This window comes from Euprymna scolopes, chromosome 9, assembly GCF_053919585.1.
Source record: "Euprymna scolopes isolate OS-2025 chromosome 9, ASM5391958v1, whole genome shotgun sequence".
Classification (NCBI taxonomy): Eukaryota; Metazoa; Mollusca; class Cephalopoda; order Sepiida; family Sepiolidae; genus Euprymna; species Euprymna scolopes.
In genome coordinates this window covers 148,668,581-148,740,669 of record NC_136490.1, presented here as the reverse complement: position 1 = coordinate 148,740,669, position 72,089 = coordinate 148,668,581, and positions in this window count along the sequence as shown.

Here is a 72,089-nt window from a genome sequence, read left to right as displayed (position 1 = left end):
GTAATCAAATTATGTTTTAAACTTTGGTAAAAATGCCCGAGAAACGGATGGAATGATACTTTTTGACCCTCTTGCATGAATCGAGCATCAGTTATTTAGTGGCATTATAGATTCAAGAGAGACAGAGAGTATTTGAGAGATGATGAAGGTGTGTGAACTCTAGACGCAATTATTCGCATGGAACTGAAGATGAAAAGGATTTGCGCGAAGTTTCTCCCAAGGGTACTGAGGCCACAACTCCATCCTTATTACAGACTATTTACGAGAATCATTGCCATGCTAACAAAAGCGGACTTCCAGTGATTGTTGAAACGGAATAAGAGCATTGCAGCCGGAGGAAATTACTTCCAATGTGTGTACTTTCAATAAAAGTTCCGATACGAAAAATTCTGTAAACTTATTGAACTCGTATAATCATGTGAGAGACATCAATCAAAATTTAAATAAGGATTCAAGGTCTAATATCATTATATGTTGCTTTTAGTATTTGTGAAGAGACATATAGGTAGTGAAACATGTTCGTTTCAGATAATTATTTTGACCTGTTTTATGGCATATATTTTTTTCCATATATATAAACGATGAAATATCCCAAACTATTGCGCTTTTAGATTAGTATGACAGAAATCTTTGTCTTGAAAAATATTTTCAAAATCTGTTCTGAAATAACAATTTTTAGGAGAATAAACCTCAATCTGTGACTGATTTACATATCAAATTTCAGTTGTCTTTGATATGGCAAATTTCGTGATCATTTACTCAGTATATATTATTCTGAATTGCCTTACTACTAATCGGACCCTATCTTAATATATATATATATATATATATATATATATATATACATATATATATATATATATATATATATATATATATATATATATGCTATTATCTTATAAAAAATTGAACAATAAAATAGAAAGATTTATTCATGAATTAGCACAGTCGTCCTTAGGTTCTATCCTTATTTCTATAATAATTTCGTGGGTATTGTTTTGAAAGACTTAATTTTTGGATGGCTCAATAGACAAAAAATCTGAGAGATAATATCCGGGCCTTTTGAGGCCTGTTGTACAGATGAGACGATTACTAATATGTCCAATCATTGAATAGTGATAAAACAAATTCTCTTTAGCATTCATGACTTGGTGGGCGAGAAGGCATGGAGAGTAAGCTAAGTGACCTACTATAGTTGGAGGCGACTCGAAGGTTTTATTTTCATTAGCTGCTACGATGAGGTGTAAGGAAGGACCCCACTTGCCCTTGATTCTCCCCTTATAATGTTACACGTTCAGCATGAGGCATCAATATCATTCTTTAAATCTTTGTCATGACGCTATCGAGAATTAAACCCCGATCTATTATGCCAAGTAAGCTGGTAAACTAGAATGTATTGAGTGCAGTTTATTTGTACCAAATATGGTTCGATTACAGAAAGGATAACCCATTTTAATAACGATTTCATTGGTGTTAGTTTCAAGCAAAAGGTATTGTTAATAAGCATATTGTCGGAAACTTTTGTTCCTGTCGTTTCTGCTGTTTTGAATAAAAAAATTGTTTTCTTAGTTCATTCCAATAAAATAACGCCCAGTTCTATAGAAATAACAACAATATTTATTTCTACTTCAGGTAATCGGATTAAATAAAAAGAAATTCATAAAACCTATTTTCGTAAACATATCCAGAAATAGAATTATATTCGTCTCTGTATTTCTTTCTGTGCAATTGTTCGTTTCATGTATTTTTTGCTTACTATGCGTTCTTGAAGTAAAAAACAAAAAACAAAAAACATGCATGATCGGATTTAGAATTAAAAAGGAACAAGCAGATAAATCTTGCAAAAATATATTGACATTTTAACTTGGCAAAATATATAAAGTAAATAGAAAAAAGTTAATTTATTATCTCATTATACCTGACACTCTTATAACTGATTACGTCACAGTTGAAATGTATTTTTATACAATCATGGAACAAAAATCACGTTCGACTTTCTATTATACTAGCAGGCCGCCCGGCGTTGCCCAGTCGTAAAATAAACTATGCATAAAATTAACTAATGCAGAATTCGTATTTATTATAAATTCTTAACGTTAAATTCCTAAAAAAATGTTCATGCGAGTATTGTTTTCTCTAAACAATTCACTTCTTGTAAGTAAAAAAAAAAAAAACTTACTGGAGTTGAGATTGAAACCAAAACCTAAAAACAGTGAGTCAAGTACAATAATTATTAGACCAGTTTGATACCTTCTTTAAAAAGTGTTTTCAAAGTTACTTATTCTTAACATAAGAAATCTGTAACAAAAACGACTCACACATGCATTTGTGAAACAGTTGGCAAACAAATAAAATCCTATAACCCCCTCGCCACGAACGTTTTTTCAATGTTGACCTTTTACAGTCATTTTTCCGGATAAACGCGATTAAAAAGTTTTCCACGTGTCTGAATATGAATCGAAACTAAACAAAAAAGAAAAAGGACATCAATAAACTTAAGGAAACTAAAACTAATCTCACTTATAACAACACACATATATATGGCAATATGTAGTAAAAGAAAAACTCAAAAAAATGCAGAGAAGACAGAAATGCTTTCGCGAAAAGATACGAATATGCTGGAACGTAAGAAAAGCTTATTCAAAATCCAAAGAGAACAGAATACATTTGTTGATTCGTCTCGCTAATGAAACATAAACGTTGCTGTATAGCCTAATTGCCATGAGTATATGTTCATACTCACGTCACTCAGACCACGAGACTGTGGTGATAACGAACATCGAATTTATGGAAATGATTAAAATGTCTTTGTAAACTTTCAATGTTCACATCACCGTAGAATTAATATTAATAATTTATTTAATAACGGTATTGCCTACTTAGACGGGTCATGGGTGATCAAAGAAAATAACACCTTTATGCATAACACACACGTATGTGCATCATGTACACCTATATATATATATATATATATATATATAATAGTAGAATATATATATAATAGTAGAATATATATATATACATATATATATATATATATATATATATATATATATATATATATAATAAATTCCACAGCCAAACAACGTCGCAGCCCACAAGAGCCATGACAGTCAAAGAACCAGAAGTCCAAGACTTATATATATATATATATATATATATATATATATATATATATATATATATATATATATACTAGCAGGGGTTACCCGGCGTTGCCTGGGTGATCGGCCCCCTTCCCACTCCGAGGGGTAACAAAAAAAGTAACCCCTCTGGATTTACATGCTTGGTGCCGGCCTCCCCCCTTCAGGGAGAGATAATCCCCAACCCCACCTTCAAGGAGGAGGGTGCATGGAGGCTTCTCTCCCCCCAAGGAAAAAAGTCACCTCCTCCTGGCCTCTTCGCCCCCCACCCTTGGGGGGACACAGACTCCCTCCTTTGGGGGGAGAAACTGCCAAGCTCCCCCCTTTCGGGTGAGAAAATGCCAGGCTTCCCCTTTTGGTGGGGGGATGGTGGCCAGCTCCGCCTGCTTGCCCGTAGGTGGGTGGAGGATCGGACGCCCTTCCGTTAGGAACCCACCCTTGGGGGCAGGTGGAAGGAAAGGGTATAGCCCCTCCCCGCTTCGGATAGGATTTAATAAACAAATAGAATTAAAAAAAAGTAGAATCGATCAGGATCGAACACGAAAACTAACGGTTAACAGTTTAGTATGCATACCCGAATTACTCTCTTACCTTTAATAAATAAAAAAATAAATAAAAATGTAGTAAAAGAAAGTATAAACAAATGAATGGATAAACGGGAACATACCAAAGTAATAAAATGAGAAAATGAAGAAAATCAGATTTACTGTGTGTGTTTATGGTGTGAAAGTCAGCGGGGTTGGTTGCCATAACAACGTGACGTACACAAGGACGGTAGTGAACGTGTGTATGTGTGCGTGTGTGCTGGGTAGTAGTACTAATAGTCTGTCGTTTGGAGGACAGCGTTTGTTTTCGTGTTGTGTGTACGTGTGTGCGGCTAGCGCCAGAATGGCGGACGTGGTGTCGGAGGTTGGATTGTGATGGCTGGTGTAAGTTTCGTAATTTTGTAATTTGTAAATGGCAAGTGAGGGAAAAATAGACCCTTCCAAGATGGACAATAAATAAGGGCATAATATTTTATGGTAAAGTTAAGAACGTAGGAACCATAGTTTTTTAGGAGATGTGATTATTGGATTAACCAATCAGAAACCGTCTGTGGCACACACATCTGTTTTTATAGATATATAGATATATATTCTGCTATTACATATAAGAAACTTTGTGTGTCTGTGTTTGTGAGTTCCCTATAAACTATTAAGCGGCAGGGTCGAGTTTTATGAAATTTCACATAAATTTATTTCCTGTGCCAGGCAGTGTTCTTAGATATATTTTGTGTCGATACGTCTTCAATAAGTATCAGTAATCGATAATCGAAAGAATCCGATGAAAGAAAGAACAGGCGATTTTGACAAAAGTTAACATCTCACATAGCCTAGCATCACAAGTGCATTCAAGAGGTTTTATCACCACACAAACCGAAAGGCCCAGCATATAAAATCAACAGTAGGTTCTTTGATATGACAGGAGCGCGTTCGAAATGAATGTTCCTGTTTAATGCACGATTTCACAATGATACTTGATTGTTTTATTTTAAACTTAAAGTCAAGCCATTATCATTGCATAAGCACTAATGCTAAGCACATAAAAACAAAAGTAGATTCTTTGAGAAGATAGAATATCGATATAAGAAACCCAATTCAAACTCTGTAAATTAGAATTTACAGCAATTTATTATTTGACAAAAAATACAAGGTAAAAACTTTAAATTCTCGTTATTCCATGGAGTTTCAAAGAGTAGCTTTTATCTCCAAAGCATGATGATTGGATTGATCTGATGCACGCATGAAAATCAAATAATTAAAGTATAATTGTAATAATTCAATTTGTTGGTCGGTAAATATGAGCAAATTCCAAATGCGAAGATAAGATATGAAAATTGTGGTAGAAACATTTTTCACTATATATATATATTGTTAGCATTTGTTCCACCATATATATTGCTGACGGTTGTTCCACCATATATATTTTTAACGGTTGGTCCACCACATATATTGTTAACGGTTGTTCCACCATATATATTGTTAACGGTTGTTCCACCATATATATTGTTAACGGTTGTTCCACCATATATATTGTTAACGGTCAGTGTACCAAACTATAATATCTCTATATGGTATAGGATACGTCTCGTTATCATGTTCTTTTATGAATTTTCTTTTAAACCTTTATTCTTTAATTTTGTGTTTTGCGGTTTAAATCGTAACGCTTCAGTACTGTATATACGATCCTAGCTTACCACTAAAAACTACTCTCTTCTCTGAAGACAGGCTTTTATACAAGTCGGTACAGTCTTATTTAGTTATAAGTAACACGATTTCACGTTACTTCGCGAGACTCACCAGCACATAATCAGAGGCAGCTGCCAATTTTATTTTATTTCCTTACCCTCTTATACACTGCACACACATCTGAAAAAAAAATGAGATTTGTCCCTTCTGCAGTCTTATTATTTATTACGAGTGGCGATAACACATTTTATCACAGATCCTTCTCCTCCTTTTCCCTCGTTCTCCCCTCCTCCTCCTCCTACTCCATTTATTTTTTTCTTTGTTTTTCTTTTTTCTCATTTCTCCCCATTTACTGTACAGAATATTAGGTTCTCCATTTTGATTGGTTAATGTTGTTTACGTGAAATGATAAATTTGTTTTAATATATTTCTCCCCATACAAGGTATATCCTCGCTTGGACGCAAGGGGCTACTATTTCGGATCATGTCTACAAGGGGATATGTGAGGAGATAAGCAAGATGTCTGTTCACATAACATTTAAATTTCTGCTTGGTACTGCAGTCAGGAAAGCATAAAACGGTTAGATAATTCTAAAGTCTAGCAATGCGAGAGAAGAAACTATTAGAGCAGAAGGCTTCCCGGCATCTAGGTACGTCAGCAGTAAAAGGATTGGATTTTGATGCTTTGCTGATTAGTCTGGCTATGTAGATCAAAGGGGAAACAAGTGAAATAAGTTCCTGAAAGCACATTACATTAAAGGACAAGGTGTCCAAAAATGATCTAACACATTTGTAGGTAAAAAAATTAAATAATAATTAAATACAAAGATATTTTTAAAAGTTGTAAATGTATGTAGAATGCTATTTAAAAAAAATTAGGTCAAAATTCATTTGTATCTGTATGATTTTTAAGGAAATGTTGATTTCTTTGCGTCCTTATATTTGTTGGTCTGCAAGATCAAAAGCTCTGCGATTCTATCTTGTGGGGATATTTGAAGTCAGAAATATTCAGATCTCTTAAAGAATTAAGACAAGCTGTTCGTTGTAAAATTGTTGCTATTCCACCCGAAGCGATCAATCGAGTTATTGAAAACGGTCGTACACGTCTGAAACTGCGTGTTAGCAATGATGGGAAATTTTGGCCAATTTAATAGTAGAAATTGTGACATAAAAATGGCATTCTACGTACATTTAAAAAAATAAAAATATATTTTCTTTATTTAATTGTTATTTATTTTTTAAGTAACAAATTGGTCAGATCATTTTGGGACACCCTGTATTTGTAAGAAAGGCACAGTGAGGCAACATTGCATTGATGGGACAGGAGATTAAGCTTGGTTGATAGTGTGGAACTTATTAGAGCGTCTTTAAAAACATTTTCGAAGAGGGAGATACTAGTGAAATATGTTCAATAAAATATCTGCATTTAAGCCTCATGTCCTGATAAATACGTTAATGTTGTCTTGATTTCCTTGAGAAAGTGAAATAGCCGAGAGCGCTAATAAAAATGGGAACAAACACGAATTGGCCATTTTCGTTATTTCATCGATACGAAAGAATCAATATCCGTGCGCACATATTACAAACTACAGAAAAAATGTTTTATCGCTATGAAACAAAAAAACATATCTACAAGAAGATTTACTGCTTTAATATATGTTATTGTATAAACATCGTTCATGTTTTCTTGTGTGTATATATATATATATATATATATATATATATATATATATATATATATATATATATATATGGGGTGGATGTAATGTGACTGCGCTCGTATGTGTCTAAAAACAATGTTAAGCAATATGTTTAAACACAAATCCAAATCAATACAATTCCGGACTTTATTTGTATTAATTTCACAACATATAATGCACAGTACGTCTAGTGTAAAGCAAGCTGTAAGCGCAAGTGCTTGTTTCAGGATGTCTACAGTATGTAAATATACCCAAATATTTGTGTTTACTAAGTTTGTTTTGGCAACAGATAATATTTCCTTCCAACCAGTCTCGTGATTGCAGGAAACATAAAAAGACGAAATGACTAAAAAGTATAGCCAAGTTTATAAACGAAATACGAAGTTTATCTGTATATCCGTGTTTGTACGTATAATCATGACTCTCTCAGTTGAGCAGCTTGACATGATTCTACGTTAGATGCATCAAATAATTTGTGCAAAATTTCTGCTGTTAAATACAGCAAAGTATTTATCGTTCGTTTTCATTAAATTTATTTATTGGTTGTTTTTATCAAAACTTATTTATCGTTTGTTTTCATTAAAATTTATTTCTTGCTTGTTTCTCGGTTAAGAATATATTGTTGGTTTTAAATTAAAATATTTATTGTCAATTTTGCATTAAGGCTTTTTTAATCGCCCGTTTTAATAAAAAAAATAATCGTTTCATTTTAAATTATGTTGATTTGTCTATTGTCTAAATTCTTATTTCAGTCTTTTCAATATTTTATTTTCTCATTCTGAAAACATACGCCATTTTCCGCGCATAATTTATGCTTGTTTAGTCCTTTTTATCTCTATATATAAAGTAGTAGCGTTCATGTGTATGTGTGTATGTCTGTGTGTACAACTCTACACTTCTACCACACCACTGGACCGATCATGACCTAATCTGTCATGATAATGGCCTCCCCTTTTATAGGGATGTTACACACTATTTTTCAAGGTCAATGTCAAAGGTCAAGGCTATAGCCTATGTATATATATACTTTCCTACATCAGACACTACTGGACCGATCATGACCAAACCTGACATGATTGTGCACACCATTTTTCAAACTTAAGGTCAAAGGTTAAGGCCATATTTCGTACTGTTCTTTATAAACTTCCCCATCTAGGGATGGTGCACACCAATTTGGGGATCGCCACCTTAAACCTGTTAAGTAATAGTTGCTCTTAAAACACCCAATCACTGTAAGAGGCCCGCAAAGCGTGCGCCTGCAAAGCAGGTGTCCGAGCGCACAGCAAAGTCCCGCGTGAAGCGTGGGTATCGTTGCTAGTATTGAATAAAATACATTTTCAGTAGAAATCTAATTCTGTTCTTTGTTCAACTTTGAATGCATTTTTCAAAGTAAACCATAAACCGATATTAGTATTTAAAATTTATGTAATAGCGAAATGAATAAACGTTTTTCTTTTTGATTTAAGCCTTCTATTACTTTTATTCCATACTAGCGGGGGTACACGACGTTGCCTGGGTGTTTAGAGGTGGGCGCGTTGGGCGGGGGAGGGATCAAAACAAAAATAAGCAAAGTAACAACCCTGTTTAAATATTATATATAAAAAAAACAATGTTAAAACTTCTTTTAAAAAATCGTTGCCCGGGTGTTTGTGTTGGGGGGGGGAGGGGGATAAAAAAACAGTTTTGGTAAGTAGTTAGGATCGAATCCGAAGCCTTGAGGTGAAGGTGGAAAAGAAAGTGTGCAAAAAACCTGACACGTTACCCGCTCGGCCAACAAACAGCGACTGAAACACGTTTGAATTTATTGATTTAAGTATTAAAAACAGAATTGACACGTGCCCGCAATAAAAGTTAACTCTGCTACTTCTATTTGACCTTATTAATGAGGTCAAATAGAAGTAGCGGAGTTAACTTTTACTGGGGGGCAGCTTTTGGGTTTGTTTACCCAACTTTGGCTGTTTGTTTCCCCAAGATGTTAGGGGGGACCAGCTCCCCATAAAAAGGGGATTATCCAGATTGAATAGCAGTTATCTGATATAAGGAGTTTGACTCCACATGATCAAAGCTGTTTGCTACTGGACGTTCCCCCGGTGCGATTGCCGGGAACAATTCTTAGCTTTGAATTAGTTTCGGTTTTATACAAAAAAGCTGAACGAACACAAAACGGGCTGAAATAGCAAGAATTTTGTAAAAATCGACGTAAATAAATCTAGACGCGACCCGCGTTCCCAAATCGTAGATATTATTATCTAGAGGTATACAAACACTCTAAGCGATAGTAATCCCCCCCCCCGGGACCGTCGGCGAAAAAAAGCCTTTTCGAGACATACAAAAAATGCGCGCGCCGCATTTGCCTTTTATATATATATGTATATATATATATATATATATATATATATGCATATATATATATATATATATAGATGAAATAAGTTCAATCTTAATATAAATTCTGTTTCTTGTTTTTCTTTTTTCAGTGAATTTTTAAAAAGTGTTCTAATGCTTTCTTGTCCCCCCCCCCCAAAAAAAAACTCTTATTCATCATCGACAATCTGACCGCTTCGTCCTACCTCAGGCATGGTGTTATTTTTCAGTGACCAAGTCTGTTTTACAGTGGCCGTAAATTTGCTCACTTGTATCAAAGTTATTAAGATCAACGTCAGAGTTCAAACTTCATAAATTTTTTGTTTAATTCTTAGTTCCTACTTATTTGTAGTCACGAGGAACACGTTTTTGTCATATGGTAAAATCAAGCTCTCACAAAATGGATAGTATGGATGAAGCTAAAAGATAAAAAATAGAATTGATGACGGAAAATTGTGTGCATCAAAACGAATATTCTTAATAATCCCAAACCCGTGTATGTAAAAGATTATTTCGCCGGAATAAACATACCTGAAACTGTTGCAAAATTTTGGGGCATTCTGAGAATGTATGACCACAAAGATTTGGGCGATTCTATTTATAATCAGGGGATATAAAACAAATCAATTAGCTGTCAGATTATAAAATATACTGAATCTCTTTGAATTTCTCATCGATAAATTTTCATCTTAACTCGAGTAAATTATTACGCCGTACTGATCCTGACTGGACTTATTCAGTAATTCTTTTTAGTTAAGAAAGCTACGTTTTCTACTTAAAAAAAATGATTCTATACTTATAAAATGCAGACACGAACCTGGCAAGCAAAACAAAACTTCCTACTTGATTATCGCAAATGAAATAACCGTTGATTACATCGAAGCTAAAATTTAAAAAAAAAACGCGTTGGATTTTATAGAACAAAACCATTGTTGATTAAAACAATATGTAAAAATTACTTGCAAATAGAATACTATGTCACTAAATAATTGCCCTAGGGATGTAATTACATTGACAGCGATGGCAAAATCCCACAATGGGCGTTTTCAGGTATATGCGAAGGTGTCACAAATTGTTATATAATTTTAGGTTATCAGTCGACTGGCAAATGTGGCCCGAGAATAAAAAATCCGCCAAATTCTGAGACATGCGTTCTCCGTTCACACTAACTCGAACTCGTTCACCACCGCCGACGATAAAAATATATCATTATATATTTATGCATTCAGTTTTCCACTATTCTGATTAACACAGGCAAACCAAAACAATACTACACAGTGCTCTTAGTCAATATTTCTTAACGTTCAACTTCTGACAAGACTAACTTCATTCAGCATTTTGGTTAGGACATGTTGGCTATCCTTTGCGCTATGAAAGTGACTCTGAAGTTTAAACGAACAGATAATAAATATATAAAATGTGTGGAAAATTATAAAATGCTTATTTTGTATGTTTACGTAATTGGTAAGGAAACCAAGATTCAACATTGGTTTAGTAATATGAAAGAGTTCAGAAATGATGCTTGAGACTAAAAGTAACTATCATAAGGTGACAGTGGATTGTTAGTGTAGTAATGCTGGAAAAGAAATGAAGCCATTCTCTGCATTTCGATGTTGTAACTAATGAAGAAGGGAGTTTTCGTCCATCCTCGAAACCAATGAAGTTTTAACAAGATTTATACAAAGATGCTCAATGCTGAAGTCGAGCAAGATATAGTTTTTACTTGTTTTACATAAGCATTTATGAGTGTTTCAATCAACCAATTACAAGTAACTAGAGACATCTTCATGTGATGTTGGTTATACAAAATAGACTCTACTTTTGTATAAGCAGTATTGCCTTAAAAGGTCTCTACTTACTTGTAACTGGCTGATCGAAACACGCATATGAATGTGTATTGACATAGAAATGCTTATGTAAAACAAATAAAAAGTGTATTATAATCGAAAACTTTACTTCATTTTACTGAATATTTTGTGACGAATTTGCTTTAAAGTAGTAAAATAACAGAAAGGTTATTAGTATATTTCGATTAATTCTGATATCGTTATTTGATATTTTGAATTGAAGAATTTGTCAGAAACAAATAGAAATAATATACTTCACGAGAATAAGATTAGGTGTTGGAAAGAATAACATCATATATTGTAAGAACTACATATTTTATTTATTTGTCGGCCGATTTTACGCATATTTGTATATAAAAAGCATATGTTGATACACTACTGTAACATATTTTGGAACGCCCCTCATATAATGCATACATATTCCAAAATTATACCAAAAGACCATTTATGTCGTCATTCGAGACAAATGCTTTATTTTACCATTGAAATATAATTTCTTATTTTTATATAATTACTAGAAGATGTACCCGGCGTTGTCCGGTTCTAAACGTAACGTTAAATGCTTTTAAAAATGAAGTAAGAAAACGGGGGAAAATGAGATTTTATTTTTATTTTTTCTTCTTCTAACTTGTGTAGAGGTGTGAGATTAATGTTTTATTGCTAAATAGTTCACTTCTTGTAAGTAAAAACAATACTCAAACTGAGATCGAAACAAAAAAACTAAAGACTGTGAGACAAGTACGATAACCATTAGGCCAGCTTGACACGTCTTAAAAGATGTTTTCAAGTTTACTAATTCTTAACACAATGTGAACGATTCGCGTATGCGAAGTCGTGAAAAATTTGACAAGCAGATAAAAATCCAATGACCATCGAGTATTGTATTTTCAATTTTTACCCCTTAGTAGCTCTTGTTTCAAGATGAAAACCGATTAAAACTGAATACCCTATATACAAAATTTCAAGTCTGTAGACCAATAATTCGTGGAGTACAAGGTGAAGCGATCAAATTATCGCCGTAGAAAAGACGATATGATTCTCTTTCCGTTTGATGAAAACCGATTATATTTTTTGTTGTGGACCATCTACTAGCTCGCCAGTTGTGTACAAATTCCAAGAGCGATATGAGCCTTCTATCATGTCTGAAAGTGACACGATATTAAACGAGCGGGATCAAAGATGCGCCGCTGTACAACTTATGCTCTCTACCGATACAAGTTATGACAACAAGGCCATTTCCAGCATCCTCCAAATGTAAATACGGACGGTTCAACGCTTGAGAGCACGGCTCAACGAAGCTACTTGCCACGGTTATGGTCTTCGGTGCAGTTTCAAGTGAAGGCCCAATCATGCCTCCTCATACATTCGAAGTCGACTTGAAAGTAAACACCAAAGTGTACCTGGATGTGCTCAAGAGTTTGGTGATCCCATTGTGAAATCAGGTGGCCACTGGCCGATCGTGAGTGTGGCAGCAGACACTCAGGCTTAGCTTCAGAAGGAGTGCTACGGCTTTGTACCGTTCTCTCACTGGCCTCCTCCTCTCTGATCTAAACCCATTGGAATACTTTGTATGGTCATACGTCGAGAACATCACCAAAATGACCTCCTACAACACCAAGGTCAGCCTGTTCGCCGCCATCCGTATTGTCTTTATATGGAGATTCATTTACAAACCCTTTCTTTTCCTTTGTCCAAAAAACGTAACGTCATCATATCCCCAGTATCGTTCCACCATGTTTTATCTAATGAGTTTGACCGTTTGCTTCTTCCTCAAACCACTCCTCCCGACCGTGGATACAACACTTAGTTTGCAGCTAAGTTATCCTGCACTCATGTGACTCTTATCAAAATCTACACAGGTTAACAGAAAACCTGTTTCTGTAGAGTCTAATAACGTTACTGGGTCGTTGATACGATTCCGTAACCGAAACATGTGTAACTAAACGATGTACAAGGCATGTTTCCAGTTCCGGACTCGTATCCAGGCGATGATTGAGGCTAAAAATAGCTACATTGAAAAGATATCATCTCTACTATATATTTAAGTTACCAGAATTGATTTTTTCAATAAAATGTTAAATAAAGCAGTAGCATTTTATTTATGGCGACAAATTTATCGTTCCAACCCTGTATATAGGTTGAGAAGTGTCTTCACAAACCATTCTCACTTTTATAGAAATATAAATGTATTACGTAACAGCGGTTTACGCGATGAACTGAGTTTGGGTGTAACAAGTTCGAATCTAGCTATTTCCGTAGAAACATTTTCACTTAGGATGTTCTCACGTAATTACTTAGTGTTTTTCTGAAAATAGTTTTTAATAAAACGATAGCTCGGAAACCAATGCTAACAATCTGATTCATAAGAATTGAATGAATAATAACTAATTTTTCAAATCAATTTTTCATTTTGAATTATTTTTGATTAAGATATTAGACAAAGTCTTAAGGAAATAAACGTTGATTAACTCATATTTATTATAAATTTTAGAGCTAAACTAATAACATATGTAGCTTATCTATAAAAACATACTTGCAGATAAGATGACTGTATAGTATTATTTAGTATTCATATGAATCTCTATATTTATGAACGGCTACATACCTGACTTATCTAACCTTACATGTTGATATAAGATAAGAAGGATAGAGAAGTAATCTCAGTAGAAATGTCCCCAATGATGATGGGTTAAACGGGGCTGAGAAGGAAAAATATAACTAAATTCCAAGGTCTTGAGTATGACATGAAAAGACACTGGACGCTTAAGAGGATTTCTGTCATTCCAGTAATTATAGGATCAACGGAACTCATGAAAAATAATTTAAACAACTACCTTGCAAATATATCCAGTGGACCAAGTGTAAGAAAGATTCAAATACTTGCACTTTAAGAACTGATGAGAATCTTAAAAATATCTCTCGGTTTGAGTATATAAGATAGTGGGTGAATGCTTAGCATCTGGTAGGATGCTCCATCCCCAGCTTGAACAAACTGACAAGAAAATTGAATAAAAGATGTACTTGAACAAAGCTCCCAACTATGTGTTTTTATCGATGTCATTTGCTATATTGAATTAGAGAGAAACCGAGTTATTTTATATATTCAAGAGTCACAGTAGCAAGTAATATATAATTGGCTACATTCACCTATAAGCCCTAAGGTAGACCGATATCACCACACAAAACTAATAGTTTTCATAGCAGATATCGATCAGACATTGTTGATCGAATCGAGACAAGATGCAACTTGCTGTTTTATGAGGCTGCTGCAGAATATCAATGTTGTCGAAATAAAATGAAAATATATGGACAACTCATAAACGTAACATAGTCACAAAACATGTCTAGTTCAATATATACAAAAAGAATTTCGACCTTAGAATATAAATATGTCTCTTCGGAGTCTTAACATTAAATTTACACAGCTCGGTTATGTTTGTAAGTTGGTTAGGAGGATGTTCATAACTACTGATAAAATCAGGCGTTGCCCGGAAGCAGGAACTTCTAAATGTTAGACCATTACTTATCAACAATGGCGTCTTTTGTTTCTCGCAGTTTCTCGCTTTCTTTATTAATTGTTATTCTTGTAAAGTTATTTTAAAAAACCTACTTTCATGTGAGAAAACTGAATATCACGAACTTCACTCATAACACTCAAACTATTTTACTTCTTCAAAGCACTCATACGGACACACACACACATACAAACACAAAAACACAAACACACACATTTAATATATATATATATATATATATATATATATATGTGTGTGTGTATGTGTGTGTGTGTGTGTATAAATAAATAAAACTAAATATAATATATACCTTTAACAGAGTAAACTTTATTAAAACTTAAAGATATATTAAATTATGTTCACAAAAGATATATCAATAACAAAGGAAGTTTATCAAGATAGAAAAAGATCAACACGATTAAGAGGAACACTTATTCTATATATATATATATATATATATATATATATATATATGCATATATGGTATAATTATGTATGTATATATATATATATATATATATATATATATATATATGTTCCTATTCGTAACAATAAGGATTTGTTTTACAGATTAAGCTTAAAACGAAATTTAAAACAACTATGTAACTGATTATGATCGAATTTTAGAAAAATTCGCAATATAATAAGTTTATATCATTATGTATTGATTTTAAGCTTTAGGGTGAGATAAAAGTGGAACATTCGGCATAATCACATTAGACATACAGGTTCCACTCAGTCAGATCACCGAAATTAAGCAACGATGACCCTGGCTAGTACTAGATGGGTGACCATTTGGAACTTCCAGGTGCTGTATGTGCTCTCCGCTTATCTCATCTCGGAATTGTTTACAATCGTCCAGGACTTCTCTTTGCCACTGGACTCAAGCAGTGTCAATTCAGGAGAGGTGTGGTTGGGGATTACGCAACCCTTGCCACACAATTACATTATTAATTGTAGGGGGTATCCTTTGTCTTTCGAGACTGAACCGAGGCACCGATATATATATATATATATATATATATATATATATATATATATATATATATATATATATGATTAGTTTTTTTGGAAAAAGAATTCCAGCAGAGTGCTCAATTAAAAGGAAAATCCAAATTTTAAGAGCGTACTTATATTTTGTGTACAGAAAGTTGTTAGTTGAGACAGGTCATTGGTACCGTCGGTTTCAAGCCCGATAATAAGGCCCGTTTAAGGTATCCTTATCGAGCTCTCTTCAGCCAATATTCGTCTATCCCTATCATCATTCCTATCAATATATATATATATATATATATATATATATATATATATATATATATATATATATATATATATATATATATATATATATATATACTGCATTCTTTATTCTGGTCCCCCTGAATTAAAAAAAAAAAAAAACGTTGTTTGTAAATATGTAACCTTTACTCGTGTATGCGTATTTGTATTGTTGAATTTGTTAGCTTATGCTAATTCTGTTTTTAAAATTTGTATTCCCCCTCTCTTTAGTTTTTGACACGTTTTACCTACTATCCTCCTCCTCCTTTTCTCCACTTTTTTCTTAACGTTCATCTGTCTGTTTATGTTTATGCATTTTGTATGCTTGTATCCGTTAATTTATTTTTAACTTTTGACAAAACCTAATATCCTATTTTTTATTTTATCTTTCTCTCTTTTCGCTAACTGCTAATATTTAATCTTGTTTTCAATTTCTTTTCTTACTTTTAATACTCTATGCTCCTCAAATCTTTCTCTTCCCTCTTCTGATGAGAAGTATTTAGTTTCGAAATGCCATGGACTAAATCGTTTTTCTCTTCATTTTCTCTTCCTCTAGTTTATTGTCTGATGATATAATGGCGTTACATGCTACTTTTTAATTCTCATCTCTTATTTCATCGCATTTATAAAACTCACTTTTTAAACTGTATCTTTTCTGAAACGGAAGGATTAAATCATATGAAATAATCCACAAAAATTGATTTAATTCAATAATATATATGAGATCTGGATGGATTAAAATCTGATATTAAAACATATTTTACGACCGGACAACGATTGACGCATGCCCTTTAGTATATATATATATATATATATATATATATATATATATATATATATATATATATATATATATATAGGGTGGGCCAAAATAAGTGTCCTATCTTTAAATATAATCATATATATATATAGGACCCTTATTTTGGCCCACCCTGTATATATATATCTATATTTTTATAAAGTAATAGGGTTCGTGTGTTTCTGTCTGTGTGTACAGCTCTCCATCATCAACGAAATATAAAGGAGGTAAGAGGGTAGATCTCTCCTGGTAGAGAAACATTAGAACCCATTTTAGGATGTTTCTGTTATAGGAGACATAAGAATCTATGCCTAATTTCTTTATATACTAGTCTATAAACCACCCCCATATCGAATGACTTATGCTCATTTGCATATCACATTATATTAAATCTCTTTAACTAATTACCTCGACCTTATTACATATTGGAAATATTCTAATCATTTCAACTGTACTATTTACAAAATCTATTTAACATTTAATTATTATATATATTTTCATTTAATTTTATATTCGATTTATTTCACTTTACGTATATTATCAAAACAATTCATTGGCGAGCAAAGCTTTATGTTTTGGGATTGTATTGAAAATGTAATGGAAATTTCAATTTCGTTCCGTTTTAATCGTTTATATTTTACTTGCCAATATAATTGAAAGAATACAATTCAACTATCGTAATTTTAAAAAAGAAATAATTTTATTTTTAAATGAAAAAAATCAATTTAGTAAAATAATTGTATTAAACACCCCCAGCCTTGTCAGCAAACCTGTAAACCTATAAAAGTTAACATTTCGAATGTAAACAGTGATTTTTCGATTTTGTTAGCGCTTGCCGCAATTAAAGACAATTAAAACGGAACTAACTTTATTTCCATTCTATTTTTTAAACAACCCCCAAAACATAACGCTCTCTTCCAGTTATAGCCAATTTTTTTTTAATTAAATAAAACAGGTCAAAATAAACAGATAAGCGCATTTTCTTTTACATTTTTCTTACAACCATTGTCATTTAACCAACTGCAGGATACCGTTACTTTTGTGGGGTTGTTTTGAAAATGGCACGGAGATTATAATTTCGTTCCAATTTAATCTTTCTGGTCGAGCCTATTTCGAAAGCCTGTCTTATCATAGATTTGAACTACAAATAATTTATTACATTTTGATTATTACTATCTTAAGACTTAAAGCTTATATTTATTTCATTTTTCTATTTATATATTGAATTAGTTATTTCCAGTCTTATTTAAACTTAGTGCTTTCTTTAAACCGGATGAACCTTTTATAAAAATATGAGTTTAACGTAAAGAACACGAACAAGGTTTTATTCAACTGAATTTCTTCCAGTTTACTAACAAAATATATAAATTTAAAAGAGATATAAATAATAAAATAAAAAGGTTATGTAATTTAAAAGAAATACACGTACTCACAAAAGCAGAACTTTTTTTACACATTTTTTTCTTTAAAACCATAACAATGAGACTAACAATTACCTAGATCTTAGTAATTATTTGTTTTAATAGAACTGTTTTAATTGTACTGTTTACTTAGTTAACCTAAGTTGGTATCACATTTATTTTACATTTACTTTTTTTTTTTAATTATTACTTTTAGACTGTGACGTTTACACCCGGAAGTAATGAGTCACACGTAGGTCGCTTTTATTCATTCCTTTTGGTCAAGATCAAAGTGTAGTATCTGTTCCTCAGATGCTGCACTTCATTTTCTTGTTCTCTTTCGGTGGAGGAGAAATCCTTCACGACTGAGACAATTTTAATTTTTGTACCTTTTCTCCACGTTAAAAAACGACCCTGGTGTCTAACTCTGTCCCGTGGGAAGGCATAGTAAATAGTTACAATATAATTGTTTATAATTGTACTATTCAGAAATATTATTTATAGTTCGTCCATTTCAGTTAGTATACATTTCCTTTACGCTTAATTAATTTACAATCATTAATATCGTTAAACAATTCCGTTTAAAACCGAAATTATGCCACCCAAACGAAGTAGAAACGAAAGTGAGGAAGAAAGAATGGAAAGATTGGAAGCTAATAGACTAAGAGTTGCTGCAATTCGCTCCAATGAAAACAATTCAGATAGAGAAAGACGTCTAGAACTTAACAGGATACGTCAAAGAGAAAGGAGAGCAAGACTGTCAGATTTGGAAAGAGAAACCCAACGTGAAGCTAACAGAACTAGACATGCTGTAAGGCGGTTAAATTCATCACAAGATGAAATTCAAGAAAGGCAAAGATATGCACTGGAAAGAGAAGCAATATTACGATCGAATGAATTATATGAGGTAAGTAGACGTACACACGGTCAGTTGAGAGTGGCTCAACGACATCAAAATGAATCGGAAACCCACCGAAGCTTTCGCCTATACCAAGGGCAACAACGAGAGGCTGCATGGAGAGAGAGAGTATGACTTTGCCCCAGCAATTGACAGAAAACGAGGCAGCTAGACAACGAATGACTGCTTTGAGACACCATGAAATAGAACACTGCAATAGAAAAGGATTGCTCTACAACAAAAATGACTCTCTCACTACAGCTGATATAGGAAAAATGGACAAAGTATGTCAACATTGCTCAGCTGTAAAATTTAAAGGAGAAACCCCTGGTTGTTGTTGTTCTTCTGGCAAAGTTGTGCTTGATAGCTTTCTACCACTGCCTCAGTTGCTTCAAGATTTGCTCTCCGGCAATGGTCCCATCTCTAAAGATTTTCTGCAAAATCTACGCAGTTATAACAATTGTTTTGCAATGACATCATTTGGTCACAAAATTGCGGCAGTACATGGGTGGAATCCTTCTTTTAGAATTCGAGGCCAGGTTTGCCACCAGATTGGGAGTCTTTTACCACCTGAAGATGAAACAGCACTTCTTGGATAGTCTGGAAGAGGAACTTCATAATCGGGGACGTGACAGTAGACTCAATAGAGACATTCTCCAAAGTCTGACTGAATTTTTACATGAGAACAACAGCTTTATTTGTCAGCTGAAAACAACAAAGGAGAGGATTGAAGAAGAACACTTGATAGAACATAAAGTTGTCATAAGGGAAGACCGAAGGCCGCAAGAAGAGCATCCACGGCGATTCAATGCTCCAACAACAACGTATGAGATTGGAATATTAATGGGGAATGAACCAACAGCTAACCGGGATATTGTCTTGCGTTTTAGAAATGATACATTAAAATGGATCTCCGAACTACATCCCCTCTACGATACTTTAATGTACTCGTTAATGTACCCCTATGGTTCTCCATCTTACAACATCTACATGAAGGCATCCAATGGGCGAAAAGTTACCCAACAGCAATTTTATTCGTACCATTTAATGACTCGGCCTGGAAACTATTTTCTCTGGTACCGAAGGCTATTTCAACAATGGCTGGTGGATGTGTACTGCAAGATTGAAACAGAACGTTTACAGTTCCTGAGGCGTGAGCAACAGACCCTGAGAGCTGACAATTATAGCAACTTGAGAGATTCAATTCTTAGGGAGGATGGGAATCCAGAACAGTTTGGTCAACGAGTTGTACTTCCGGCAACTTATACAGGAGGCCCTCGATACATGTTTGAGCGTCAAAGTGATGCCATGGCATATGTTCGGCGAATGGGCCGAGCCGACCTCTTCATCACGTTCACAACAAATCCAAAGTGGACAGAAATTACAGAAAATTGTCTTCAAGGGCAAGACCCTCAGGATCGTCCAGATATTGTTGCCAGGGTTTTCAGGCAGAAGCTAAAAAAGTTACTTGAATTTATTAAAAAGGGAGGATTTGGCAGGTTGAGGGCTTTCCTGTACAGTATTGAATATAAAAAAAGAGGACTGCCGCATGCACACATCCTCACCTGGCAGGCCCCAGAGGACAAACTTCTACCAGAAAAAAATGGATCTCTGCATATCTGATCTTCATGCTAAAGTGATGGCACATATGGTGCATGGACCTTGTGGACCATTTAATCCAAATTGTCCATGTATGATTGACAACAAATGTTCCAAAAAATACCCAAAAGAATTTCTTCAGTGTACCGAGCAAGGCCAAGACTCTTACCCCAAGTACAGGCGAAGAAAACCAGAAGATGGAGGCCAGACTGGTACAATAAGGATGAAGAGAAATGGTCGGTATGTTAATCAAGAAATAACAAACCAGTGGATTGTTCCGTACAACAAGGTCCTCCTTCAGCAGTTCAATGCTCACATTAACGTAGAAATGGTCGGTATGTTAATCAAGAAATAACAAACCAGTGGATTGTTCCGTACAACAAGGTCCTCCTTCAGCAGTTCAACGCTCACATTAACGTAGAAATTTGCAGCTCGATCCAAAGCATCAAATATGTCCTCAAATACGTGAATAAAGGATGTGATCAAGCAGTGTTTGAACTACAAAGAACTGATGGAGCAGCTAACCAACAAGGCCAAGTACAAAGTCACATTGTGGATGATATCCAGCAGTTCCAGAATGCAAGGTATGTCGGCAGTTCAGAGGCGGCCTGGAGGATATTGGAACATCCCATCCATGAACATTTCCCCCCAATTGTACAACTTTCTGTTCATCTTGAAAATGGGCAGCGTGTCATGTTCTCAGCTGATACTGCTCTGGAACGAGCCCAAGGTCCACCGCCTGCCACAACTTTGACAGCATTTTTTCAACTCTGCCATGAGGATGACTTTGCAAGGGGTCTCAAATACGTAGAAGTCCCTGAGTTTTACACTTGGAACAAATCGACAAAGAAATGGATGAGAAGAATGCGTGGGGTACAAGTTGAAGGTACTGAAAATGATGATGTATGGAAGGCACCATGCATTGGGAGAATCTACACGATTAGTCCAAAAGCAGGGGAGTGTTATTTCTTACGCCTGTTGCTCAATGAGGTTGCTGGTCCAACTTCATTTCAAAATTTGCGAGCATACAATGGTCAGGTGTTTGAAACATACAGAGCAGCGTGCCTTGCTCGAGGCCTTCTAGAAAATGACCATCACTTGCATCAAGCAGTAGGAGAGGCAAGTGCCACTCAATCACCTTCAAATTTGCAAAGCCTATTTGTGATAATTTTAACAGCCTGTGAGCCAAGAAATCCTCTTGAGATCTGGATGGCTTTTCGTGATGTAATATCTGAAGACATTCTTCACAGATACAGGCAAGAAGTTAACAATCCAGAAGCAGATTTTAATGAGGACATCTACAATAAAACTCTTTGTCTAATTGAAGAAAAAGTTCTCCTTATGTGCGGTCAACCATTGGCAAGCTATGGATTACCTGCACCAACGCAAGGGAGAGATGAAAGACTCACGAGAGAGTATCAACGTGAAGTTACTTATAATCTTGAAGAACTTTCCCTACAAGCAGAAAATATGCAAGAAAAACTGACCGATTCTCAAAGAGAAGTTTACAATTCATTCATGGCAATGTTGGAAGCACAAGGTGAAATGAACAAAAACATGATGTTTCTTGATGCTCCAGGTGGTACGGGCAAGACTTGTGTAATCAATTTGATCCTTGCAAAGATTAGATCCATGAGAAAGATTGTGCTTGCAACAGCATTCAGTGGCATTGCTGCTACTCTACTACAAGGTGGCCGCACTCTTCACAGCACTTTTAAAGTACCCTTGGATACTCATCGAATGGATCAGCCAGTTTGCAAAATTACTGGTAACTCAGCCTTGGCAAATGTAATTAGAGACACCTCTGCAATCATTGTAGACGAAGCCCCAATGACGCACAAGAGTGCTTATGAAGCAATTGCCCGAACACTGCAAGACATCACAGGAAACAAGAATCCCATGGGTGGCATTCCAACCTTATTTTGCGGTGATTTCCGTCAAATCCTCCCAGTGGTTAAAAATGGCACAAGGGCTAACATTGTCAATGCAAGTTTGAAACAATCCTATCTCTGGAGGCACGTTATAGTGAAGAGACTGACTACTAATATGAGAGCCTATATCTCTGATAACACAGCTGCAGCAGACTTCTCAAAATTGCTTCTCCAAATCGGTAATGGTCAGTTTCCTATCACTTCTTCACCTGACACAATTAAGATTCCAACTGCGCTTGGTAAATGTGTCGGTAATCAGAAGCAACTGAAAGACAAAGTGTACCCAGACCTGCAAAACAATGGAAAATCACCGGATTGGCTTGCTGAGAGGGCTATTATTTCGCCATTAAACAGCAATGTGAATTATTTGAACAATTCAATAATGGATGAATTTCCAGGAGACACAAAGCAATACAAGTCAGTTGATTCGGCTACTAATGAATATGAAGCTGTTCACTACCCTGTGGAGTTTTTAAACTCTTTGGAGATATCTGGAATGCCTCCACACATTTTAAATCTCAAAATTGGATCGCCAATCATGATTCTTCGATCCTTGGAACCGCCAAAAACAACAAACGGAACCAGATGTGTTATCACCAGATTGCACACCAATGTACTTGAGGCCACCATTTCTTGTGGTCCCTACAAAGGCGAAACCGTTCTACTGCCAAGGATCCCCTTAGTTCCATCGGACTCAGAACTTCCATTTAAATTCCGGAGACTCCAATTTCCTGTGAAGGTGTGTTTTGCAATGAGCATAAACAAAAGTCAAGGTCAGACATTTAACACCATTGGCGTAGACTTGACATCAGACTGCTTCAGTCACGGTATGTTCTACGTCTCCATCAGCCGGACAGGAAGTTCAGAAAAACTCTACATTCTGGCTCCAAATCAAAGCAGCAGAAATGTAGTTTACCCTGAGGCTCTTCAGTGAAAAGTTCGAGAAATGGATATGAGGAAAAACTGACATGATCTGATTGTGGTAAGTTTTTAGTATTGAATGTGCAAGATAAAATTTAAGCAAGAGTTGAAAATTACTTCAATGAAAAATTTACTATGTAACATCAAGTAACCTTCCTTTTGATGAAAATGTTTTGTGAAGTTCCTGATTGAATTTCAGTCACTACAAGAGGTAGTTAAAATGTTAATCACCTTATGCAATCGTTGCTCTTACAACATCAACTTACTGGAAAGGTGCCCACAGATTTTGGTACCCGAGTGCGCAACAAAGCTCCGTGCGAAGCACGGGTATCTTTGCTAGTATATATATATATATATATATATATATATATATATATATATATATATATATATATATATATATATATATATATATATATAGAAACGAGTAGTTAATAAAACATGCTAAAACACTTTGAAAAAAGTTAAAAGCATATTTAATTGTAAAAAGGAAAGACTAAATAAGTGGATAGTCCTTAATCCGCGGAGTTTACATATATATATATATATATATATATATATATATATATATATATATATATATATATATATATATATAGCTTGTGTTTTTTAGTCTTTTTTCTCGAAGTTAGGATTAAAAAAATGCATAAAAAGTAACAATTGAATATATATATATATATATATATATATATTATTTAATGTACTTACATGAAATCTTCTAAGGAGATATAATATTTTATGTATTAATTCTCAGTATTTAATACAACAGTTGTCAACGCATGAGTAAGGGCAGAAAGTAAGTTATGAAAATTAACCTGACGAATCCTCATGAAGATGAACTGCGGAAATTTCTTCTACATTAATTCCCATATTTTTTTTTTCATAATTTACTATTTAAAGTGTTTCTGAGTAACGAACTGGATTCGAATATGTCACTGCCAAGTATTAAATTAGTGTAGTTGTGTGTGTGTGTGTGTGTGTGTGTGTGTGTGTGTGTGTGTGTGTGTGTGTGTGCTACAGCATAATCAATGGCGGACGATGCCGGATAACCTTGCTAGCCATATCACTAGTTTTTATAAATTAGTTGTTAGAAATAAAATTCTAGTTGAAATAAATGTATATATAAATAATATCTAGATAGATAATGTTTAGAGAAATAATGCAATCACAATGGGTTTTAGAACGATTAAATTGATGCCAATAATTTATGAATAGGTCTGACCTCTACCAGTCATACCTAGTCTGATGTAAAGGTCACTACAGATGACGTGGATCTTCGAATGAGACACAGGGATTGAGTTACTTAGAGGAGTCGTGTTTTTGGAGCTGGCAAGAGAAGTTGGTTTCTTAGACCGACCCGGAGGCAGGTCGAATTAAATAGACTGGAAATGTGATTAGAATCAGTAATTGCAACTACGAGAATAAAGAGACTACTGGAAACAAAGAAGTGTAAATATCATATTATCGGTGTATTTCTGTGTTCGTCTTTTTCTTCGGAGAAATTGAAGATCTTTATTCCAGGTGCGATACTTTAACAGGTGAACCAAGAACTGGCTGAATAGGAACTTATTGGACGGGAAGATATGGCGCCCATCGATCTTTTTCACTCTGTATATCTTTTGTAAACTATCCCTGAAATGTTAATGACATAATCACTAGATGATTAATATACGAATATATATCGTTATATATACACACAAATCCAAATGTATTTACGGACATTTCAAACCTCTGTATATAAAATATATTGATTTGGTTAACACTAGAAGCTACACGAATTCCAGACACAAAATTTATTGTTAGATCGTAGATTATTAAAGTTTTCATTGAAATAAAACAGATCAACATTCCCATCCAACTTCAATCATCTATTATCACACATATTTTGGTATGAGGAGTAGTGTAATATATGTTTTGTTTTCATGAGAACATCCACCAAGCGTTATCTTCACCTTTGAGTGATAGTATTCCTTCATCAAGACTACATATTTACAGGCTCTAAATAATGCGAGGGATAATATATTTGGTAGTCATTATGATTGTAACCTTTAATACGATAATATTTGATTACCCTTGTGGATAGCGTGGCGCTTTGCAACGTTGAAATTAGTTTAGTTAACATTCTACTGGATATTTATGTGCGGATTCTGTCCATCTTTATATCTTATAGATTATTGTAATATACCCAGTAATACTTTGGGGATAGTTAGTATTCTGATATTTCCCAAGGCTATCAGCAAATAAATAATTGTGCTGAATAAATTTTATATGATGCAGCATTTACTATGCGTCTTGTGTACCGACAGAAAATTACCACCAAATGTTGATTGGTTATAGAACAGATAAACCATATTTAAACAGTATGTATGTATGTATGTATGTATGTATGTATTTAAACAGTATGCATGTATGTATCTATTCTATGTGCTGTGTATATGGAATTGTTTTCCTCTTTTATTCATGTTGAATTTACTTATTCGTAACAACCATCATCGTCGTCGTCATGAACGTTGAGGATTTGTGCCGTTATGAACGCGTGTTCATTTTAAAAACTGTACTACCGGCGAAGCGAACGTCTCTCTATTCTATGTTCTGGGTATTTGGGATTGTTTTACTCTTTTATTCATGTTGAATTCACCTATTCGTAACAACCATCACCATCGTCATCATAAATGCTCCTCCATATATATTCTACATGTACATGTGTGTGTACGTGTGTGTGCATATGTATGTACATGTGTGTATGTATACATGTATGTGTGTATGTGCATGTTGTCATGTGTGTTTGTTCTTGCGTATGTATGTTTGCGTGCATCTGTTTGTGTGAATGCTTGAATGTGTACGTGTATATCTTTATTTCGATATGTATGTGGGGTGGAGAGGACTCCCAAATGTCCTGTTAAGGCAACCCCTTTGGGTATAGCAAATCTCTGATTTAAAAAAATACACACAAAGCGGGAGACCAGTACCCGCATTAAGCTGGTCTGCAGTTTGATTTGTTGCTGGCTATCTTGCTCATGCTTGTTGCTGGATCTCAACATTTTGAACTGAGAAAGAGACTTAGCTGTCGTACAAAGCTAAAACTCTGTAAAATCATCTTTGTATAGATACTCCCTCAGGCATTTGTCTATAAAAATTGTCCGTGGCGATGGAAAAAGTGCCATCATTCTATATATGCATATGTGTATGTATGTATGTATGTATGTATGTATGTTAATATATGTACTAGTGTATGTATGTGTATGTATACCTATTTGTATACGTATGTATATATGTATGTGTGCATATATCTTTATTTATTTTTTGTGTACATATGCTTATGTATGTTTCTATGTATATACATATATATATTTGTGTGTATGTATAAGTATATGTATATATGCATATATATGTATGCGTATAGGTGGATATATATGTATGTGTAGATATATGTACGTAACTTTATGTGCATGTATGTATATGCGCATACATGTGTACGTATATGTATGTGAATATGTATTTATATGTGTGTATTATTTGTATATTGCATATATGTGTATGCATATGTACGTATATGTGTGTGCATGTGTGTATGTATATGTTTGTATTTATGTGTTATATGTATTGTGTATGTATGGCTGTGTGCATGTGTGTATGTTTATGGGTATGTATTTGTATGTATGTGCGTATATGTATATCTATGTATGTATACAAAGGACCGTCTTCAATGTCATGTCTGCTTGAGCGTGTGAATTCGCTGGCAGGACTAGAAAAAAAGGTTATCTTTGGGCTCATGAACATTCAGTGACTGAGGGAGTGGCACTCGTTTGAGAAGACGTTGCAATCATCATCATGTATGTATGTACCTATATATCTATCTTTCTAAACAGCGAAAGAGTAGTGTATGTGAATGACTATATATATATATATATATATATATATATATATATATATATATATGTGTGTGTGTGTGTGTGTGTGTGTGTGTGTGTCTTAGCAGGGCGCCCTGCATTGCTCGATCGTAAAATACGCTTTAATATGATGTTATTAATGCAGATTTCGTATTATATTATGTCAGACTCAATATATGGTTGTGATTTAAAAAGTAAAAAAAAAACAAACAAAAAAAAAAACGAATCGAACGTAACCACAGAGAATCGAAACCGAAATGTTTATCTTACGCTTTATTTTTTCCTCTGCCGTTGATGGCTGATCTATGAAGACATGTTTGCTGCGAGACTAAAAATTAAATCATAAATCAATAGTAACTACGTTATGCATGCATATTTGTAATGCCGGCCGTACAAATCGCATTAAAAAAACAACTTTTACACTTTTGTATCAATTTTCCCGGGCTAAAAACCAAATATAACATTTCGCATGGGGTTAAATACTTTATATATGAAGGTTCATGTCTGTAGACCGAAAACTCTAGGGAGAGTTTGGTAGGCAAAATTTTTTAAGCAAAAATATATACGCATATCAAAATATACTGGCAGTGCAGCCCGGCTGCGCTCGGGTCTATATACTGTTTAGAACTTTACATGCATATGTATATACATAATAAAAAGTTAGTACTCATGTCCAGGTAAACTAAATCTCAAATTTAGAGTGTTTAGACCCAAAATTGGCACAGGAGTTTGGTAGAGTTTTCAAAGCTCAAATCTTTGAACTTTCACTACTTGACAGTCAAATTTCTGACCGAAAACTGATTAAAAATACTTTCCGAAATCTCAATATCCTTTTTGTGAAATTTCGAGTCTGTACACTAAAATTGACAGAGTAGTTTGCTAGGGAAATGTACACACAGATATTTTCACTTTTATAGATATAATAGATAAAGTAATTCCATATTAATCTCAAACCAAAAATTATTTACTATTAATTTACTATTTTTCTCAACTCCAAATTTATTTACTATGAATTCACTATTAATCTCAAACCCAAAATTATTTGCGATTAATTTACTATTTTTCTCAACTCCAAACTTATTTACGAATAATTCACTATTTATCTCAAACCCAAAATTATTTGTGTTGTAGACCCGTGCTAGGGGTTACAAATGAAAGAAACCACAAGTAATGTAAAGTGTATAAATGTAATATGTATTTATCATAAAGAATACAGGGGTCACTAAAATGGTATGAAAGGAACGTGTTCGTAGCATGCGGTTAAACATGATATGAATGTCTCCATCTGGTCTTTAAAACCAGTGGTATTCATAGGACTGGTAGATTACACTTAGTTCTTAAATAGGTGTGATTTATACCCCACAACACCCACTTCCCCAGCTGTTCATTCTCCTGAGATGATCGTATATCTCTTTTTTCTGGGATTGATTTCTATCAGGTTGGTCATTTTCCTTTTTCTATAGGACTGGCGTTGCCCGGCTGCTTGTGGTGCTACCAGGTCGAACGTGTAATATATACGGTCCATTAACTCTTCTTGTTCAGCAGGACGTTGTCTTTCGTCATCTTTTTTTTTTTACACAGTGATCACCACTTATCAAGGCCCGGAAGCCACTCAGGGATAAGGCTTATTGCAAGTACATTACGTTAGTGTGGAGATTTGATGAAGTGTTTACTTAAGGGGGCGGTTCATTAGGAATTTGTTAACATTGGACTTGAAAACATCCAAGTTGTAGTCTGATGGGAAGCAGGCACACGGAACAGAGTTCCACAGGCGTGCAGTTCTAAGAAAGAAGCTTTGTTCATGGAATCCGCGTTTTGATTTAGGCACAAATATAGAGTGGGGGAAATTTTTCACAGTGGATTCAGCTAGACGGGTGTTTTTCGTGAAAGATTGGCGAGGGGGGGCAGAGATTGGAGTTCAGACGAGCACCTGCCATGGAAATAACGATAAAACAATGATAGGCTCGCAACGTCTCTTCTGTGGGAGAGAGGTTGCAGGATAGAGAAAAGGGCATCCCCCACTAAGCCACGAAGTCTATTTTGTACTCTGTCAAGGCAGGATAGGCTGTTTTTAGCAGATCCTGCCCAGATATGGCAGCAGTATTCCATCCTTAGACGTATTTGGCTTTTATATAGATAGAGAATTGCATCAGTAGTGAGATATCTTCTGGAGCGGTAGAAGGATCTCACCATCTTTCCAGCGACCTTGGCAACAGACTTGATGTACGTGTTTCATTTCAGATCAGGAGTAAAGGTCAAACCCAGAAGCTTGTAACGTTTCCGAATTTGGTTCAAATGCTTCTTGTGAGTAAATTTTGGACCTTCGATAATGTAAACCATCTGCCCAAGCCTTTTCTTGGCCTTTCCTAGTTCTCACATCTTACTATTATTTTTATGTACCTGGAAAATACCTTTTAATTAGGTAAGTACCTCTTTTTAGGAACTGTAGTATTCGGCGGTTTCACCTGTTATGGCAAAAGTTTCTCGAAGACCGGCCTAACTTTCCTGGCGAACATTAACTCTACCGGCAACATTTTCGATGGATCGCTTTCATTTAGCGTAATTTGGTAAACTTGTAAAAACTGCTAGAGCGACTTTTCTGAGAGCTTTTTTTCAACCGTCTTCAAGGCTCTTTTCAGCGTGTCTACAAATCTCTCTGCCTGACCGTTCGATCAGAGATGATAGGTTGGCGTCGTTATGTGGTTAACCTGGAAATCCTCGCAGAAGCTTTTAAAATCTGCTTAAGTGAATTGTGTGCTATTGTATGACACTAGGCAATCGACTACACCAAACCTAGCATACAATTCGTGAAGAGCACTGTTTGTAAAATCCGTCGTTGGACTTTTTCATCGGAATACCTCAGGCCATTTTGAAAAACTGTCTACCATTATTAAATAAGTTTCCCTCCAGTTGGTCTGCGTAATCTACATGTATCCTTGACTATGAGTGGTCAACTTTAGGTCACGGACTAAATTGTATCGGGGGCGCTTTTTCAGCCAATGCGCATCCCTTACACGACATTACCATGCCTTCTATATCAGTGTCCATACTCTTCCAGTAAACGTAGAACCTCATGAGACTCTCAATTCTAGTAGTCCCAGGGTGCTCCATATGGAAATTCTTTAGGGGTTTTCTTTGTAGTGTAGTTTGGTCACCCCTTTCTCGGTACAACAGTACCTCATTGCACATAGACTAAACCGATTCATCTGATTGAATTTTTATTTCGTTTCTTTGATGAGACTATCTTCGTAAGCCTCCCTTATTGTATCTTCTTAAGTCACAGGTAGTTACTTAATCGTATTACACAGTATTTGTATATAGTCTTTTTCACTTTGTCGTGACCTATTACTGTGTCTTTCAAAGCTTCTCTTGATTTCGGAATTAATCGCGACAGCCGTATACGTGGCCTAACATCGCAGATGTAAGAACTTCCATACTGAAATCGTAATTAAGAAGAATAGTCTCCCGTCTTTGCAGTCTGTTGGTTGTGTAAATTAGCTGACCTTTTTTTAGAGCCAAAGATCGTTAAAGGATTCTTCTCGGCAGGCAATAAAGTTCTCGATGCATGGGCGATCGGTTTAGTGGACCCATCCAGCACCTTGTGTAGAATGCATGCCACGATCCCATAAGAACTTGCGTTGGTTGCGACAATAATCTCTTGTTCCAGATTGAAGTAAGTCAAGGAAAAATCCGGCGTTAGTACATCTTTAAACTTCTTAAACATAGACCGGCTTATTTTGGAAAAAAAAATTCAGCCATTTAACTTAGCGAATACTTCGTCTGGGTTTGAGAGCGGATAGTGATGGCCCTTGAGCACTGCATTCAATCCGGTAAAGAAATCCGCGCATACTCTATTCTCTTTAGATTTTCTTCACGTATACGGTGGGGGTTGCCCACTCGCTACAGTAATTAGGGGTCAAAATCCCAATATTAACTAGTCTTTCTAATTATTCTTCAGTTTTTTCCTTCGAAGCGAACGATACGCTCCGTGGCTTTTTGAATGTTGGTTTTGCTTCATTCAGCAATTCGAATATCGCTTTTATTTTTGTGCAGCATCCAAGCTTTTCAGAAAAAAACACTTGGCAAAATATTTTCGAGATCTTTTTGGAGTTTGTCGGCTTCGGCCGTTAGGTTTTCGACTTTATGAAAAAATTACTCATTGGCGAGTCCCATAATTCAAATTCCTGAATCAAATAGGTCCCGAATAAATTTGTTGGATTCCTTAGAACGAACACTTTTAGCTTTTTTGTCTTCCTTTTTTTATAACTACCTCCCCTCAAAATGTATTTTTTCAAGTTACCGATCTTGCGACTTTATTCGTGTTTGTCATCGTGGGCTTTCCTGTTCTTTTCCACGTGTAAAAATTTACAATCCATAAATCCGACCCTGAATCGAGTTGCAGTTTCACTTTTCTATTTTTGATTTTTATTGTAAAATATTTCCTTATGTTTTCTATTGGTGAAGGGTCCACTTTTGCAGTTTTTACGTATTATTTATTCTACTTTTGTTCTGCAATATGAAGCTTTGTTCCCTGCTCGCTTACATAAGTCACACTGACATGCATTGTACCATTGAGGTCCTCTACGTTTGTTACAAGGGACCCTAGGATTTTGCCTATCCTGATAATTTTGTGAACGGTTCTTTTTGCCTCTTGGTTGGTAGTTGCTAGCGAGCGGGTGTCCTTTATTTTTAAAGCGTATATTTTTTATGTGAACAATACCTGCTTTCTCTATATTTCGGGAATCTTGCTTCACTGCCACGAACCGGTGACAATCTTCAGCCAGTTTCTGAAGCGTCAAATCAGGTTCTAATTCCAATTTATTTAGAGCATGACGTCTTATATCGGCGTCTTCTGTGGCTATCAAACCTTGTGTGAACATTAGGCATTTGAAATTGTCCGCCGTTAATGACGACAACTTGAAATCGTCAAAGTGCTTATTAACTATAGACGCAAAAGTCGTATGGTTCTGACTCTCCTTATGTGTAAGATTAATGCACTTCCATCTTTTATGAAAAAGGCTTCTTTTTGGACAGTATAACTACATTAACAGTTTGACTGCCTCGTCAAACGACAATTCGGTTTTTCTTTGTAAAATATAGTCCACGAATTTGCTATGTTTGGATGCACCAAACTTCCGTAGCAATAAACGAACCTTATTTTGATCGATCCATGAACCGCAATCAATCTTAAAAACGTTTTCAAATCTTCTGAAATATATCTCAAACGTTAGGTCACCCTCAGGAGCATAAGCAAATATATCAATAGCTGACCAGATCGCATTTTGGGAAAAAAGCCTGGTGTCCTCTCTATTGTCATGCGTTATCGAATCTTTTTGTTTATCTGACTGGTTTTGTTGCTCTAAATGTAATTTTTCCAATTCCAATATTTGTTTGTTTATTTTTTCTTTTCTCTTTCCTGTTTTCCTCGAAATATTTCATTAAGTTTAACTGCTTCTCATCTGTTTTTTATTGTTAGTCGCTTCTCGTCGTTTTGTTTCTGTACTGCCAATTGTTCTCGGAACATTCTTTCAAGTTTTAATTGCTGATTTTGTTGGAATTTCACAATTTCCAACATCTGTTTTGCAAAATCGTCCATTTTGTGTTTTATGAAGATTTAGAATTACTTAATACAACAAAATGAGTTTTTTTTCAGAAACAACACAGTTCGTTGATTTAATTTTCCTATAGTATCAACTCTACAGTTAAAAAAAACTTGGCGAACTTCATACCTGGTTATTTAACGAATATTTGTTTCTTCGTGTGGCAATTTTCCTGAGAAAATGATTCAGCGTTTGCGTTTATACAGGAAATAGTAGATTGAGTTTGCCTTTTCTGAATTTTTGTAACGTATAGGTACTGGGTTCAATTCCTTTTTGATCTTACACATTTTTTTCCTTTTTTCCTTAAGTTATTTATCTGTGAAAGAAAGTTTATAGTATTTATTTAATATTAGCTATACTTTTCAATTTCTGTGCGAAGAGAATATCATATTTCCTCCTTAACACTTTATTTGTATCGCACTTAGCGAAATTGTGTTTTTTTCTTCTTCTTCGACGTGCAGTCCATCGACCAGTGAAAAGTTTAATTCAATCGGATTCGAATCTGACGTACTTTTAATTATGCGAATACGCTTTTTAATCAATAAAATATACTATCATTTCTTTGCTAAATTTGCGTGAGTTTTTTTTAACCATAAGGAGTATTAGCAAGACATGCTTTTTAGAACGCCAAATTCTTTTCAACTTTTACTTGCATTTATAGAGATAGAAACTATTTTTGTACTTACTGAAAACTTTGTACCATTGATTCAGTAGTAATAATTCTGAACGCAATTGTGTTATGAGTTTTGTTTTAACTCGTAGTTACGCTTAGTTGTAGCTTTTTTAAGAGAAAGATAAGGCTTTTGACGACGCCTTTGTAAAATCCTTTTTTGGCAAAAATTGTTGTTTTTCTTTTTCAACATGTTTTTATCCGATGTTTGTGGATTTTTTACGATCGAATGCTGTTTTTTCCCACAAAATGTTGACAAGTAGTTTTTCCTGTTCTCCACCAAACTTTTGAAAAAAATAATTTTGAAGTTTCGAATTTCTCTTGACTGTAGGAAAAAATATTTCGAATTTCCGCGTGTGTTCTTTTTCCTTGTATCATTTTGGTCGTCAAATGTTGTTTATTAATGAGTGTGTCTTTTAGAGTGAGCTCTTGCCCGAATATTCGCCATCCAGTTGTTGTAAACAATTGTTGTAGATTTATCCAGGAAATTTTTTAATCATCCTCGTCAGCCAGTTGTTGTAGATCCGTGCTAGGGGGTAACAAATGAAAGAAGCCACAACTAGTGTAAAGTGTATAAATGTAATTTGTATTTATCATAAAGAATAAAGGAACTACTAAAATGATGAGAGGAACGTGTTCGTAGCATGCGATAAAACATGGTATGAATGTCTCCATCTAGTCTCTGAAAGAAGTGGTATTTATAGGACTGGTTGATTCCACTTAGTTCTTAAATAGGTGTGATTTGTACCCCACAACAATTTGCTATTAATTTACTATTACTTTAAAATCCAAACTTATTTACTTTTTATTCACTATTAATCTCAAACCTAAAATTATTTATTATTAATTTAGTATTACTCTAAACTCCAAACTTATTTACTATCAATTAAGTATTAATTTAAAACCCAAAATTATTTGCTATTAATTTACTATTTTTCTCAACTGAAAACTTATTTACTATTAATTTACTATTAATCTCAAACCAAAATTATTTGCTATTAATTTACTATTTTCTCAACTCCCAACATCTTTACTCTTAATTGACTGTTAATCTCAACCCCATAATTATTTGCTAATAATTTACTATTGTTCTGAACTCCCCACCTATTTACTGATAATTCACTATTAATCTCAAACAAAAATTATTTGCAATCAATTTAATATTACTCTAAACTCCAAACTTATTTACTCTTAATTGATTATTAATCTTAAACCCAACTTATTTACATTTCTGCCTTGCTTTGCTCTTTGGCCCTTTGTTCATTACTTGCCCTATGTGTGAAAATATACTTTTATGTAAAATTTCAAATGTTTAGACCTAAAATTGTCTGAGTAATTTGGTAGAGACTCCAGATGTATTTTTTTTTAATTTGAGCCCAATTTTTACCCCTTAATGTTTATTGTTTTGGTTTAAAATATGGTGTCTGGCGAACAGTATCACGTGTTTATTCTGTGTCGTGGGGAGTACTAAGTGAACTAACAAAATTGTCCACGCAGATTGTTTGTCATGATAGACAGGTTCTTTGCTCTTTGTAAAAAATCCTGACCACTTCGATCACTATATCTCTTTTTCGAACCTTTTTGAAGAATATCTTGTTACTTATGCTGCCCAATCAATCTCTATTCTCTTGAGTGACGGCTAATATCCTTTATTTGCAAGAGGCTCTAGTTGGGGACTCATCGCGATGCACTGGGAACGCCCACTGCATTGCGATGTGTCTCCAATTAGAGCAATCAATCGAAAAAAAAAAACGCGATTTCACAATTAAAATATGAATGCTGATCATAATCCAATCCCGGGCAGCGTCGGAGAACCCTACTAGAGTATATATAGGTAATAATAATAAATATTTAAATATTTATTTACCTACTGTTTCATATTTTCAGAATCTTCAATGTAGAAATGATAATTATACCGGTTGTGAGATTCGAACCCAGTTCCAAAGTCACCTTTGACTCTGCAGACAGATATTTAACTCATACGCCAACAAGGGGAAATAACGGAATTTTAACTCTATTCAATGTTGAATGAGCAACACATATAACATGAGTATTAATTTATCTTTATTTCGGACTATTATTATCATCTTTATTAGTTATCGTTTTCATCTTTATTGGTTGTTGTTTTTCACGACGTTTCGGCCAACTATTCCTCTGGCCTTCGCCATGTGGTAACCTCGACGGATAGGAACTTCGAATCTCCTAACTGCATTCTCAGCAATCATTGCCATCCGTTTTGGGCAAGTAAACCCATCTCTCTCTCTCTCTCTCTCTCTCGCTCCCTCTCTCACTCTCTCGCGCGTGGGTGTGCTCATTCGCTCTTACTTCTCTTTCTTTCTTTCTCTCCCCTCTCTCTCTCTCTATCTCTCTTTGAATTGCAATCCATGTATTGTGTTTTTCACTTGTTACAAAACGAGCAAACGGTCGGAGAGTGCGAATCTATTTTCCCTAGGGTATATTATCACACACATAATTAAGGAGAGTATAAATAGCAACATCGTTGGTATTTCAGTTAAATTCCGTACGTGTGTCGGTGAGGTTATTTTGTATTTTGCGTTTCCCCTCGAGGTCTGCATTAACAGATTGCGCATGTTTAGAAATCCTATGTTATCTCTGTAAGTTTTAGCACAATGCGTTACGTAGTAAATAAGAAAAAAAAGCATAAAATCGAGTCTAGAAGTCCAAAAAGTAAGTCCGAATTACGTTTTCGTAGAGTTTATATTTATATTTTGATATTATTTTTTAATAAATAGCAAGTGACGATATTTTGATGAACGTTAGCAGTTTCTTTTGAATTTTATTTTAGACATATCTGCAAGCGTAATAAATATATTTTTGTATTGAATATTTAGGAAGGTTTAATATATTTTTCTAAGATCACCTCTTATCAAAGTTGACTGAATTAAATATAAAAAAGTATTAAAAACTGTCCATTTACTTTGTGTTTAAATAAGATTTAGCCTTTACAACGAATTATAGTGATCTATAAGATATATTTTAGTTAATTTAGATGTATTTGGTATTTATTTCTATCGGTTATATATTGAGACCTTACACCAGTAAGTAGAGATTGTGTTAATTAGTATAAATTTCGAGAGTATTTAATTAAATACATGTCATGGTAACCCAACGACGAACGGAGATGTGCTCAGTGTAACTAGCGCGATTGATGATTAGATTCAGATGTCAGCTTCTTGGAACAAACACAGTGTTGATGATTGCATTAGAGGTTTCAAGGATTGGAACGAAGATTTTATAATTGTTTGAGGCAGCGAAGTGGACCACTTCGCACGTGTCAACAATATAGAAATCTAAGAGAGGATATCCTCGAGACATGTCTGTTCGTCAACGATTTTAAGAAAATAAGAAAAATAAATAGGCAGAAATTAATTTTGCCCTTTTATTTATAACGAACTCATATTGTTTTTTCTTCTTGTGAACGAACCCCTCTCCCCAATAAACCGCCAACAAGTCCCATTGTGCTTGCATGCATGAGTTATGTGCTTGAGCAAAATAACAATTATGAAACAATACCGATCAACGCCACACGCATGTGAACGACAGCCAAACGATAAAGATGCAGTAAAATGACTTATTTAATTAGTAATGTTCATTGATCGCCCACTGGCAACATCTGACAAGCGCATCGACTACGCATTTGTTAAATACACACGAGTATATGTTGATGCAAAATATCTATTTGATCTCTATGTGTCCTCTTCGTTTTACGTTCGTTAGTTTTGGTAATTGTTATGCAAATGCTATATAGCTATTATCATGTTCAAATTAAAAAAACAAAACGAAAATTAATAGAATTACTGGAAAAAGCACATAATATTTGAGACAATTTAGTTAATTTATATTTACATTTTAGAACGATTAAAACTATTCCGTTGATGTAGAGTGAACCAGTGCTGCTTATCTTCGTTGTGGGAGCTGGAGACGATAACCTGCTGGAAAACATTTGTATGTTGGAAGAGAGTAATCTGGATCATAATGATTCGCGTTGGTTAAAAATATCGGAAGTCTTAGTTGTAGCTCAGTCCTTCTGAAATATCTTCAAATCCAGGAAATGTGATAAGACAAATTGCAATGTAGAAGCACTAATGAAAATTGAAGAAGTTCTGTAAAACAAAATTCAGCGAAAAGTTTGGAAAATTTCGGCAAAATCCACTTAAGGTAATGGAGACTATGGCAACAGAGATGGACATCGAAATGGCGTATATGAAGAAAGAGTTGAACAAAAATATTCACTACTCGTCTTACAAGAATCGCAAGTAGTAACTATTCACAGTCAAGATACAAGAAGATCCGCCTTACGAAAGCCAAAAAATTTTCTTCACATAATAAAACACGTGTTTGAGCCGGGAACAAGTTGCATATCGCGTAGAACAACAGATTATTAGCTTGTAGTTATCATAAAGAGCCGAAAATCATAAAAAACATAGTTCTTGCCAACTATTATAGTTTTTTTTAAAGTATTTCACCACAAACCAAGCGCAGTGCCACTTTGACGTAAGTGGCCACTATTTAGTATCAAACGTGCATGAGTACTATGTAGTGAGTTAAACAACAACGAGATACCTGTTTACATTACATTTAAACTCATGCTGCTGATGTGGGATTTTGCTGCCTGTCGTATTTGTCGTGTAGTATTTACGTCGAGGGGGTACAAGTGCTTGGAATTCGTCGAGGCACACTCCATTAAAATTCTTGTAAATCAGGCATAGGGACGCAGCATTTCAGCGACGGGACAGAGGTTGAAGTTTGTTTCCTAGTGCGGGAATTATTAGGTTGGCAAATCTTTTTAAACCTTGTCCGAGAGCATAAGACCAGTGAGAGGTGCACCAGCCCAGTTGTGACAATAATACTTGATACATGTGCGAATCGTAGCCTTGTATATGTACAGGGTACTTTCAAATGTGAGTAATTTTCTAGCACTGTAGAGAGAGTTTACCTTTCTTACAACATCCTTGGCAATATCTCTAATGTATTTGTTCCAATTAATGTAACCCGTGAATGTTCAGCTGAGGAATTTAACGAATGAGCTCTCACGTAAGGTGTAAGTAGGCATACATAGCGGTATTTACAATTACTAAAGGAAAAACAGCTTAGTTTTAGCAACATTTAATGTTGCTATTTATTTACGCCCCTATTCTACTATTGACTGGAGTTTTCTTCGATATTTAATTGTTGATAGGTTTTTCCCCTCGTGTATGTTATAGAGCGTGGTATCATCAGCAAATATACCCGTTTCAGAGACAATTCTATTAGACAATTTCTATTATTCATAAGAATATAAGGATTAATAAACGTCCAATAATACCATATGGTATTATTGGACGAATATATCATATGGTATTATTGGACGTTTGAATTTTCATAAGATCACCTTTTAAAGACCTTGGATATATCTAAGGCGACTCTTGTAGTCTCTTCTAGCTTGTGCAGTGCATGATATATACGCCCAGAGATTGCAGTTAGACTATTTGTAGTAAAACTGGCTTGCATAAATCCACAATGTTGATTGATATAATGAGGTTGTAGACAATAGCTTGGTAAATTAAGGATTCAAATATTTGGGCGAGGAGAAGGAGTTTGAAGAAAACCGGGCCAACCTCAGCGGACCATATTTTAAATAGTATAATTGAGAAGAGACCAGAGCCATACGTCTTTGAGGTGTTTTATGATATCAGGAACATGGGAAGATATGATTATCGGACCATCGAATATTGCTTTTGTCAAACAAATTGAAATTTGGGAGCGAGTAGTTTGTTGGATCTAAAGTGGTGTTAGATATAAATCGTTCGGTGAGCTGATTAGCCTTCTCAGTTACTGTGCAAGCCGAGCAAATGTTATTGGATAGTTGGGAAATTGTTTATGAACTATTATTTACGACACTCTCTCTTTATATATGTTATATCTATCTATCTATCTACCTTTCTTTCTCACTTTCTCTGTCTCTGTCTGTCTGTCTGTCTGTCTGTCTGTCTCTCTCTCTCTCTCTCTCTCTCTCTCTCTCTCTCTCTCTCTCTATATATATATATATATATATATATATATATATATATATATATATATATATATATATATATATTGGTGTTGAGACGATTAATCCGAATCGGAATCGAGAATCGAAAAACACTTTCTGGGAGTATCGGAATCGGTATCAGAATCGGAAAATTTTTGCCTATTTTCCGATGCCAAAACGATTCCGTTAATCATCTTTTTTAATTTGATTTTAGTTTAAGAAAATTTTTATTGTTGGTAGCAATAAAAAAATAAGTATTTATTGATTTTACATTTCCAGTAAAACTAAAATCTTTGGATCCCCCACCCCAAGTGCGTTTTTACATTTGAAAAAATATATACGCATTTAAGATGTGTTTTTCAATAATCGGGACAAAATACCAATTTTATAGTTAAATATTTAGAGGTTTATAAAGAATCGGAATCGGAATATGTAATTATATCGGAATCTGGAATTTAGTACGGAATCGATAATTATATCGGAATCGGAAAAATAATAGAATCGTCCCATCACTAATATATATATATATATATGTGTGTGTGTGTGTGTGTATGTGTGTGTGTACTGTTTTCTATTGAACAATTCTAGTACTTTTTGCAGACTTACAGATAACGTCTAGTAATAACAAGATATTTATTTATACAATGATTTCCCAAGATCTTCTGAAATATTTTTAACGAAGCCCATACAATGCAATCTTAAATCTTTAAAAACGATATAGCCTTGATTTAAATTGTTATATTGAGTTGCAGTTATCAATCGTTGTATGGCTATGGCATGACTGTACCTCTCACAGATGGCTGCTTATTTCTGTTACGAACCAAGTGTGCTTGTTACATAATAGTTCAAGATTTATGGCACGATTGTAAGCACTAATAATAGATTCTACTCTAACAAACGATATGTGTACTCAGTATTGCTTGTTAATTTTAAAAACCATTCTTTTTATACTACGTCTATGCTTGCTATTTATTTTTTTTGTATTTCAATAATGTTGAAAACAAACATTTGCTTCGTCATTATTCTTTACTCTTTCATGACATGTTAAAGCGACAAAGAAATTAAATTTATTTGATTCAAGAATTTTCCAATTACATTTGTTAAAACCTACGACTGGAAATTAATTGCGCTCGCGTTGCCTTTTATTTAATTAGTTTGGATTTCACACAAACTTTTTCTAGAAATTAATTCTGTTTTATTTTATTTAAAGTACACATTTCATCTGTTTAATCATTCCTTCAAATTACCAATTACAAGTTTACACTATTTATATGAAATACAAATTTGATAGAATTGTTACGTTGATTACAAAATGTGGTTCTTATTGTTCAGCATTAATTAACTTCGCAAACTTGTCCAAATAAAAAAGAAAATAATTGACATCTTTTTTTTCAAATTGTTTTAGGTTTGTGTTAATATAAAATGATTGTACAGGATGGAATGATTAAGAAAAGACGACATGATTCCATTTCCGTTTGATAAAAACCGGTTTTCTTTTTTTGTTGCAGGCCATCTACTAGTTGGCTAGTTGTGTAAAAATCCCAAAATCGATAGGAGCCTTTTATTATGTCTGAAAGTGACATAATGTTAAACGAACGAGATCGGAGATGCGCCGCTGTACAACTCATGTTCTCTACCGATTCAAGTTATGAAACACAACCAACACTCTCAAAATAAATTGATGACTTGCCAACAATGACAGGGACGTGTCCAGGGTGATGAAAACAAAGTTTCTGGCCACGATTATTGTCTTTAGTGAAAGCCACATCATGCCACGTCATATCTTCGAAGTCGGCTTAAAAGTCAACACTATAGAGTATCTGGATGTTCTTAAAAGTCAACACTATATTGTATCTAGATGTGCTTGAATGTCGGTTTAAAATTCAATACTATAGTGTATCTGAAAGAGGTGGTGATTCCCTTGTGCAATGAGGTGGCAGCAGGGTTGGAGCCTGCTCACAAGTACTAAGAGACCCATATTTGGCTTTGAAAGGAGTGCTACGGCTTTGTACCCTGTTCTCACGGGCACAGCAGGAAACCGCTTGATGTATGAAGCTAAAAATACAACTACACGGTAAAACATACATGCCAAATATAAGTGCTAGATAAGATATACATTCTGACCCAGAAAACAGCAATTCTTCCCTCTCTGTCAGAAACATCGAACATAGAAATATAAGAAATTAAGGACAAATAAGTGGAAATGAGATTTACGAAGCTTCCGATAAGAAAAAAAACCTTGTATCTACTTTCTACTCTTCTAGATAAAAATTTTGTCGTACCGAGATTGTTGTAAAAAAAATTAAAAAAGCTCGGGAACTAGGCAAAAATACAGTATGAACGAAGCAGGATTTGGACCGATTTAATTATAGTATCATATAATCTGGGAACTTTCTGTATTTCAAAAACGAGAATCCTAGGAAAGTACGAGAGATCAATCGCTCAAAGAGGCCTCCAACGCCTTAATTGTTAAAAATAAGATTTTGACAATATTACTCGGGATCGGTAAAAAAAAAAAAAAATGATGGATTCTTACGTAGCAATTTTGCTGACGCTTTTTATTTTCGATACTGTATTTGTGACAGAGACCTACGAAAAAATTACCTAATAACAACTTGCAGGTTTCGGTAATCAAAGAACGAGCATAATATTAACCGCGTGCAGATTTTTTGTGTACGTAGGCATCACTACTTATCAAGGCCCAACGGCCACTCGAAGATATGGGTTAAAGAGTGTACAGTCGTCAATTGGACAATATTGTAATCGTTGGTAATGGAAATTCAGTAAATTTGTTAACTTAAGTGGAATGGCTCATCAAGAATTTGTTTACATTGGACTTGAAGACAACCATATTGTAGTCAGCTGGAAAGCAGGAAAACGGAAGACAGTTCCACATGCGTGCAGTTCTAAGAAAGAAAATTTGTTCATGGAATCTACGTTTAAGTTTAGGCACAGATAAAGAGTAGCTGAAAACACTATCAATAATTTCTCCACTCTTTATCTGTGCCTAAACTTAAACGAGAAACACTCGTCTAGCTGAAAACACTATCAATAATTTCTCCACTCTTTATCTGTGCCTAAACTTAAACGAGAAATACTCGTCTAGCTGAAAACACTATCAATAATTTATCCACTCTTTATCTGTGCCTAAACTTAAACGAGAAACACTCGTCTAGCTGAAAACACTATCAATAATTTCTCCAGACGAGTGTTTCTCGTGAAAGTCTGGTGATGGGGGATCATAGATTGGAGATCAGACAAGCACTTGCAAAAAAAATAACGATGAAGCAGAAAGAGGCTCGCAAAAAAGCATTCCCCACTAGGCTACGAAGTTTATTCTGAACTCTATCAAGGCAGTGTAAGACCTTTCTAGCAGCTCCTGCCCAAATGTGACAACAGCACTTTATCCTTGGATGTACGTGGCTCTTATGTGAAATCCGCCCGTGATGATCATGAATGTAAAGATTTAACTCTGAAATATATTCATTAATTTGTTCCAATGTTGTCCTGTAGTGTATTCGCTTGCATTATATTTTCTGTTTCTTTGTTGAAATTATATATTTTTTCATTAGATTTATTTATTCCTTTTGATAAACACAAAATTAAATCACTTTTTCACAAAATATTTTTCATCAAAATAATGTATTAACATTCTTAGCCTTTCCGTTCTTTAAATTATGGCGTTTTTTATTCCTAAATTTTATTAGCATGATTAAAATAAAGGGAACTAAGTCTGTTAAACGAATCCTGACACATTTCTACCTCTTTTTTCCGCATATATTAATTCTTTCTCACAAAAAAAAAAGAAATAGAAATAATGTCCGTTCATCTGAATAGATAGATCTTTTATTTGTTTTGATAAAAAAAGTGCATGTGGTTGTACGGAAATAATTGCAATCCAGATAAAAATTTTCAAGAATGAATTAGTTCGAATTGCGTCGGAGCGCATATTGGCGCATGTGATAAAATCAGCAGCATCCGAAGCGTAGTTGACTGGCGAAAATATTAGCAATAGCAGCCTTTAAAGCACGTATGCAAATTAGCAAGTATGTATAAGCTTACGTCATAAGAAAAAGAGAGAAAAATACACCATGTAATCGAAGAGAGAAACAAGTTGCGTGTCGGGAAGATTGACGTGTAAATATCCTAGCGAGAAAGTGCCAGCGTAGGGTGCCATGGACAGAGACTTTTAAAAAGCAAATGTGTGAGTGAAAAGACTTTGAAAAATTAATAAAATATGTTGTTTTAAAAGAACCACGAATAAATGCATTTCATTTGCGCTTAAATTATTAAAAATTTATTTCCTGTTTTATTTGTTCTTTTGCGACAGTATCAGAAAGCGTGTGAATCGTAGAGGTTTGAAATGTAACGACGCAGTTCGGGTGGAGCAGCATCGTTACAGAATGACATTTTATTGTTTTTAACAGCATGATGCTATGATTCTCAAGGAAAACAGATGAACTAGGAAAAATATTGGTTTGTAAGACAAAAGTTTTCAATGACAAAAATCGAAAACTAACTGATTTTATTGCCGACTAAGTCATTTTTATGTAATAATGAGTGTTCCTTTAAGGGACTTGTATTTTCCATCCATTAAAAACCTGAATTCTGTCTTACTCCAACGTAAAATGGATGCAAGAATATACAGACTGACATTGCTTTATTGTTTAGAATATGCAATACAGAAACATATAATAGAATTAATGAATAGAAATCTTATTACAATAAAGACTAAACTTTCTTGAGAAAAACATTGTACCATTGTTCTCTGGCTAAAAATAATTACTTAACGTGAAAAAATCTTAAATGCATGCGATTTTATAAAAAGGAGGTCAGTTTTTACTGTTTTTTTTTTGTCCTGATAATGACGAAACTGTAAAGATGAGTTCTAAAAATAATCTGCCCAGATTTTTTCGTTCTTCTTCAAATCCAAAGAAACATACGTTTACTTCCTTGTCTTCTTTGGGTTTTTATCTGAATACATTATTTCTTACTCCATTTTTATGCTTCTTTCTGTTTTCCATAATGAACCTTCATATTCCTTTTCTTTTTCAAGCTCCTTCACATTTTCAATATCTTTTCCTTTTCCGCTTTGAAACTTTTTCTACTCCTCTCTCTCTCTTTTTTTTCTTTTTTTTTTTTTGGTACATATCCACACATCCATATCTTTATAATAAGACTATATGTATTTTATTTGAGTAAGGTATTATTATTAAAGGAACCTAATTTTTTAATGGAGAGTAGATATTGCACTTTGGATGTGTTATCGGCAGCTCCAGTAACGCTCGCTTCTCCTTTATTACCCCCCCCAGTCCTCATTTCCAACGAGTGATTTTTCTGACAAAGGGTAAAGAAAAAGCTGTTTTCCAGGTCGACAGTACTTCGTGAACAGTAGCCTGAGATGTCGGAAATTTTCTGTTTTTATGTCTATCCTTGAGGCCATGTCACTAGTAAGAGTGCTGGAGGTAAACGTTTCATCTAGGCTGGCGTTACTCGCCTGATAGTCAATGACCCGAATCTTGGATTAACCACTAAGGAGGATGTCCTATCAGCAGGTGCAAAGTACTGGAGCTGCTGTATTGCCATTTGGTGAATTGATTCTGGACCATGCAGTACTTTCTGGTGGAGCCTCTGGATGCCATACTAGTGGGTAATTGTTAAGGCTTTACCTTATCATGTGCTAAAAAAATTCCCCTCTTTTTCTCTCTTGCTTTCCCTCTCTGTCATGCTCTAACCAAGTCTTCGACCTGTTCCACAAATCTCAAAACCTCAACATGAAATATCTCCAGAAAAAAAAAACATGAAAAAAACTATAACCCCATCTTCCAACGTAGATCCCTACTACCAGGTCTCCTTCTCCAACATCAGAGGTTGAAACACAATTACAGTAGACAAAACCGTACATATTCTTCCTAAGCGAAACTGGCATATGGCTGACCACTTCCCTAGATGAGTTCATAATTAAAGGATACTCTAACTTAACATCTTAATATGACCCCCAAGATCGCCATGGGCATGGAATATGTGTCTACATTAAAGATGGATTTCCGTGTGGTAGGGATATCTCCAGAGAAGATCCCAATTTTCCTTATATGTGCTTCCGGGTTGCACTTGCGTACACTACTGCATTTATATTTGCCCTCTATCGCCCCCAAAACAGCAGTTACAATCTTGAAGATTATATCTGAGAAAATTGATCACATACTGTCTGCTCATCCTTCGGGTTACATTCACATTTGTGGTGACTTCAATGCCCACAATGTGGAATGGCTGACCCATTCGAAAAAGACAGATGATGAGGGGAGGTTCTGTCATGATTTCGCCATTGCCTATGACCTTACTCAGATTGTTCATGAACCCAGCCGTATGCCCGATACTACCGGTCAGTATGCAAGCCTTCTAGACCTTTTTCTCCCAACTTCCCCTGAACTATGTTCATGTTCCGTTCTATCTCCTCTGGCATCCTCCGACCACTCAGTTGTATCAGTTAAGATAAAAATAAAATGTAATAAGTCTTCAGACTACCTCTCCACTGTACTGTATATCGATACTCTATGGCTGATTAGAATAGCTTCCGTACACTTGTATCTGATCTACCTCTGCATTCCATATTTAAAAAGGATGCGTCCTCTATAGTATCAGACATTACCGAATGGTTAATTGTAGGCATAGACTGATTCATACCATCCAAAAAATTCCAAAAAAAACAAAAAACAAACGTAACAGCCAGCCATGGTTATCCCCAGAATGTGCTGCTGCCATCGCGCACAGAAATCACCTTTTTCATAGCTACCAGCGTAATAGATGTACCGGGACTTAAGCTATGTTCAGGACTGCGAGCAACCACAGTAAAAGAGTAACAAAAATGAAAGAGAGCTATGTGCTTAGTCCGTTAAATCCAAAGTAACTGAGCAGCGGCTTGGTTCGCACCAGTTTTGGCAAATAGCAAACAGGATCCTGAACAGAAGCGTGCGTTATATCTCTATCATCATAAATGAGGTAATCTCGTCAGCATCAGACAAAGCCAAACTATTTGCCAAGAACTTTGCAGCTAATTCTACACTATGCGATGAAGGCCATCAACTCATCGTATTTCGTCCAATAACAGACAACACGCTATGCAACATACAAATATATGTTCGTGAGGTCGCCAAGCTAATCAAGAACCTTGATTCCAGTAAAGCAACTGGCTCTGACGGCATTTCAATTATAGTGTTGAAAAGCTTCAACCAGAACTTGTCCCCATACTTACAAAACTGTTTAAGCGTTGCCTTAAGGAGAAGTGCTTCCCAACATCCTGGAAAACCTCATCAGTATTCCCTGTAATTAAGAATTCAGGTTATAAGCCATTTCCTTCTGAGTACACACCAATAAGTCTCCTGTGTGTCATAAGTAAGTTGCTGGAATCCATATTAAATAAATAAGTAATCTCAGCAGAAATAACCAGTGACATGTAATATGGTTTCCGTTCTGCCAGATCTGCAGATGTGCTAACGGTTATATCTCATAGGATTAGTGAATCTCTTAAGAAAGGCTCCCTTTCTAGGGCAATTGCTCTTGACAAAGCAAAGGGCTTCGATAAGGTATGGCATAAAGGCCTACTTCACAAGAATTCCAGCTCCGGTATAACTGGAAATGCTTTCTCAATTATTAAATTACTTCTCTCTTGATAGGCTCATAAGAGTTAGGGCTGATGAGCAGAAATCAGAGGCCCACAGTATTAATGCTGGAGTTCCTCAGAGGTCCATCCTGGGCCAAACTCTCTTCCTGATCTGCATCAATGATCTCCCAAATCGCATACTTAAATCATTCGTTGACATCTATGCTGATGACCCGACCATCTATGGAAACACATGAAAGGCCGCAAATGAGAAAGTTCTCTCTGATTATCTCTCCTCTGATTTTGAGCGTGTAGTACAATGGGGGAAGAGGTGGCTGGTTACTTTTAATGCAAGCTCATATCTTTACATCATCAACGCTCTTATCCCCATCTGGCATCAATTGAAATGGATAGCTGTCGTCTAGGGGAGGCTCTATGTTTTGATAAGCTTCTGGGATTGACCTTTACTCCTGGCCTGAAATGGAACATACACATCAACCCTGTTGACAAGTCGCTGGAAAAATGACAGGATCCTTCTACCGCCCCAGAAGATATCTCACTGCTGATGCAAGTCTCTATCTATATAAAAGCCAATTACGTCCAAGGATGGAGTACTGCTGCCACATCTGGTCAGGAGCTGATAAAAACAGCATATCCTGCCTTGACAGACTACAAAATAGACTTCGTGGCTCAGTGGGGGATCTTCCCTGCAACCTCTCTCCCACATAAGGAACGTTGCGAGCCTGTCTTTGTTTTATGTTTATTTCCATAGAAAGTGCTCGTCTGATCTCCAATCTCTGGTCCTCCCTCGCCAATCTTTCATGAAAAACACCCGTCAATAATTTTCCCCATTTTTTATATGTGCCTAAATCAAAACGCGGATTCCATGAACAAAGCTTCTTTCTTCGAAGTGCACGCCTGTGGAACTCTCTTCTGTTTGCATGTTTCTCACCTGACTACAACATAAACAAATACCTGATAAACCATCCCCTTAAGTAAGACACTTCATCACATCTCCATCACGAACGATTACTACGATATTATCCCATGAATTACTGTACACACAATAATATACGGCGTTTAAAAGCGACTAAAATTGTCACAACGAGGGGACAAAATAAAAAAAAGAACGTTGGAAAATGGGATCAAAGTTTCCTAAAGAGAAATAACGTTTTTGTTGTCTCCTTTTCCCGGCATAAACAAGGTTTTCGAACCGCGATAGAGACAGTCCTCAGAATCTTTAAATGATCTTGGAGTCTGCTCTGTTTAATACCTCGAACCACTCTTAATTTATATTTATCGGAACAGCATGGATTGTCAAGCAAACGCTGGCCAATAGCAGAGTTCAGACTACAAATAAAGGGAAACTGCCAAATCCTACCCTCCCCTGTCCAATTTTAGATGGAACGTGCTAGTTTATACGGGTTAGCAAATGCAAAGATGTTCGCCTGACATAACCAGCATCGCACTGCCATTTAAATTGATGAACAATATTACTATTTTGGGTGTAGGGCAAACTATCTTTGCGAAAAGAAGGAAAAGGAGCTCTCGTAATGTATAACAAACGTAAGGAAACTGTGTAGGAGCAATAAGAAACACTCCTAACAGTCTGTTTTGACAATTTAGTACTCTTGTCCCTCATCCAGAGTTGTTTTAAATAAACCGGGCACTTCGCAAGCCCAAACTTTTTTTTTAAATCATAAACCTTCTTGTCAATACAATCATCAATAAGGTCCAATGGATGACCATTATTGATGAATGTTTGCCTGATCTTATCAAGTTCGGAGTCTAATCTGTTAGGTGAACATATCATGAGAGTTTATGTAGCAGTGTATTAATTAAGCCGACCTTACATGATTTAGATACAAAATAAGACCAGTTCACATATACGCCAGTGAATGTTGTCTTCTTATGAATGGTATGCTTCACTTTGCGATGAAAACATAGCAAAAGTGTCATCGACATCTCAGAAATATGTGGCGGGTGTCGTTCCATAATTATGTATGTATATAATATACATACATACACAATGATATATCGTTATAAATGATGTCATTATGAACAAACACAGGAATACAGATTATATATATATATATATATATATATATATATATATATATATATATATATATATATATATATATATTAGTCTCGCAAGTAACTGCGAGACAAACAAAATGTTACTTAGAGACTACTATTGTGTAATCCAGCGTATGGTACCGGTAGAAAAAATAAAAAATTAATTTACTTGAGACATACTTATTGAACATTTTCTGAAATAGTACAATAATTACCTTGACATTCTTCTGTTTAGTTTAAGATATCATTTTCAGATATTTTGATACTAATACCGTTATTAAAAAAATAAAAATTGCCGGATTTTAGTTTCATCAGAGTTTTCAACGACAACCTAAACAAACCACTATTCGTACTACCATAATAACAGCAACACAGAGAGAGAGGGAGAGAGAGACAGACAGACAGAGAGGGGATCTACTGTTCAGTATTTGTGTAAAATATTGCATAACTGATTTTTCCCCTATTTTTGATTATCCGTTACATTACTACCGGTGATTTTGTGGCCTGTCAAGAATATATTATGAATATATTATTATCATTTTTAATTTTGTAACTGGCTGTAACATTTTCTTGCATTATTTACAACTTTTTGTAAATAATGCAAGATATATTTTCAACTACAACGTAAACAAACCACTATTCGTACTACCATAATAACAGCAACACAGAGAGAGAGGGAGAGAGACAGACAGACAGACAGAGAGGGGAGGGCTACTGTTCAGTATTTGTGTAAAATATTACATGTAACATTTTCTTGCATTATTTTCAACACGTAAGCGTACTATTTTTTTGTTGTTGTTTGTTTACAAATACTGTGTCAATAAAATTCTTACTTTCTTTTATATTATCAAGAAAATAATAGCGTGTTACAATTAGTGCATGCGCACCAACATTTTTACTATAAGGGACTTACGTAGGACTCCTGGGACTTACGTAGGCCCCCCCACGGAGTGAATGTGGTATTGCGGTGATTTTGTGGCCTGTCAAGAATATATTATGAATATATTATTATCATTTTTAATTTTGTAACTGGCTGTAACATTTTCTTGCATTATTTACAACTTTTTGTAAATAATGCTAGATATATTTTCAACTACAACGTAAACAAACCACTATTCGTACTACCATAATAACAGCAACACAGAGAGAGAGGGAGAGAGACAGATAGACAGACAGACAGACAGAGAGGGGAGGGCTACTGTTCAGTATTTGTGTAAAATATTACATGTAACATTTTCTTGCATTATTTTCAACACGTAAGCGTACTATTTTTTTGTTGTTGTTTGTTTACAAATACTGTGTCAATAAAATTCTTACTTTCTTTTATATTATTAAGAAAATAATAGCGTGTTACAATTAGTGCATGAGCACCAACATTTTTACTATAAGGGACTTACGTAGGACTCCTGGGACTTACGTAGTACCCCCCTGGAGTAAATGTGGTATTGCGGTGATTTTGTGGCCTGTCAAGAATATATTATGAATGATGGCAATAAAAAAGTATATGATAAAATTGCTGAAAAAGCTAGAAAAGCTGAATATTATTGAAAAAGTAAAGATAAAATAAAACAAAGAGTTCAGAATTATAAAAAAAAAACTCAAAGCGGTAAATAATGATACTTATAAAAAAAAGCAAAAAGAGTCAAATAAAAAATATTTCAATAAAAATAGAGAAAAAATGCATGCGAAAATGGCCCAGTATTATAAAAAAAAATAGAGAAAAAATTTGTGCAAAAGCATATTATAACAAATATAAAAATAAACATAGAAAAAAAGCATCTAAATTTACTTGCAAATTCGAAATGTCAAGCAAAGATGCTAATTTTCATCGACACAATGAAAATCAAATTAATAACAGTGACTACAGAATATCAATGACTCGTCTGTGTAGAATCGAAGATGGCTGTCCAGACTCAGCTCAGAAATTGGAATATGCTAAAAGATTGCATAACAATTTGTCTGATTTGAGTCCGAATTTGACAATTGCTCAAATGAGGAAGAAATTGGATAGTTTCCAAAGTTGCAAAGGTATGCATTCTGATAGAATTTATTGCTGTGGCCAAAGTGATTGCACGGACAAGCTGGCCCTGCTGAAACTCTTGTCACCACACTCGCAACACCTGAGAACAGTGATCAGAAAAATATATCGATTATTGTCGATTGGAACATGGCTTAACAAATATGACATCGCAATACTTGAAGGGGACTGGTCAATATATAGTGAGTTAATTTACCAGGTTAGCAGGGATGCTACTATTTCTGACCTTTACAATGAATCCTTTTCAAATGAAAATGAATTTCACACTGAGGTTTATGTTACAACAAAATATGCCAATTTGTAATCTGTAAATCATATGAGCAATCATTACATCAAAATGCTCCATATTTGTCTGAAATGACAAATTATGAAAGTATTAAGAAAAAAATTAAAGATGCTATTGAAATAAGCAAAACAATAGAGCAAAAATCTAAAAATTATGAAAATGAAAATAACGCTGATGATGATCAAATTGATTGCGATCCTAATATGGCTAAAGAGGCAGATAAAAATGAAGCTGATTTGAATATGCCTCAAATCAGACATGTCACTGAAGTTCAAGTTTTAGAAAATGAGCAAAAATTGAATTTCATTCAAAAAGAAATTTATAATGAAATTATTTCCAAACTTGAGCAACAAAATCTTCATTGGAATGAGGAAAACCCTATTCACAGGTGCAATTGTGACGATTGTCCACAAATTCTCAAATTTATTAATGGTTTTGTGGATGTGGGCAAATCTTTTCTGATCAATGCACTGGCAGATAAAATTACTCTCACATATCCTGCCATCAATGGACCCAGTGTAGTTATTTGTGCTCCAACTGGTGTCAGTGCTTACATTTTGAAAGGATCTACATGCCATAGAGTCTTTCAACTAAATGTGCAGCATGGTTCTACACCTAAATATGAACCATTATCAAAGGATAAAATAAAAAGTTTGAGAACCATGCTTGGATATGCGAGATTATTCATTATTGATGAAATAAGCATGGTTAGTCACTTGCAATTAGCATTTATTCACCAACGTTTGCAAGATGTTTTTGGTGATATTAGGAAACAAGTGTATCCATTTGCAAACATGTCAATTGTTGCATTTGGTGATTTATTTCAGCTTCCACCTGTTAATGAAAAACCTGTATTTTCCAAAATATCTATTCAAGATGCTAGAAAATCAAATTTGGGAATTGCTGGTATAAATTTGTGGTCATATTTCGATTATGATGAATTGACCATAAATGTGCGACAAAAAGATGACAATGAAAACTTTGTTAATATTCTTAACAGAATAAGACTTGGGTCACCAACTGATCAGGATATTGAGATCTTGAAAAGGCATCGAATCAATCCTAAACAAAAAGCAAATATTGATCAAGTTACTGATCTTTTGCAAAATTTGCAAAAGAAAATGCATATTATTTGCATTGTACCCACAAATGAATCTGCTGAGGAAGTGAATTATAAAATGTTGAAAAAAAATAATATTCATATCATTGAAATTTCAGCAACTGATTCCAACTTAAGACAAAAAACCGTAACAAAAAAAAATCAAAACAGACACCAAAAACTTCTAAACTTAAAAAGATTTATGACACAGCTGGACTTGAAACTGTGCTTAAAATTGGAATTGGTGCTAGATGTATGTTGCGTCGAAATATTGATATTGAAAAAGGACTTTGCAATGGTACAATGGGTACAGTCACTGAAATACAAATGAAAGATGGCAAAGTTGTTGCTGTGACTGTAAAATTTGATCATATGCAGTCAATGTTGAATTTGTGCAAGCTGACTATGAACTGTCTTCTGGACTCTTTGTGACTAGATCTCAAATACCTTTGTCACTCAGCTATGCTTTAACTGTCCACAAAACCCAAGGTATTTCAGTCGATGGTATCATTGTTGACTTGGGATCTGATGTCTTTTCAGATGGAATGGCCTATGTAGCTTTGTCACGTGCTAGAAAGCTGTGCAATGTCTATTTGATTGACCTTGACCCTCATAAATTGACCATGTGTAACAAAAGTGCATGGACTGAATATAATAGATTGAGGACCAAAAGAGACAGGGTTGATTTGCCACCGCTTCCTCCTTGTTCTGTTATGCCTCAAAGTTTGTCATTGTACAAACAGACTTATAAACGAAAAAGACAATCGTTATAGATCATGATTTGAAGCAAAAACATAATAGTCCAAATAGAAAATGGCTGAAAATAGACAATTCAATTTCTCAAAATAATTTGGACCTCAAATTGATCAATGAAAGAAATGCTTGTTTTGCTAACAGTATTGTTCAGACAATTTACCACCTTCCTTTGTTGTCTAACATCATTAAAAGCATTCCAAACATTGATTTGCCAATTCAGCAATTAAAAAGATTGCTTGTCCCTGGCACTCACAGTGTTGCTGATCTTAGAGAATCAATCGGAGGCGTTTTTAATAGTGGCCAACAAGAATGTGCTATTGCATTTTGGGAATTTTTGATAAACAAGTGTCCTGACAGTGCCAAACAATTATTCACTTTTGAAGAAAGTAAAGTGATGAAATGTCTTAGAATACACAAACAAAATTGCCAAAGACTACAAGATAGTGAATGTAATTGCACCTTTAAAGTTGGCTGTGGGTTCCAAACCTTGCAGATTGCTGGAATACCACAGAGATTAGTTATTCAACTTCATCCTACTGATGGTCGACAACAATTTAAAAGTTTGCTCAAAACTGATGCTTCAGTGCTCAAACATTGTATCAAATGTCAGCAAAATACTGAGCACTTGGAAAATGTCACTAGAACGTTTCCTACTGCAATGAAATATTTGTGTGTTCAAATAAATAGATTTATGTTTGAAAATTATAATCCTCGGCGAATTAATGCTGAAATTATGAATTTCAGTACAAAAAAACAAAATATTTTTGGAACAAATTTCAAAGTAAAAACAGCTATTCTGCACACTTTGAATAGAGTCGATTTTGGGCATTATACTTGCATTGTTAGAAATAATATTAAGTGGAATATTGTCAGTGACACTAACTTTTCTAATAATGTCAATTTTCCTTCCAAAATGTCCAATATTGTTGGCATTTTTTTTTTAAAATATAAAGGAAGCAAACATTTGATAAAAACAAGGTCATACATTCAATAGAAATAAATAGTGGTGGTTTTCGCTTTTAAAATTCAACCATCACCTAGGCATGGCATGGGGCTGTAACTGTTACTCTGCAGGCGAACAATAGCACTGTTATGAATCATAACTAAACTGGAGACACGATTTCTTCTTCAAGAGATAAATGTAATATAAAATTTTAACCGGAAAATTATTTTACTGAAAACTATTGATCAGTATTACACTCTAAAAATGAAGATACTAGAGTTAAAAAAACAACAATTTTATTTACACTCAAGCAATTCAAAATTTATCTCAAAACTGACTCTTCAATTCGCAAATATTGTCAACAAAATACTGAGCATTTGCAAAAAGCCACTAGAAATAGAATTTTTCTACTGCAATGGAATATGTGTGTGTTCAAACAAATAGATTTTTATTTTAAAATTACGATCCTCAATGAATTAATTCCGAAATTATATATTTCAATAAATTTTTTTTGCAGAAATTTCATTGTAAAACCAGATATTCTTCACTTTTATGAAAGTCGATTTGGGCATTTTACTTGCATTATTTAGAATAATAACAAGTGAAATATTATCAGTGACACCAATATTTCATATAATTTTAATTTTCATTCCAAAATGTCGAAAATGAGAAAATTTATAAATATTTAAAATCTTAAAAAGTTCAACAAAATGCCAATTGCATTTTTATTAGTGCATAAGGCACATCTGATTGAGTTGAAATAAAATATTTTTTGCTTAAATTCTAGTATCTTTCTTTTTATAGTTTAATATTAATAGTTTTTGGTAAATTTTATGGTTAAACATTTTGTTGAACATCTTTCTGTTGAGGCCGAAATCCTTTTTCAAGAAAAAAATATATATATACATATATAAAGTATGTGATATGTATTTATGACGATTACACCACATAGAGGTTGTTGCGTTTCATTTCCTTAATAATATCCTCAAGCTAACGCACAGCTCTTATGATGCTCTTATTTGTCATAACTATATTTTCATATATTACTACTAAGATCTATAACTATATTAAACATTCTTGAAGTAAATACTGAAAATTTTATACACAATATATAATACAATAATATACTATAATTGATTATACCTGACACAATTATGTAAATATAATATATATATATATATATATATATATATATATATATATATATATATGATAACCTTAAACTATATCCGACGGCGAGGGCCCCAGCTTGCAGGCCTTAGGGAGTGTGGAGTCACCCTTTAATTGTCATTGTTCCCAGGTCCACTCTGACCAGGAGTGGTAGCACCTGTTTGGGTCCCAACTATGGGTTAAATAGAATACGACTTAAAAAACAAATATACTATATTAAAAAATCGTTCTTCAAAATCACCAGATTAGGCATTAAATAACCTGAAAAGGGTTGGTATGCCGTAAAACAAAACAACCAACCAACAATACATATCAATATGTAAATTAGAATTTGTAATCAAAGACAGTGTAATTTTAAAAATATATATATATAATTGTATATTTTTATGGTTTCCTTCATTTTTTATAAGCGGAAACTTTCGATATCTAAAAGTCATTCATAGGAACAAAGCTTGTTTTCCTTTATTTGATTCACATCTTGCAGGATATTTTGTCATCCCAACAGGAGCATCGCCTTATTTAATACAATAAATGAGGAAAAGGTAAAAAAAAAAAAAATAAAATTAAATAAAAAGTAAAAAAAGCAGGTTTCGCTCTGAAGAAAATATATTTAGATGTGAAAAAGCTCAGCATAGAAAAAAAATCGTCAATTAAAATTAAAAAAGAAAACATCGTCAGTCTTTCCTGCCCATTTTTTTCTCAAATTTCTGATGTCCATTATCAGGTCCTGGGAATTACATTAAATAGCATCCGATGATGGAGTCACAATTTCGAAGCTTTGGGAGCGTGGAGGTTATCATGTGAATCGTTCCAGACAAAGAACAAAGCCACTTGATGTAAGAAGCTATACAAATACTACTTTGTCAAAAACTTGACAACGATAAGTGTAACACCTTCTCTCATGAAGTTCCGTAAGGACCCCTTATCTTCGAAAATTTGACTTTTGTCGTCTCGTACTTCTGGAGACCGTCACAGTGAATTTGGTATGCTGAAAACGAATAACAAAACTCACGCAAGCGAGAGGGACAACATACGCTTGAATTCTATTTTACTTCATAAAATATATTACAGACTTTTTTTTACATATATATGGTTCAGTTCTTAGTAAGTTTTTTAAAAGTCTCAAATCTCTCTTCTTTTCGGAGGCAGCACGCAGACGGGTAGAAGGAGGGGTCATGTCTCAGGGAGCGGTGTTGTTACTTCGAGTTCCGCGCACAAACTCTGGCTGGAAACTGGAGATTCTCTCAAAACTGACTAATTTCGCGCAACACTAGCATTAAATAGGAGTTTGAGTGTTCGGGGTGGAAAGTTTTCTCAGCCAATCAAATCACGCCATGCACTTACGGAAACCCAGATTGCGGGTGTGCAATCCAGCCATGTCGCTAGCTTGCAATCTGAGATTCGAAGTCAACATATAATTCTCATAACCCTATGGGACACAGGCTGTCAGTCAGAACTCCCAGCACTGAGTTCGTCGGGCCAGACGATGTCAATGTTATTGTTCCAAGATTTTCCTGTCGTCAATTTTGAATAACAAAATATTTTTCAAACAATAACGCAAATATATCTATTTTGACAATGAATTAAAATATATCTATACCTTCTACTTTAAGTCATTGGGATATCCGCCGTTACCCGGGATCTATTAAAGTAATCTTAGCATAGTTATGCGGTCCCCGAATGAGGGGCAAACCGCTCCCTCAGGTCGATCACGTCACATAAGTGCTAGATAGAATACCGAAAACAGCAATTAACCCCCCTATGTCAGAAAAATCGTTAAGGCATGCAACCACCAATCTTTCCCGAATCTTTTAACTTTTCTTCTGTTTTCCTTATTTCCTAACTATCTAAGCCTTATTCCAAACTCTCCTGCTTGTCACTAAATTGCATACAATGGTAAGACTTCAATTTGGGAAATATTTTTGAGTGGTGACAAAAGGGTCTTGTCACAACTCATTGGTTCACTCTCATCTGGATTATTAATACATATCAATTGTTCTTTGAGTAAAATAGAAGCTCTAGTTTCTAGACTATGAGATTACAAAATGTAATCATGCGCCTAAAAAAGAATTGATCTATCAACAAATGGTATACAAAACGAATCCATAGCAACTCAACAGATTTCTTTCCTTCTTTTTTGTCTGTTTCTATCTTTTATGTTTTTTCTTTTTGCCTTTTTGTTACCATCACTTATCAAAACTAAAGTTTTGAATATGCATAATCTATTTCAAGTATTACTCATGGGTTTTATCTCGGAAATGTAATACAATATCTCGTGTTTTTTTAAACATTTTTATAGCCGGAGGAAAGAGTTACAGCGATATATATATATATATATATATATATATATATATATATATATATATATTTATATATAGATAGATAGATAGATATATAGATAGATGGATAGAGAGAGAGAGAGAGAGAGACAAAGAAAGAGAGAAATGTAGACTCTCGTGGATAGGAACGGAAATAAATACAACATTTCAATCGTGCGTGTTTGTCAAAGCATGTCAATTCATAAAACCCGATCAAATGTAGCACATATACACAAACTGGTAAACATAATTATATATATATATATATATATATATATATATATATTTTTATATATATATATAAAGCTGAATGTCTGTGTGGTTGTGTGTAAGTGTGTGTCTAGTCACGATTAGGCTTCTATGGTTGACTATTTTAAAATACTGATTACATATAATGATATAAGATGTATTGAGACACAGGAATGGGTATGTTTTATCTGGCAGAACGGCGGTTCATTACAATTGTGGGGTCTGCGGTCGCGCCTGTCCTAAAAGTATTGAAGTAAACAAAATTAAAATTAAAAAAAAACGTTTACAAGCGTTTTTGATATATATATATATATATATATATATATATATATATATATATATATATATATATATGTACATAAGAATATTTTGATAAGTATGTTTTAACTTAAATACGGATGGTATAATAAAATTGTGGGGTCTGCGTTCGCGCCTGGTCTCAATAGAATGGAAATAGGCACACACTTTAATAAAGACTTTTGATAACTATTTGCGTAAGTATACTTTGATAATTATGTTTCAGTTTGAAGAAATATGGTATAATAAAATTATGGGGTGTTCGTACGTACCTGACCTCCATAGAATGGAAATATGTTACAGTTTAACAAGGTTTTTTAATATAGATCCACAGAATATTGTGATAAGTGTTTCAGTGTAAACAGGTATGGTATAATAAATTATGGAGTTTATCTATTTTAGTTTTACTTTCATCATATTTTGCTTTGGTTTTGATACCCTCAAATTCAACCCAAATTTACAACCCTTCCTTTTCATAACCTATCATACTTTGATAAATCAGAGTCCATTTTCTGTAGGCTGTTTTTTAACCCAGGCAACGACGGGTACTTTTGCTAGTATATATATATATATATATATATATATATATATATATAAATATATATATATATATATGGTAAGTTATAAAATATATATGGCGATTAAGCTACACAGAATATTCCGCGATTCATCCACGCTAGGATTCATCAGGCTTATGCGAGGATTTTTGGTTGTCTCGCGTTTTTATATAAGCACCTACCATTGAGTTTTTAGTAAGCCAATCAGCTCTCTAGTTTCTACCGCACACTTCCTAATCAGCCAATGAGCAGACACTTACAGGACAACGGCCCAGCTGCCCTCGGGTTGACCCGGTTCCTTTGTGGTTGCTATTTTAGTAGGGAGCGTCCTGACCTATTTTAAACCTAGGTTAAATTTGTTATTTTATGTTAGTTTATATATGTACATATATATATATATATCTACACATACATACACACACATATATATATATGTTTATTATATATATATATATATATATATATATATATATAGATAGATAGATAGATAGATAGATAGAACTCTTTGGTAGCGCTTATAGCGGCTGCTCTATCATCAGTTGTATTATATCAGGATAGTTGTAATGCCATGCCACGCATGGAAAGAACCTGCTATCTCTAGTGTGTATATACTTGGCATCAAAACCGGTCCACTTTACTAAACGCTCTTTCCCTAAACTTACATTAAACAAAAACGTAATGAAATAACCACCCAAACGAATATCACGATAAAACTAGACAACCACTCAAACAAAACCAATTCACCTTCACTCATGAGGCTCGCTTTCACAAATATCCGTGGGCTTAGATGATGTAGAGTCTTATCTTTTAGTAAACTCCCCGGATATCTTAGCAATAATTGAAACAAACTTACTCTCTTCAATTCCCTCCAACTACTTTAAAATGTCAGGATACCTCCCACTTGGCCGTAAGGATTCGGATATATATATGCACGGGCTTGGAGTCTATATTCGTAACACCCTTCCTTTAACTAGAGAGAACAATCTTTAATCCTTTAACTAGAGAGAACAATGTTTAATCGGATAACCAGGCTTTTATGTGCTTTCGACTAATATTTCATCACTGCGTTAGTTACTTATATTTTCTCTACCGTTCTCCCTCGATTGTACCCTACCACAACAAGGCTAACTGGGAAGCCATTAGAGAATACATGCGAGATGCTCCATGGACCAATATCTTCTCTTGGCCTGCTGAACAGTGTGTCAATGAGACAATTGATTGGTGCAAAGCGGGCATTGAAGCACATGTTCCCACACGGAAGTATTATAGCAAGCCCCACTCACCCCCATGGTTCATTGCAGATTGTGCAGCTGCAATTGCACAAAGACAGCATGCATTCCGCCGGTTTGTACGTCATAAGTCAAATACAAATAGGCAAAACTTCGTAGATGCTAGAAATCATGGTAAGAGTGAAATAGCAACAGCCAAAAGAAAGCATGTTGAAATAATTAGGGAACGCATTGGATTGAAAAAGATAGGAACTCGTGATTTCTGAAAAATCTATAATAGTGTAGTGAATAAAGGGCAATCGGTAATTCCTCCACTGAGCAACAAGCAGAAGGTGTCATGCACGAAGGCGGAACTGCTTGCGAAGCGATTCACCTCCAGTTCCATCTTGGAGCCAACAAACTGTTCCCTCTCAATTTTTCCTATGCTGATTGAAGCTACATTATATGATGTAAGGATCGCCCCTTCTCATGCCCGCAATATCATAAAAAATTCTACAATAAATGCCTTGCTGAATTTTGCTTCCCTAATAGCTGTAAAATGGCCTCTGTGGTACCAGTGTACAAGAATTCTGGTGATAGAACATACCCTCTCAATTATCGGTCCATTAGTCTCTTCCCAATCTTCGCTAAAATCTTTGAGACCTTAATTAAACAAGCACTAGTTCACCACCTCGCAAAAGCAAATATTCTCTCTGATTAACAGTATGTATTCAGGCAATGTCGTTCTACTGCAGATATTTTAAAAGTCATCTCTGAACGCATTTATCATGTACTGGATAAGGTGGGCGAAGCCTGGGCTGTAGCTCTTGATATATCCAAGGCCTTTGACAAATAAAAATTAAATCGTACGATATAACTGGACGTATACTAAATATAATTACATCCTTCTTAGACAATAGAATCATACAGCTTGTCATTGACAGACGTACATCAAAGAAGCATAACATTAATGCGGGAGTGCCTCAGGGTCGATCCTAGGATTATTATTATTCCTGATATTTCTAAACGACCTCCCTGATAATTGTGTACGAGATGGGTTACAACGCTCTATAATATGCATGAGGGAAGAACAGATGTACATAAATCTAAGATAATGACAGAATTGTTAGAAAATGACCTCCAGACTATAGTGGAATGGGTCCGTAAATGGATGGTAACATTTAATGCTAGTAAAACTAATCTGCTCTCCTTTAATAATTACAAACGCCTCTCAAAACCCTATATCCATGACAAATAGCACCCTATCTGAGTATTCTACCTTGAAACTCCTCGGCCTAATATTTGCGGGTAATATGAACTGAACAAATACAAAGAGGACATTTCAAAGGCTGCTGTAAAGAAGGTAGGTTTCCTCTATCAAGCTAGAAGTCTACTCACACCTAAGAGTATCCTTTATCTTTACAAGGCCACCATTCGCCTATGCATGAAATATTGTTGCCACATCTGGGCTGGTGCATCTACCACTAGTCTTTCCCTCTTAGAATAAGTCCAAAAAAGAGTTGCCAATCTAATCGGTCCCACTTTATCGAATAAGCTGTAGCCCCTGTCTCATCGCCGCAATGTCGCATCACTGTGCCTGTCTTACAAATATTTTAATGGAATGTGTTCTGATGAACTTGTTTCAATTGTACCCCCCCCCCCGACGTACATATCCCCGACAAACCTGCTTAGCAATAAGATCACACCCCTTCACTGTTATTGTCCTTAAATTCCAGAAAGCTTTCTATTCTAATAGTTTCTTTCCTCGAACAGCTAGACTTTGGAATTCCCTTCGTGCTGCCTGCTTCCCTGGCTGTACTGAGATGCAGAAGTTTAAATTTAACATAAAAAATATCTTATTAATCTTTCCTAGACATAGCCCTAAATAGTAGCCCCTTACGTCCAAGTGGCGATATGCTTTGTAAGGGGTGAACATGAGTATTATATATATATATATATATATATATATATATATATATATATATATATATATATATATATATATATATAATACGCATCAAGTGCGCTTGAATGCCAAATTACAACGCAGTTCTATGAAAATAAACAAATCAACGCTTCTATCTCGGAACTCAGTCTCCTGACGTTAATCTCGCGTAGCCAATACACAGTTCCCGACATTTCAAAATACAACTGTTAAGAGACAACGCGCGGATCTTTATTACTGACTTTTCCTTCTCCAACTTAACTACATGGCAAGAAAGAAGAAGAAAAAAGAAAGAAAGAACATACTGAGGATGAAGTTTGACTCTGAAATATATTTAAATTATGAATTTCAAACAATTAAAATATTTGTTTATTTTCATAAAATTGCGTTGAATTTGGCCTTACAGCACAATTGATGCGTATTTTATTTTGTTCAAATTAAATCAACGTTTCTATAACGGAACTCACACCCCTAACATACACATATCGTCCGTTTTAGTTCGGGTTAGTGCTTTATCTTCTAGATATTTTCATCCTCCTTGACCCTTCCCGGCTATTTGATGTAGTGCCAGTTGATAACCACACTGCATTTTTTTTTGGGGGGGGGGAATGACTTACAATTATACAGTTTAAGTCTTTTTTTTAATTCCATTTGGTTTAATTTCTGTTGCAGTTTCTATGTGTCCGATTAACGTTTGCAGATCATTAATCTTCCTTAATATATTCCTTAATATTGCAGTCGTATTTATTATTTTTATTATAAGTTGTATCTTCGCAATCTTCCTCCTGATTCTAATTTCTCCCATTCATTTTATCGAAGTTTTTTCAGAACTGTTCTAAGCGCTCCTACTACTATTATTATTATTATTATTATTATTATTATTATTATTATTATTATTATTTTATTTTTTTTACAAGGTTGTCACCACTTATCAAGGCCAGAAGCCACTCAGGGATAAGGGTTATTGTAAGTACAGTACGTTAGTGTGGATATTTTAAGTGTCTACTTAAGGGGGCGGTTCATCAGGAATTTTTTACGTTTGACTTGAAGACATCCAAGTTGTTGTAAGGAGGGAAGCAGGCAGACGGAACAGAGTTCCACAGGCGTGCAGTTCTAAAAAAGAAGCTTTGTTCAGGAAATCTACGTTTTGATGTAGGCATAGATAAAGAGTGGGGAAAGTTTTTGACAGTGGATTCAGCTAGACGGGTGTTGGTATGATCTTGGCTTTCTCTATTCCATACTCCTTGTTACGATCTTGTTACGAAATCTTTTGTTAATAATGTAAAGTGTTATAAGTAAAAATGGCTTGAAGGAATGTTGCTCTTCATATTACTAAACTTTTCTCTTTATTTCTCTCTCACATTTCGACAGAGTTTCTTCTGTAACAATTAGTGTGGTATGATTGGTTAGTAAATACATATGCTTAACCACTCAGAATTACCCGTGTTTATCGTGAAATCTTATTTTTTAAAAGAATATTCCTTGTTTCAATCAACGACTGAAGAGAGTCAACAAAGCTCAATCATTTTTTAATCACTTGTTACTTTGAAATCAATATTACCGATATTGTTATAATCTTCTGTAATCTATAATGTAATCGACAGTTGTCTGTATATATACATATATATATATATATATATATATATATATATATATATATATATAGTAATTTATATAATATATATGGCGATTAAGCTACACTGAATATTCGGCGTTTCATCCACTCTAGGACTCCTCAGGCTTATGCACGAATTCTGTGATTGTTTATCGTTTTTATATTCTTCTCTCCTATTGAGATTTTAGTTAGCCAATCAGCTTTCTAGTATCCACCGCTCCCCTTCCTATCAGCCAATGGGCATGCATTTTATCGGACAAAGGATCTGTTTTAAAACTAGGTTAGTGTTTTTTTATAGTTAGTTTATATATAAATATATCAACTTTATTTATACAAACATTAATGGCTACATATGTGCATACATGTTTCTGTAATCACCCACGTTGGGTGATTACGTCTTCAGGCCAAGAATTACCGTCGAAAGTGATATTTCCACCAAATACATTTTCCTATTTCGTTTATCCAGTTAGCATGCAACCTGGGTGGGAGTCATAAAAAACGGTAAAAGGATGAGTGAGGTCTTTGAAGATAATAAACATCTTTTTCATTTCCCTTTCCCCTTCCAAGCTAACTTTTGGTTTTTATGGCATAAGGTACTTGAGAATTTAGTTTTCTTGTCTTGGAGTCTGTAAGTTAAGAACCTTAGCGATGGTCAACTAAGTACTGACCGGTGCCTTTTAATCTACATCCACCCACACACACATTTAACACACATACAACACACACATACACAGACACCGCCACACACAGACACACACATTAATACGTATATCTAAAAGCGAATCCATGCTGTACGCTTTTTTTTATTCACAACACACGTACTGAAACTAGACAATAACTCTGAAACTACGCAGGAATAGAGTTAAAATTACATTAAGGTAAATAAAACAAAACCAAAATAAATAAAATTAAATAAAAATAAATAAAAATAAAATTAAATTAAAACAAATATACAAACAAACTATGAATAAATATAAAACACGAAAGTTATCAAAACCCCATATGTACCTATATACATATATCAGTATACTTATAAATGCCTACACTTTGCCACACCCGCGCATATACACACACACATTACAGACATACAGAGACGAATAATAGCGTTTTTCTTTACTTCTGTAGCGTGGTAACCCCTTCGTACATTCAATAGTATGCTACCACACTCCAGACGGGTGTACATATATACACATATATATTTATACACATATATATATATATACATATATATATACATATATATATACACATATAAACACACACACATACACACATACATATATAAATATATATATATGTACATACATATATGCACATTTATATACATATATATATACATACATATATGTGTGATCGTTTATGTATATTCATGTTTATTTAATTTATTTATTTGTTTATTTTCTATTGTTTTTGTTAGTTTTAAAACTATTTTGTATCGCTATCGTAGAGTAAACTAATAATTTGCTCTACCTTTACGAAGTTTAGTGTAAAATACGATCTAAAAGTGTAAAAAGCAAGAAACAACAGCAAAAAAAAAACGGGGTTGTATTACTGTACACATAGATTCGAAAAAGTTGCCAAAAAACAAATATATAACAAATAAATGTTATCAAAGGCAAGATAAGTTACTTTTCTGCCAAACTGGATATATTTTTCGTGTTTTTATTCAATGTAACATATTTATTCAGCTCGAAAAACATACAGTGTTTACGGATGTATTCGAAAATTTAAGATGGCGTCTCGCACTCTCTTTAACACCGTAAGTTTGGAAGAAGGTGTTATAAATAAAAAAAAACTATACACAATACTATTAAAAACCCGCCGAATATATGTCAACCTATGTCACAGTAACATGTATTGAGCGAGTTTTTAACAGTATTTTATCCGTTTTTTTTATTTATATCATCTTTTCTCAAACTTACCGTGTTAAAGAGAGAATCAGACTCCATCTTGAATGTTCACATACATCGGTAAACACTGTATGGTTTTTGAGCTGAATAAGCATGTTACATTGAATAAAAACACGAAATATATATAAAAAAATATATATAACGCTACTCCAATTTACGTAAACTCTAAGTCCAACCACCCACCATCAATTATAAAACACATTCCCAACTCGATCGTAACTAGACTCAGTAATAACTCAAGCGATGAAAATGCATTTAACAGGTCAACCAATATCTACGAAACAGCCCTAAAAAATAGTGGATACAAAAATATCTATATCAAATATAAGCAACAAAACACCAACAACTATAATAAAATCAAAAATAGAAGAAAAAGAACTATAATTTGGTATACGGCCCCATACAATTAAATGTTAAAAACAAAACTTGGGAAGAAATTTCTAAACCTTATTGAAAAACACTTTCCCGCAACCAACCCCTTACACAAAATCTTCAATAAAAATACCTTGAAGTTATCTTACAGTTGTTGCGAAAATTTAGAGATGATAATTAAAGCACATAATAACAAAATGCTAAATAAAAACAATGTAAACGACAACAAAATAAACAATAAAATGTAGACACCATGACAAAAATAAAACCAACACTAGCAGAAATAATAATAATAATAATAATAATAATAATAATAATAATAATAATAATAATAATAATAATAATAATAATAATAATAACAACAATAATAACAATAATAACAATAATAATAATAACAAACCAACCCCGGACAAGAACAATCATACCATAAATAAAAATAATAATAACGAGCAAGATAAATGCAACTGTAGACACAGCACACTTTGCCCAGTTCAAAATAGATGTCTAACAAAAAGCGTAGTTTATCAAGCAACAATATTTGCGAAAGAAAACCCGAATAGCAAGAAATATTACGTAGGCATGACTTCCTTAGATTTCAAAACCCGATACTATGACCACAAAAGCAAATTCAAAAAAAAAAAAAAAAACTCTGTATAAAAACAACACTAGCGAATAAATACTGGGAACTCAAAGAAAGCGGACATTCGCGGGTAGTCGAATGGAAAATAATAAGACAAGCTACCACGTGCAGACATTTAGACGACCCATGTAAATTATGCCTCAATGAAAAATTTGCTATCCTGTACTTTAAAGAACCCCAAAATCTATTAAACTGTAGACGAGAAATAGCAAACAATTGTGTTCACAAAATAAAACTTACTCTAGGATAGCGATACAAAATAGCTTTAAAACTAACAAAAACAATAGAAAACAAAGAAATAAATGAATAAAATAAACATTAATATACATAAACGACCACACACACACATATATATATATATATATATGTGTTATGTGTGCATGTATGTGTGTACACATATGTATATTTATATATAAAAAAGAGCAGAAATGAGGAAAATCGTCTGCCTATAACCACTAACCTAGTTCTAAAACAGATCCTTTGTTCGATAAAATGCATGCCCATTGGCTGATAGTAAGGGGCGCGGTGGATACTAGAAAGCTGATTGGCTAACTAAAATCCTCAACATATACAAAAACGAAAAACAACCACAGAATTCGCGCATAAGCCTGACGAATCCTATAGTGGATGAAACGCCGAGTATTCAGTGTAGCTTAATCGCCACATATATTTTATAAATTACTATATATATATATATATATATATATATATATATATATATATATATATATACATACATATATATATATATATATATATATATAAAATAAAAATTACAATGAAATTTACCAAAATGATCCAAGATGGTAAAACTAAAGTATACATGAGATGTTGGATGTGGGTTAGGGTTAGGGTTAGGGTTAGGGTTCTCTCAAGATGACATCTTATCTCAGGTGTCATTCTGGTTGGAGTATTCTTCGTCTTCAGCTTCGCTTTTCTCTTTAATGCAGACATTTAAGGCAGACACAACAAATGACGCGTTTCACGATTGTAATACATGACAAGGATAATTAACTATTTATTTGTTTACAAGAGCGTATGACAAATGTAGATGAAGTGTTGATTGAAGATTATTTTTGAAAAATTAAATTTATCCTTCAGAAGGAAAACAATAATCGCCGTCTAGTGGAGATTACTTTATAAATATTAAAGAATTAATATTTATAAAGTAATCTCCACCAGATGTAAAAGTTCGATAAAATCAAATAGGAGATAGAGCTAAATTCAGATTCCGTAATTAATTGGTTTGTCTCCCTTAAAAATAAACACCTCCTTAACTTCATAAAATTTGACATCCAGAATTATTATCAATCAATTACTCCGAATCTTTTTAAATAAGGCTCTAATCTTTGATAAAATAAATTCTGACTTAACTAATTTAGAAATTAAATTAATTCTCCTAGCGAGAAAGCCCCTTATACAATTTAACAATAAGCTTTGAACTAGAAAGGACACCCCTGATAATTTTGATATCTTGATTGGTGCTTCTGACTCTGCAGAAGTTACCGATTTAGTGGGACTCTTCTTACATATCGGCAAATTAATATTAATATCAGACCTCGAGCTTTTAATAAAGTACATACATATATCGGCGCTACTTCAACATTAACTAAGATAAGAATAGCAAACCACATTTCTTCTTTTAACGACCATAATTCTAATAATAACCAAGGAACTTCTCTAACAATACCCCCTTCTCAATCAAATGAACTATCATAAAAAAAGTTAAGCCTTATACTCCGGGCTCTAAGTACTGTCGCCTCTGCACAACCGAAGCTATAACGATAATTACTTCCCTTCAAAGTAACAATATAATAAATTCTAACAATGAACTGATCTCTTTCTGTAAGCATAAGTCCAAATTTAATTATGGTAATTTTGAAATTGCATAGTTATTACTTTAACCTTTCAGATAGATATATAATTCTTCTTTAACATTATCGTGTTTTCTACATACTTTCTTAATACTTTATAACTTCATAATCCTTTATTTCTTCTTTGTTTGGCCGGTTTTCTATCTGCAAATTCCGCCTTAGTCTTAATATTCCTATCTACCCACACATCTATATCCTGCATGTATATTTACTTATATTTTACTATATACATTTACTTACATACTTACTTGCTTTATCCTAAATTTGCAGATACTGGCCATAAAATCTTTTTTATTTTTTTATTTTTATATTTCATTATTTATTTATTTACTTATTATCTATTATCTATTTTTTATTTTTTATTTATTTATTAATCTATTTATTTATTTTTTTCCATTTAGTGTCTTTTAACAACTCTTGCTGACATTTTCTTAAGTAATATCCTGTACATTTCAGTTTACCTATTTATTTTCTATTTTTTTAATTTTTTAATTTTTTATTTATTTTTTTTGCCCTAAATTTTTTCGCGCCTTTAACATCCTTTTTGTCTAGGTCATTTTGACATTTGTTTTCTATCTTATATTTAATTCTATCACCATTTAATTTTTTTCTCTTCTTCTTCCCTGATCTTTTTTATTATGTCTCGGCAGTCGTGTAGAAAAGCATATCTTATTTTTCTTTTATTAATATTATTGGAATTTTCCCCTTTTCTTTTCTTTGTACATATTTGTGAATTATTCCATGGATTCCGGCCTCTTGGATTATTTTAAACCATCTTCCAATTACCTGATTTCCTTGGATTTTACTTGCGCAAATGGAAACTCAATTAATTTTCTTGGGGTTATATTTTTGAATTATACCGTCATTGGATTATTTACCTTTCACCAGACTATCCATTCACGTGTAATCACCTTTTTCTTCACCATATTCCCTCTGCTCCACTTTTTGTTATCAAGTAAGATCTTTGACTTACTTGCTGTTTCATTTTGATAATTCCTACCCTCTGATGAGAAGGAAAGTATTTCTTCGAAACTCCGCGGATTAAGGACTATCCACTTATCAAGTGTTTCCTTTTCATATTAAATATGTTTTAACTCTTTTTCAAAGTGTTTTTAACATGTTTTATTAACTGCTTGCTCCTATATATATATATATATATATATATATATATATATATATATATATATATATATTACCACGCTATTATTTGCATATATAACTTTGATTTTACGTCTGCGGGCGTTATTTTTAGAAATGGTCAAATATAAGCAGTAAGTCATTTAATGTCCACGTCATTTGCCTTTTCTCAGCAAGTACCAACTTTTCACTAGCGATTACTGCCCATCCGTCATCAATTTAACAACGCCGATCGTCTTCTGTCCCTGGAAAGCTATTAACTTAAATATCTTTATTGCACAGAAAGATGCAAAACTATTCCATACATAATGGCACTTGAGATTATCTTAACGACACCGATGATAGGACAGACTGCAAAGGATACTGACCGAAAATAGAATACGAAAGGAAAACAGTAAAAAATCAGGATAGTAAGTAAAGCATAAAGGAGAGGTATAAAAATGAAATTGGTAATTATGATGATGATGATGATGATGATGATGATGAACCTGATAAGCGTAATAAAAGATAAAAGAAAAGGTAATTGCAACTTTTCTTCCAATTTTCGAATTTTGTAATCATGCTCAAATGCATTTTATTTTCTTTTAATGGATTAATAGTTGCTGTTTCTTCTGAAGACTTAAGGGCATAATGTATTCATTGATTGATACAATCATTAAGTGAATGATATTTCGCTACGAAACAGTTGCTCTCAAAAATTGTGAATATCTAAGTTTATTAAAAGAATAAATTGTAAGATAGTCAACATCGTGAAAATTGCAATATGGACTTTTGTCATTTGTTTGTTATATGCTATGTGTTTGCATTGAGCTTCCTAAATTAAGGATTAGTATATAAAAAAGATGAAATGTAACTGAAAAAATATATTTACACACACGCACACACACACACACATATATATGTATATATATAAATATATATATATATATATATATATATATATACCTTACCCCCACTTTTTTCTCGCATTTCCTCTAAATCACTTCTTCCAAATACTAACAACCATTTCTGTAAGGTCTGACGAGGCTGTTGGATCGTAAACATGGTCCAACATCCGAAACATATGTAAGAAACAAATAAAACGGCAATAAAAATAAAACATATATATATATATATATATATATATATATATATATATATATATATATATGTGTGTGTGTGTGTGTGTGTATGTGTGTGTGTGTGTGTGTGTGTGTGTGTGTGTATACCCAGGAGTTTATTGTTCTACAATTTTCAATGCACTTTTTTCAGGAATTCAATGATACATCTCTGCTTATGACAAACGTTTATCACAAGGGTTAATTTTAGAGTATCACAGTCAACATCTGCAACAGAGATATGAAACTTATAGGCCATGAGTGTTCCGTCATCATAACACTGCTCTGATCAATTTGGGTTGAATAAAACCATAGGACACGTTACTTTTAGAATGCCGCTTATATAGTCATGTTTAGGAATGCTGTTCAGCCAGTCAGAAAAAGACAAGTTGTTTATTATGATGTACAGCTGCAGCCGTTTACGATATCTCTTTGAAAGTACACACAAAAAAGCTTAGACCAAGCAATTCAAAGAAGCCGACTGCTTATTTGTTGGAAAATCATCTCGACGCCTCCGAACTTCATCTGAGAATGTGCCGATTAATTTAGCGAAAGAAATCATGTTGTATTGCTATGTGTAACTACTAAGTCGCTTGGGAGAGTACAGTAATAGATGCCTTACAGCCTCAATGTTTGCTTTATGACAAATAGCGTAGACAATTGTAAGTAGTTAATTTAAACTCCTGATTCTCCAGAGCAAAGTTTCATGCGATAAACTTTACAAACTTTACAAAATTAGTAATACAGCTACGGTGTAAATTATTTATTCGTTTCTCGATAATTGTTTGTTAAGATGTGTATAATATTTCAACAGTTTTCATGCAAGGCCTTCTTCAGGTGCCATTCTCGTAATCTACAAAGATGCGTTCCAATATTCATATTTTTATTTCGCCCAAATAGCGAGATGACTGCAAATAGCTTTACTATGATGAATAAACTTATACATCCATGACTTGAAATGCACAAATAAACTTATACATCCATGACTTGAATTGCACAAATTGACGGAGTGAAACTCTAAAATAGCACCTCTGTCATATACATGCATGAGGAGAGATGCGTCATTGAATTCATTCATGCAGAAG